We start from the raw sequence: 72,089 nt of genomic DNA, 5'->3' as shown, positions 1-72,089 counted from the left end.
TACAATTTTTCAGGTCATTCGTTTTTCCAATTAGATATTTTACATTTTCTTCTATCTTTTCATTCTTTAGATTATGTTTGACTGATTCCTGATGTCTCAAAGATTCATTAGCTTCTACTTGCCAGATTCTATTTTTTATCAAATTGTTCTCTTTAGTTAACTTTTGTATCTCCTTTTCCATCTATCCAATTGTTCCTTTTCAGGAATTATTTTCACCAGTTAGATTTTGTCCTTCCTTTTCCATTTGTTCAATTTTCCTTTTTAAGAAGCTGTTCTGGTCAGTGAATTCTTTTTTTTTTTTCATATTTTTGAAGTGATTGGGCAGTTTTCCTCCTATTTCTCTAATTTGGGTTTTAAAATCCTTCCAGAGATCTTCCAAGAAGGCCCTTTGTGCTTCCTACCAATTCATATTCCCTTGTGAAGTTTCAAATGGGAGCACTCAATGCTGGCCCCTTGGGTATTTGTGTTTTGGTCCTTGTCCCCATAGAAAGAAAAGAAGAAATTATAGAAACAATCAACAAGTTCATTCAAGAGAATGACAATAACCAGACAAAGTACTAAATTTTATGGGATTCTGCAAAAGCAATTCTTAGGGGAAGTTTTATATCTTTGTGTTCCTAAGCTTGAGTAATAATTAACTGTAGCAAAAAGAAGATCAAAAGACATTGAAGAAATTAGAATAGGCAAAAAAGAAACTAAGTTATCACTCTTTGCAGATGATATGATGATATATTTACAGATTCCTAGAGAATCAAGTAAAATACTATATGAAATTAAAAAAAAAACCAACTTTGGCAAAGTTGCAGGTTACAAAATAAACCCACACAAATCTTCTTCATTTCTATATATCACTAACAAAGCAAAACAACAACAGATAGAAAGAGAAATCTCATTTAAAGCCACTGTACTATAAAATATTTGAGAGCCTACCTGCCACAACAAACCCAGGGACTATGTGAACACAATTACAAAATACTTTTCACACAAATAAAGTCAGACCTAACTAAGCGGAAAAACATCAGTTGCTTGTGGGTGGACAGAGTCAATTTAATAAAAATGACAATTCTACCTGAATTAATTTACTTATTCCATGCCACAGCAATTAAATAATCAGATAATTACTGTGTAGAGCTAGAAAAAATAATTTCAAAATTCATCTGGAAGAACAAAAGGTCCAGAATAGCAAGGGAACTAATGAAAAGAAATGCTAGGGAAGGTGGCCTAGCTCTACCAGATGTCAAATTATATTACAAAGCAACAATTATCAAAACCACTTGGTACTGGCTAAGAAACAGAAGGGTAGTCCAGTGGAAAGGGTTACGTACCCAAGACACAGTAGTCAATGAATATAGCGATCTACTCTTTGATAAGCCCATGGACCTCAGCTTCTGGGACAAAAATTGCTGAGAAACCTGGATAACAGTATGGTGGAAACTAGATATAGAGGAATGCCTGCCATCGTACACAAAAATAAAGTCCAAATGGGTTCATGATCTAGTTATAAAGTCTGATACTTTAAACAAATTAGTGGAGCAAAGAATAGTGTATTTATCAGATTTGTGCAGAAAGGAAAATTTTTAACTAAACAAGAGATAAAAATCATTATGAAATGCAAAATGGTTAATTTTGATTACATTAAACTGAAGAGTTTTTGCACAACTAAACTTAATGCAATCAAGATTAGAAGGGAAGCAGAAAACTGGGAAAGAAGTTTTGCAACAAGTGTCTGTGATAAAGGTCTGTTCTCTAAAATATATACAAAACTGAGTCAAATATACAAGAATACAAGTCATTCCCCAATTGACAAATGATCAAAAGATATGAAGAGGCAGTTTTCAGAGGAAGAAGTTAAAGATATCTACAGTCATATGAAAAAATGCTCTAAATCACTTTTGATTAGAGATGCAAATCAAAAGAACTCTGAGGTACCACATTACACATATCAGATTGGCTAACATGAGAAAACAGGAAGATAAATGTTGGAGAATATGTGGGAGAGTTGGAACACTAATTCATCGTCTGTGGAGCTGTGAGTTGATCCAGCCATTCTGGAGAACAATTTGCAACTATGGCCAAAGGGCTACAAAAATGTTCATATTCTTTGACCCAGCAATGTTGCTTCTAGGACTGTATCCCCAACATATCATAAAAATGGCCACGGGTCCCACATGTACAAAAATATTTATAGCAGCATTCTTTCTGGTGGCCCAAAACTGGAAATCAAGGGGATTTGATCTTCAACTGGAGAATGGTTAAATAAATTGTGGTATATGAATATAATGGAATACTATTATGCCATAAGAAATGATGAACAGGAAGACTTCAGATAGACCTGGAAAGACTCATATGAGCTGATGCTGAGTGAAAGGAACAGAACCGGGAGAACTTTATACACAGCAACAACCACAGTGTGAGAGGATTTTTTTTCTGGTAGACTTAGAACTTCATTGTAATGCAATGGCTTATAAAATTCCCAATGGTTTGTTAAAGCAAAATGCCTTCCACATCCAGAGAAAGAAGTATGGAATCCGATCACAGAATGTAGCAAATCATTTTCTTTTGTATTATGTTTTGGTTGCTTTTGTGATTTCTCCCAATCATTTTAGTTCTTCTGTGCAACATGACTAAGGTAAAAATGTATTTAATAGGAATATATATGTAGAACCTATACAAAATTGCATGCTGACTCAGGGAGGGGAAGGGAGGGAGGCAAGAAGAGGGAGGAGGAAAAATCTAAGTTATATGGAAGTGACTGTAGAATGCTGAAAAAAAAATAATAATAATAGTAATAATAATAAAAGAAAGGATTTCCTCTACTTGGTTTGGCAGCACATGTAGTAAAACTGGAACAATATAGAGAAGATTAGCATAATCCCTGCACAAGGATGACACACAAATTCTTGAAGTGCTCCATAGTTTTCAGCCAAGCACAATTAAAATATTGAAGAATTATAGTCAGGATCACAGAGGATCTTGCAACTTCTTCATTAAAAGATCGGGAGCGGGGTGGAGCCAAGCTGGCAAAGTAGAAAGACACACATACACTAGCTCCAAACCCACAGGCCATAAAATATCTATAAAAAAGAACTCCCAAAAAATTCTGCAGCAGCAGAAGCCACAGAACAATGGAGGGGACGAGATTTCTGTTCCAGAGAGCCCAGAAAACCTCTCGCAAAAGGTCTTTCACGCTGCAGACCCAGAGCCGAGCCCAGCCCTGCTTTGGCCATGCAATACTGACAGGAGCAGATCAGAGCAGGCTTCAGGGACTGAATCTCCAGCAGCCGTGCAGGTCCCTCCACCCACAGGTGACAAGGGTTGGTGAGAGGGTCTCTTTGGCGGGTCAAGAGGGGAGTGGGGTGCCCCCATAACTCAGGCCCCCTCGGGAGGCAGCAGCAGAGGCGGAAGCAGACGAGGGCTCCCCAAGCCAGCAGGAGCCCAGATCCATTGTTAAAAGTCTCTGCATAAAGCCCCTGAGGGAACTGAGCCCATGAGGCGGCCCTGCCCCCACCTGAGCAGCTGAACCTAATCTCACACTGAATAGCAGCCCTGCCCCCGCCCAAAGCCCTGAGGCTGGGAAGCAGCATTTGAATCTGAGACCCCAAGCTCTGGCTGGGTGGATCTGGAGGAAAAGTGGGTGTGGAAAGGACACTCAGAAGTGAAGTTACTGGCTGGGAAAATGCCCAGAAAAGGGGAAAAAAAATAAGACGATAGAAGGTTACTTTCTTGGTGAACAGTTATTTCCTCCCTTCCTTTCTGATGAGGAAGAACAATGCTTACCATCAGGGAAAGACACAGAAGGCAAAGCTTCTGTATCCCAGCCCACTCAATGGGCTCAGGCCATGGAAGAGCTCAAAAAGGATTTTGAAAATCAACTTAGAAAGGTGGAGAAAAAACTGTGAAGAGCAATGAGAGACATGCAAGGAAAGCATGAAAAGCAAGTAAACACCCTGCTAAAGGAGACCCCCCAAAATGCTGAAGAAAATAACACCTTGAAAAATAGGCTAACTCAATTGGCAAAAGAGGTTCAAAAAGCCAATGAGGAGAAGAATGCTTTCAAAAGCAGAATTAGCCAAATGGAAAAGGAGGTTCAAAAGCTCACTGAAGAAAATAGTTCTTTCAAAATTAGAATAGAACAGATGGAGGCTAATGACTCGATGAGAAACCAAGAAATCACAAAACAAAACCAAAAGAATGAAAAAATGGAAGATCATGTGAAATATCTCACTGGAAAAACAACTGACCTGGAAAATAGATCCAGGAGAGACAATTTAAAAATTATGGGCTTGCCTGAAAGCCATGATGAGCAAATGAGCCTAGACATCACCTTTCATGAAATTATCAAGGAAAACTGCCCTGAGATTCTAGAACCAGAGGGCAAAATAAGGCTTCAAGGAATCCACAGATCACCTCCTGAAAGAGATCCAAAAAGAGAAACTCCTAGGAACATTGTGGCCAAATTCAAGAGTTCTCTGCTCAAGGAGAAAATATTGCAAGCAGCTAGAAAGAAACAATTCAAGTATTGTGGAAATAAAATCAGGATAACACAAGATCTAGCAGCTTCTACATTAAGGGATCAAAGGGCGTGGAACAGGATATTCCATAAGTCAAAGGAACTAGGACTAAAATCAAGAATCACCTACCCAGCAAAACTGAGTATAATACTTTAGGGGAAAAATTGGTCTTTCAATGAAATAGGGGATTTTCAAGCATTCTTGATGAAAAGACCAGAGCTGAAAAGAACATTTGACTTTCAAACACAAAAATGAAGAGAAGCATGAAAAGGTAAACAGCAAAGAGAAGTCATAAGGGACTTATAAAAGTTGAACTGTTTACATTCCTACATATTTGTAACTCTTTAAACTTTTCAGTATCTGGGTACTGGGTGGGATCACACACACACACACACACACACAGAGAGAGAGACAGAGTGCACAGAGGGAATTGAGAGGATGGGATCATATCTTAAAAAAAATGAAATCAAGCAGTGAGAGAGAAATATATTGGGAGGAGAAAGGGAGAAATGGAATGGGGCAAATTATCTCTCATAAAAGAGGCAAGCAAAAGACTTATTAGTGGAGGGGAAAAGAAGGGAGGTGAGAGAAAAACATGAAGTTTACTCTCATCACATTCCACTAAAGGAAGGAATAAAGTGCATACTCATTTTGGTATGAAAACCTATCTTACAATACAGGAAAGTGGGGGATAAGGGGATAAGCAGGGTTGGGGGGATGATGGAAGGGAGGGCATGGGGAGGAGGGAGCAATTTGAGGTCGACACTCATGGGGAGGGACAAGATCAAAAGAAAGAATAGAAGTAATGGGGGGCAGGATAGGATGGAGGGAAATATAGTTAGTCTTATACAACACGATTATTATGGAAGTCATTTGCAAAACTACACAGATTTGGCCTATATTGAATTGCTTGCCTTCCAAAGGGAAGGGGTGGGGAGGGAGGGAGGAACAGAAGTTGGAACTCAAAGTTTTAGGAACAACTGTCGAGTACTATTCTTGCCACTAGGAAATAAGAAATACAGGTAAAGGGGTATAAAAAGTTATTTGGCCCTACAGGACAAAAGAGAAGATGGAAACAAGGGGAGAGAGGGATGATAGAAGAGAGAGCAGATTGGTGATAGGGGCAGTTAGAATGCTTGGTGTTTTGGAGTGAAAGGAGGGGACAAAACGGGAGAAAATTTGGAACCCAAAATTTTTTGAAAATGAATGTTAAAAGTTAAATAAATAAATAAAATATTCAAAGACCAGTTAATTCCAATATTACATAAACTATTTGGAAAAATTGGTAAATAAAGAATCCGACCAAATTATTTTTAATGATACAAATATAGCTCTGATACCTGAAATAAGAAGAGCCAAAACAGAGAAAGAGAACTATAGATCAATTTCCCTAATGACTATAGAGGCAAAACTTTTAAATACTAGCAAAAATTTACACCAATCTATCATGAGAATTATATACTTTGATCATACAATATTTATTCATTCAGAGTTGGTTCAAAATTAGAAAAAGTATCAGCAATATTGATTATTTCAACAATATAATTAACAAAAAGCATATGATTATCTGAATACACAGAGAAAAATCTTTTTACAAAATACAAAACCCATTCCTTTTGAAAACACTGGTAAGCACAGGAATAAATGCAGCCTTCTTCAACATAATAAAGAAGGAGGAGCCAAGATGGCGGGACACACATACGCTTAGCTCTTACCCCACAGCCCATAAAATATCTGTAAAGAAGAACTGTCAACAAATTCTAGAACAGCAAAAGCCACAGAACAATGGAGTGGAGGAGATTTTTGTTCCAGAGAGACCCAAAAAACTGACTGGAAAGATCTGTCGTGCACTGCACCCAGAGCAGAGCCCAGCTCTACCTTGGCCACGGGGCTTCGAGAAAAGTAGATCTGAGCAGGCTTCAGGGACGGAATCTCCAGCAGCAGTGCAGGTCCCTCAACCCACAGGCACTAAATGTCAGTGAGAGGGTCTTTTTGGCTGACCGAGAGGGGAGTGGGGTGTCCACATAACTCAGGCCCCCTCAGGAGGCAGCAGCAGAGGCATCAGCAGACAGGGGCTCCCAAAACGGGCAGTAGCTCGCATCCATTGTTGAAGGTCTCCTCATAAGCACCCTGAGGGAACTGAGCCCCATAAGGCAGCCCTGCCCCCACCTGAGCAGCTTAACTTACTCTCACACTGAATAACAGCCCCACCCCCACCGAAAACCCCTAAGGCTTGGGAGCAGATCATTTGAATCACACCACCCCCACCGAAAACCCCTAAGGCCTGGGAGCAGATCATTTGAATCGCAGCCCCCACGCACTGGCTTGACAGAACTGGAGTCAAGGTGGTTTTGGAGAGGAAACTCAGAAGTCAAGTAACTGGCTGGGAAAATGCCCCAAAAAAGGGGAAAAACATAAGACCATAGAAGGTTACTTTCCTGGGGAACAGGTGTCTCCCCCCATCCTTTCGGATGAGGAAGAACATGGCATACAGTCAGAGGAAGTCAAGGCTTCTGCTTCCAAAGGGAACTTAAAATGGGCTCAGGCAATAGAAGACCTTAAACAAGTTAGCAGCTTACTAAAGGAGAACCAAATGAATGCTGAGGAAAATAACAGCTTTAAAAAGAGGCTAACTCAATTGGAAAAAGAGGTCCAAAAAGCCAATGAGGAGAAGAAGGCTTTAAAAAGCAGAATTAACCAAATGAAAAAGGAGATTCAAAAGTTGACTGAAGAAAAGAGTTCTTTAAAAATTAGAATGGAGCAGATGGAAGCTAACAACTTTATGAGAAACCAAGAAATTAAAAAACAAAACCAAAAGAATGAAAAAATAGAAGACAATATGAAATATCTCATTGTCAAAACAGCTGACGTGAAAAATAGATCCAGGAGAGACAATTTAAAAATTATGGGACTACCTGAAAGCCATGATCAAGAAAAGAGCCTACACATCATCTTTCACTAAATTATCAAGGAACACTGACCTGATATTCTAGAACCAGAGGGTGAAACAAATATTGAAAGAATCCACTTATCACCTCCTCCAAAAGATCCAAAGAGAGAAACTCCTAGTAATATTGTAGCCAAATTCCAGATTTCCCAGGTCAAGGAGAAAATCTTGCAAGCAGCTAGAAAGAAACAATTCTAGTGTTGTGGAACCACAATCAGGATAATAGAAGATCTAGCAGCTTCTACATTAAGGGATCGAAGGGCATGGAATAGGATATTCCAGAAGTCAAAGGAACTAGGACTAAAACCAAGAATCACCTACCCAGCAAAACTGAGTATAATACTTCAGGGGAAAAATTGGTGTTTCAATGAAATAGAGGATTTTCAAGCATTCTTGATGAAAAGACCAGAGCTGAAAAGAAAATTTGACTTTCAAACACAAGAATGAAGAGAACCATGAAAAGGTGAACAGCAAGGAGAAGTCATAAGGGACTTATTAAAGTTGAACTGTTTACATTCCTACATGGAAAGACAGTGTTTGTAACTCTTGAAACATTTCAGTATCTGGGTACTGGGTGGGATTACACACACACACATGCACACACGCACACATACATAGAGACAGAGTGCACAGAGTGAATTGAAGAGGATGGGATCATATCTTAAAAAAAATGAAATCAAGCAGTGAGAGAGAAAGATATTGGGAGGAGAAAGGGAGAAATTGAATGGGGCAAATTATCTCTCATAAAAGAGGCAAGCAAAAGACTCATTAGTGGAGGGATAAAGAGGGGAGGTGAGAGAAAAACATGAAGTCTACTCTCATCACATTCCACTAAAGGAAAGAATAAAATGCACACTCATTTTGGTAGGAAAACCTATCTTACAATACAGGAAAGTGGGGGATAAGGGAATAAGCAGGGTGGGGGGGATGATAGAAGGGAGGGCATGGGGAGGAGAGTGCAATTTGAGGTCGACACTCATGGGGAGGGATAGGATCAAAAGAGAATAGAAGTAATGGGGGACAGGATAGGATGGAGGGAAATATAGTTAGTCCTATACAACACAACTATTATGAAAGTCATTTGCAAAACTACGCAGATTTGGCCTATATTGAATTGCTTGCCTTCCAAAGGGAAGGGGTGGAGAGGGAGGGAGGTAAAGAAGTTGGAACTCAAAGTGTTAGGATCAACTGTCGAGTAATGTTCTTGCCACTAGGAAATAAGAAATACAGGTAAAGGGGTATAGAAAGCTATCTGGCCCTACAGGACAAAAGAGAAGACGGAGACAAGGGCAGAGAGGGATGATAGAAGAGAGAGCAGATTGGTCATAGGGGCAATTAGAACGCTTGGTGTTTGGGGGGGAGGGGATAAAAGGGGAGAAAATTTGTAACCCAAAATTTTGTGAAAATGAATGTTAAAAGTTAAATAAAAAAAAAGAAAACTAAAAATAAACCAATCAATTAAAAAATAAAACAACAAAAAGAGAAAAAGTATCTTTCTTTGGTTGTACTTGAAACAAAGGTGTCATATATCTCATAGAAGGATATGTTAGGGGTATGTTGGACTCATCTGCTGGTCTTTTGCACTGTGGTGGTCTTTCTCGCACCTGAGGATGAATCTGGCAACCCCAGCATTCCTGTGATTCAATATCTGCCACTGCTTGTCCCAGTCATAGTAGGGAATTTTGATGTCACTGGCCAGAAGTCATTATGACAGGGAATGACAAGATCCCTATACAATGGCATTCAGGTAAAAACAACTGGATTAATGGATATACATTTAATCATCCCTAGGGAAGGACACTATAACGGTATTATCTCCCTCAACAATAATCTCTGCTCCCTTGAGAATGTCAGTAGGATGTTGTTTCACACATACCTTAGCCCCCTTTGCAAAATTAGTGTCTCCAAAGCCACTATACTTTATGACAATAGGGGATGCTTTAGACATTTGTTCTACACCTCCCACCAAACATTTAGTCACAGACATCTGGGCGATTCTGGAATTTATAGAGCACATCACAGGCTCTAGTCATAAGTTTTGCGTTGTAACTTTAATTTCCCTATGTAATCTGAGACAACAACACCTCTGAATATATTCCTTTTAGAATTAAACAAAAATCAGGTAGTTTATGGCCATAGAGGTTGTGACTACTTTCCCTAGGGGCAAATCCAAAGGTGTGAGAGTATGTAAATCATATTCAGGTGAGCCTGCTGTTTCCCTAAATGGAACTGGGCTTGTGGATTCACAACCCACCACTTCAAAGTAACATATATGGGCCTCTGGGCCCTAATTTGTAATTAGAGGTCGTCAACCTAATCATCCTTAAAGGAGTGAAATCATTTTTTAAGGGTCTATTGTTCAATTATTTTAAAGCTTCAAACAAATTATCCTTCCAGTACTCATAGCTGTTATTCCTCAAATTCAGAATTTTTCCTTTAATAACCCATTCATTTATTCTATTACATCTGCAGCTTGAAGATAGTTGGGAGTATGATACATCCATTTAATATTATGATAGGCACAGTAGGAATTTATTTCTTTTCCTTTAAAATGAGTCCCAATATCACTTTGAATTTGAATGTGGGTGCCATAATGTAACTCAATAATATCTAAAGGTCGAATTATATTTTTTAGAGTTGCATTTTTGTAAGGGCAGGCCACTAGAACTTCAGAAAACTTGTCCACACATGTACAGATGTAGCACACCCTCTGTCTATTTGCAGGGAACTAAATAATCAAGTTCCAAGTCTGAGCAGTTATCTGACCACGGGTTTTTTCACCTTTAACGGCACAGGGAATCAACCTCTCCTTTTCAGTTTGACAAATACTGCACTCTGATTGAACTTGCTGAGAGAGACAGACAGACAGACAGGCAGACAGATTCCCCTATCCATTGCCCCACTGTGGAAGGCTTCTGGTTCTAAATGTCCTGAGTGTTGGTGCATCCATTGTGCTAGAGAATCGTCCTCTTCAGTGTCCTGTTTGTTTGGAAGTCTGCCTGTCTTAGCTAGATGAACAACATGGGCTTTATATTCATGTTCCAGAATGTTCACTGAAGCATGGACATCTACTTGAAAAACTGAGAGATCAGTTTGATGTGAACATTCCCAAGTATCTTTCCACAATTCTCTTCCCCATACATCCTTGCCCTGCATCTGCCAATTATTTCTGTGCCATGTTAGCATCCAGGTTGAGAGACCATTATCAACAGCTCAAGAGTCAGTGAATTGTGATATTCCTTTCCTTGCTCTGTATTTATAGTCAAATGAACTGCTACCAACTCAGCAATTTGGCTGCTTCCTCCTTGCCCTGAACTCTTAAGTGTCACTCCTGTATTCAGGTTATAAGCCACTGCTTTCCAGTACCTCACTTGTTCCTACATATGTAGCAGACCCATATGTAAACCAAGCATGTTTCTTACTTTCTGAACTTAAAGTACTATATACTTGTTCTCATCTAACTAGAGAAGCCTGTACTGGGGTGGAAGGGTTAATATCAATCTGATGTTCTGATCTGTTAAACATTTTTCCATGTAATTGTGATATACTGGTTTTGGCTGTATTTTGAATATACCATTTCCATTTAATAATTGTAGCTTCCTGTTCATGGCCTATTTCATGGGAAGCTGGAGCACTCATAATTTATTGCATTATAGGAATCTTGGGTCACAGTATGACATCATGCCCTACTGTGAGCTATTCTGTTTCCAAAGAGCCCAGTAAGCTTCCAAAATTATTTCTCAAAGGGGGAATAATTTATTCCTGCAGCACTTCTTTTTCAGGATCAAAATCCTAAAGGAACAATTTTTCTCTATTATTTTTGCCACAGCCTCCAGTCAGCATAACTCTCCTGTGTGGACACTTGTAGTTCTATGGGTCCTTCCTACATAGACCATAAATCTAATGCAGTTTGAATTGCTGCTTTAGCCTCTTCAAAGGCTTTTTCCTCATCTGAACCCCAAGAAAATTCATGCTTTTTTCCGGTCACTTTGTGTAAGGGGCATAGTATTTGTCCCAAATGCAGTATATGTGTTCTCCAGTACCCAAATAAACCTATATTTTTCTGAGCCTCCTTTTTATTAGTGGGAGGGAGATAATCTAATATTTTGTGTCTCACTTTGGGAAGTATTTCTCTGTGCCTTTGGTTCCAATGAATCCCTAAAAATTTAACAATTTGAAAGGGACCCTGTGACTTCATAGATTAATCTCTCACCCCTTTTCTGTTAAATGTTCCACCAAGTCATGTAATACTTGTCGCACTTGAGTTTTCTCCTCCCCCTCTATTATAATACCATCTATATAATGTATAATTTAAACTTGTGAGTGTTTAAAATCATCTAGATGTTCTACTATCCTATGGCATATAGTCAGGCTATGGAGGTATTCGTGTGGGAGGCAGGTAAAAGTTTATTGTCTACCTTGCCAAGTAAAATCAAAATTGGTCCCACTGAGCTGGGTCTTTTGGAATGCTAAAGAAAGCATTAGCAAAATCTGTCACTGCATACCAGTGTCCTAAGCATGTCTGCACCTGCTATATCAGGGTTGTGGTATGAGGTACAGTAGCACACAAAGGTGCAGTAACTTTAATTGTCTATAATCTGACATTCTCCATGAATCATATGATCTGTGAATGGGCCACACTGTATTATTCCATTCTGTGGTTACAGGTACCAGAACCATCGCCTCTACATATTCCTTTATAGCATTGATTATTTCCTCCTGCACTCCTGATAAGCGATATTCCTTTAAGGTAATAAACTTAGTAGGGAGGGACAAAAATAAGGGGACATTTTAAACTTTCCTACGAGCACTGTCCTAATTGAGAAGCACAGTACTTCAAATTGGTATCTGCCTTTTGCCAATCATAATGTCATACATCTGAGAATGTCAATTCCAATTATGTATTCAGGAATGGTAACTATTGCTGTTGAATATTCTCTATGGGAGAGTTGTCCAATTTTCATAAATAAAGTGACTTGTTTACCTACTGTTTCATTTCCTCCTAACCAGGTGATGGTTATAGGACACCCACGTGCAAACAGCCAAATTTCCATATATTAGTGTGGACTTTGTCCAGGTGTCCAACAGAGCTTTAGTCGTTGTGGTAGACCCATTTTTCCACTGTATAGTAATAAGGATATGTGGTCTATAGTCTCTTTGTCTTACTGTGTGAACTTCCACCAGGATTTGGCCTTCGTCCTTATCTCACTTCCGATGACTTAAATTTGGGTAGACTAGGGGGACCCTAGGGAGGAGCTAATTGTTCAGTTCTTATCTCTCTAACCTCCTTTCCTCCCAACCGTTTCTCTTGGTACATATGATATAACTCATTTGCAGGACCTACAAATGCAGGGTCAATTTTGGTTTTGTCTACTCCTGCTCTTATCAGGGCAGCAAACAAGACCATTCAGGCAGTCCTATTCTCAAATCTTCTTTCCTCTTCCTCACTTTGATTGTTCCATCACTCATTCTTTCTTTTGCCCTCCCAATTCTCCTGTTTCCCTTAGTTGCGAATTATTTTTTTTCCAGTGCATCATTTAAAGGTTTCTGAGCTTCACATAATAGAGTCATAATCAGAAGTTTGTAAATGGGGGTGCTTTCTGAACAAGTATGTTTGTGTGGGGCGCTCCTACAGAGGTTAGATGGTAATGGTCCACATCCCCCACCATAACAGCTGTTTTCATAACTTCTTTCAATTTCTATATCCCAACCCTTAGGTCTATCTGATCAGGACCACATCGAGTCTGCAGGGTATTGTTTGTTGCAATATTATTTGTTGCAACTCTCTGCTATCAAGGCCAGTGAGTTAGTATTTGGGCCTGCAGCACTTCCCAACAAGTCATGTTCCCATATAGCTGGCTGTACCAAAGAATTAATGGTAATCTCTACAAACTTCATGCAGTCTGTATTGTCCAACCAAATCCCTCCAGCTTCTAGGTCACTAATTCCCACCATTCAGGAATTCAGGGGCTCATCCAGATTTTGGGTAAATCTGCTCAAAATATTTGTCACCCCTGCTGTGTAAAATCTTCAGTAATGTTCTTAAACTCCTTGTTTAATCCCTGATCATCCACTTTTTTATGGGTGATAGGTCTCACCTCAGTACCTACAGACGGATATTTGCCCTCATGCTCTTCCCATTCCTTCTTATCTAAGGTCTCATCATCCTCAGAGTCATCCCAAATATCTCCATCCCAATTATGAGGCTCTTATCCTGCTGTTACGGTTGCAATTACAGCACAAACTTTATGCTTATTAATTTTCCTTTAGCTTTATGGCATTTGTACTGGGCAACACTTATCTCTGCCTTTTCTGCCACTATCTGATAATTTCTTACTTGATCTTCCAAAAAAATTTTTGACATTGTAGCATGGATAGTTTGCTTTGTAATTTGGCTAATTCTTCTTCACAGGTAACTTTCTCTTGTATCCCTTTATCCCTTTGTTCACACATTTTCCTATACCCTGTCAAAAAAGCCCAGCCCCATCACCGGAGGTTAAGGGCTTGTTTTCCTAGACAAATCTTCCTAGAGATAGATTCTAAGTAATGCGAGACCTCTAGTGGCTCAGATGGTTTGAGCCAATTCCCCCATTCTTCGCTGGGTCCTGCACTTTTTGCCCATTCTTTTGTGAGAGAAGAATAAGGAGGGTCTTCCTAGCCTGGGATATCATTTTCTCTACTGACATTTTCCTAACTTTTCCTAAAATGCGGCATTGTACCTCAAGATAATGTTCTTGACACCAATTCTAATCGAAAGGGATTACGGACTGCACAGTACTTTCACTTCAGATCTTAAGATACAATGAATACAATACAACGAATTCAAACAAGTTTAATAGGCAACTAAGTTTATTTAACAATAGAAATAGTGAAAATTAGGAAGTGAATACAGATAACCTAATAGACAATAGTTAAGACAGAATAGAAAAAAGAGAAAGTATACATTACCAGTCAAGGCTGAGCATGATCACTTTGGCGACCAGGGAGGGGGAGCAGTCAGCAAATGGCCCTAGGAGGGAGAATCAACAGAAGCAGGTGTCCCCATTTCTGAAGCAAAGACCTCAAAAAATATTTCTTCCACTCATTCACTTTAAACATGTAACTTCAGGAAAAAGAGAACTGTTAGAGCAGAGAGATCAAAGAAGGAACCTTGGCTGAAGTTCCAGTTCTCTGCTTTTATGAATGTGTCCAAGGACTGCCCAAATCCATGAACACAGACACCTCCTTCCTTAGGGAGTTTTATGATTCTTAAGATAAGGATCTCTTCCCTCTAATTATAAGATTCATAAATTCTTTCTATATTTATGTGTTGCTTCCTATGTCATTTCCAGTTATGCATATAAGCTTTAAGTTACATTCCTTGTATCAGCTCACGTAACAGTCAAGCAAGGGGCTAGGGAGAATCTCCTCAGTTGCCCCACAACTACATTGGTCAGTAACTCAATAGAGTTTTTGTGAGAGTACAGCCAGTATACCAACACTAGTATAATGATTATGAGGATAAGGATGATGACGACGATGATGATGGTAATGGTTTTGGTGTTGATGATGGTGATGAAAACTAGCAGTTAATGTAGCATCTACCTTATATGTGAGGCATTGGACTAAGTGCTTCACAAAAAGTACTGCATTTGATCCTCACAACAATCCTGTGAGATTGGTGGTATTATTATCCCCATTTCACAATTGAGGAAACTGAAGCAAGTAACATTTCATGACATAGGCAAGGTCACAAAGCTTGTGTTTCAGGGTGGATTTGAACTCAAATATTACTGACTTCAGTACCAATATTTTCTCCATTGTGCCAACAAGCAGTCTTTAAGAGAACAATGTAATATCTGAAAAAATTATTTCCTTAATAAGATTAGTCAATATATTTAAATATGGTTTTACAAAAAAACTATATATATACATATACATATATAGATATATATGTGTATATATATACAAATGTGTGTGTGTGCATATATATATATGTATATATTTGAACTTCAAGTTAATTTATTATTTCTTATTCCTGTTCTTAAGTGCAAGCACTGTCTTTTGCCTCTTTTTATATTTCCATCCCTTGGAACAGTGTCTGGCACCTTGCAGGCATTTAGTAAATATTAAGTGATGCTGTTTTTTGGCAAGTAGAAAAGGAAATATTTCATTTCATATTTAGTTATTGTCAGTCATTGATAGACACCTAATTTCACGAAATAAATTCATAAAATGTCCCTACCATTTTCCACCTCTTATTTATGTGAAGACGCATATTTATTTCATTCTTGTTTCATTCAAAATTCAGACACAAACCACTTGTGCAATCAGATTTAAGACTGTCAGGTGTTCAGACAAATATTATAATCTTTTCTTCAAATTAAAATTCTAGAACTGAATTTTAATTATATAGATGTATAAATGCCCATATATGCCACATAATGTTGAACATATTACTATGTGCAGTGAAGTTATTAAAATGTAATTTTTTATCCGACAAAACGTAGAATAAAGACATTTTTTCAGGAAATCTGACAGTAAGCATTTGGGTTCTTCCTAAATTATTTTTTAATGCTTCCAGAATGTGCCACATAATATATTTGCATTTTAATTGCAGTTTTATAATTTTTCATTTAGAGTTTCATTTAGAAAAATAGGTAGAATAAAATTTTGAATTTAATACTTATAAATCTATTTATGAAATTTGGGACAAAAGTTATCAGTGTACTTATGAAAGAACATATACATATGCACACACTCACAAATACACACACATACATACATACACACACATACATACATACATACATATACTGAACCACGTCATCTGAGTACAGTACTTGCAATTTCTTGGAGGATATGGATTGGACAGTAACAGAAGTATAGGATTTCGCATGTTTTCTTTCACAATTTCATTGTTAGATTCAAATGAAAGTTTTTGCCTGCTGAGATATTTCAGAATCATGAATAAATCACTCTGTGTTAGCTTTCCATCCTGGATTTTTTCTATCTGGGAATATGATAAGAATGTGAATGCTGATTTGTCCAAGTAACTGACAAAATTCATTAGGCTATTACTTTAATTAAGGCCTAGTGCAGGTTGTGTGTATATTAAGACAAAAGATATTTAGTGCGTTTTCATGATAAACCAACTTTTAATGGGGTGAAAATAAGTACACGCATAAAAGCAAATATGAAATATATAAACAGTAAACCAAAGTTGATTTTATAGTGTGGGGAGCTACTAGGAGATCTGTATTTTTCCTATACTCTCCAAGAAAACCATGACATCAATATGATGGCGTGACTTGAAGTTGACTTTGATTTGAGTGAGAGAGGGCTGTGCAAGGTCACCAACCTCATTTTCTTTTCCAGAACCATCTGGGATGACAGAAGATGGCCTAAGATAGAATGTGAGACTCTGGCCCTTTTAGGCTACAGTCTTATCACATTCTCACTTTGAGTGAGATACACCCATTCAATGAATAAATAGGCTTCTCTAAGTAGTTACTCAGGGGATGGCTCCTGTAATAAAAAAAAAAAAAAATCAAACTGGGAGGAGAAGACCCTCAGATTTCTTGAGGAAAACAGAAATAGTTACTATTCAGTATTTACATTCACTCTGTTCTGGGTGGATGGGGACCTGTTGTCCAGTCTATGAGCTCCAGAGTGAATTGAGTTTAAGGCTCCGTCTTGGAGCATGAAATCTAGCCAGTAAACCCAAAGGAAAAAAGGCGTCCTGTGGCCATGGAAGTGTACCTTCCCCTGGGTAGAACATCTCAGGAGAGAAGAGGAGAGGAGGGGAGGGGAAATAAGAAGGAGAGAGGAGAGGAGAGGCACTGCTACTCCTTCACAGGTTGTGTTTGTCCTTCATTCTTGAATAGGACGAGGACATCCATATGATTGGCTAGGAGGCAAGGACTTAGAAAAGACTACCTTCCAAGGTGACAATGAGCCACTATTGACTCATTCTTGAGTATACGCAAAAAAAAAAAAATCTGAATCTGCTATACTATGTTCTTTTCTGGCTTTCTTTGCATCTTGAACTCAAGAATATTAAGGGGGAGCTTGTCAAGAGCTATACTTAACCACTGAAATATTATTACTATGACATTCTCTTCAAGTATGACTGAGCTAAAACCTTAAGGTCATGTGTCTTCAAGGACCTGAGTTACAAAGCAGAGTGAGACAGGACCAGATGGAAGTTGGTGAGGTAAATCGGGAGTTCTCAGGAGATTTTTAAAAAATAGCAATGGTATTCAGAATATTAAGAAGTCTCCTCATAATGGTGCTGCGAATTACAGCATATATACTTATCTGCATGTTACAAATGTGGAAATCAAGGTTCATCTAGAAAAAGCAACTTGTCTAGAGTTTTGAAAGGGCCATCACTTCAATAACAAATCTGAGACCAACTTCAGTGCTCTTTTCACTACCCCAGATCCGCAAGCTCTTTTCACTCTCCTATCTCTCTTTCAAGTTTAGTATCATATTTGTTCTTCATCAAAACCTTTTCAGATAATTAAACCCATTTAAAAGATGAGTAAATTGAAACTTAGAGATGTTCAGTGACTTGACCAGTGTCACATAGCTAAGAGGTAGTAGAAGCAAGAAGAGATGCTTTTGACAATGGCCTTTTCTAGGTCACTTTCTACATCATTTTGCCAACAACAAGCTAAGAATGACAAAATACCCATGAGAAAATACTGTTCCCCAAGGGTGAGAGCAGAACTTTAAAAAAATTTTAATTTATTTATTTTTAGTTTTTAACATTCATTTCTCTAAGATTTTGAGTTTCAAATTTTCTACCCAACTCTCCCCTCCACTCACCCCAAGATATCCTGCATTCAGATTACCCCTTGCCCCAATCTGCCCTACCTTCTATCAAATCTCTCCCTTCTCTCATTCCCTTCCTCTCTATTTTCTTGTAGAGCAAGTTTGATGTCCATACAACGTTGCTTGTATGTCTTATATCCAAGTTGCATGTAAAAATTTTTTTTATATTCCTTTTTAAAACTTTGAGTTCCAACTTCTCTCCCTTTTTCCTTTCTCAGTCATCACCACTGAGAACCCAAGCAATTCAATATGGGTTATACATATGCAGTCATGCAAAGCACTTCTATAACAGTCAAGATGTGAAAAACTAACTATATATTACCTTCCATCCTATCCTGTCCCCCATTGATTCTATTCTCTCTTTTGACCTTGTCTCTCCTCAAAAGTGTTTACATGCAATTACCCCCTCTTTCCATTTTCCCTCCCTTCTATCATCTTCCCACTCCCCACTTATCTAATTCCCCCCTACTTTCCTGTAGTGTAAGATAGATTTTCATACAAAACTGTGTGTGCACGTTATTCCATCCTTAAGCTGAATGAGATGAGAGTAAGGTTCACTCTTTCCCTCTTACCACACCCTTCTTCCAATTCATTTGAAAATAACTTTTTCTTGCTTCTTTGGTGTGACAAATAATTTACCCTTTCCTATTTCTCCCTTCATCTTTCTCCCAATATATTCCTCTTTCACCTTCTAATTTTATTTTATTTTTAGATGCCATCCCTTCATATACAACTCACCCTGTGCCTCTCTCTATATGTATATAATCACTCCAACTACCCTAATACTGAGAAAAGTTTTGAGTCACGAATATTATCTTTCCATGTAGGAATGTAAACAGTTTGACTTTAGTCTCCCACAATTTCTCTTTCCTATTTACTTTTTCATGCTTCTCTTGATTCTAGTGTTTGAAAGTCAAATTTTCTATTCAGCTCTGGTTTTCATTAAGAATGCTTGAAAGCCCTCTATTTCGGGGGAAGAGCCAAGATGGCGGAGTAAAAACAGGCACTTTCTAGAGCTCTCCCCCCAAACCTAGACAAATACCTGTAAAAATGACTCTAAACAAATTCTGAAGCTGAAGAACCCACCGAATGACGGAGTTGAGCAAATTTCCAGCCCAAAACAGACTGGAAATTCGACTGGAAATATCTATCGTGCCAGACTGGGAGCATGGACCTTGCCAGGACAGATGGAACCTGAGCAAACCTCAGGGGACTAAAACTATGACATCTGTGGGTGTTTCCAGACTTCACCACCTCAATATAAGGATGACAAAATGGAAGGTCAGTGTAAAAACCCAGTGGAAACTGTGTGAGAGAGTAGAGTGGTCTGACTACAGCCTCAGGATGGGGAAGGGAGTGGAGGAGCCTGAAGTAGCGACAACAGCACCAGAGGCAACGGCAGTGGGTGTTTCTGGAACTCTAGGCCCACAGATTGTGGAGGGATGAAGTGACTGACAGTTACACGTCCCATCCCAACTAGAAGCAGAGAACTACCTTCATCATTTTGGGGGCTCCTTTAGCAAACAGTTGACTCATTCCTCATGATTTTCTTGCATCACTTTCATTTCTCTTTCCAATTTTTGCTCTACTTCTCTTGTTTGATTTTCAAAGTCCTTTTTGAACTCTTTTATGGACACTGCAACTCTAGAAAATGCATGCTACCTGAGAGTCTGGGAGCGTACTTTGTCCCTCACCACCAGCAACTATCAGTAAATAATTCCAATTAAAGGCAAGTGAATCTAAAGTTGCTGGTAATAGTGGAAACTCCGAGATAATCCACCCTGCTTCCAGGAGCACATTCCCAATCTGGCAACTGTTTTTTGAATGCTTCATTCTCTGCCCTCTCTGAAGCCAGTGCTACTGAAGATCTGGGGTGGGGTTTCGTTGCCACCAAACATACTGGCATTGTCACATGGTTAACCATTAGACATTGATATGATTTTTAACCAAAAAAATGACAAATGGATAGTAATATGAGTGGAAGTGATATTAAGGAAGATGTTTTCCTGTTTGCCCTGTCAATGTATCTTGTTCTTTTATAGGATATTTGCATGTGAAATGATTTCTTCCAGATTATTATGTGAGTTTTTAAGAGAAGGGGTCTTGTTTTTGTTTTTGTTTTTTCAGCATGTACCCTCAGGACTCGGCACAGTAGTGTGCACATAGTAGACATTTAAGAAATGCTTTTTTCAACCTTCATTTTTCCTTGCTACATTTTATTGTTGCCAGTACGGCATACAAGGTAGACACATAACTCCCTTTAGTAAATACAATAGACTTTTTTGATCAAGAAAATCAGTCATTATTGTAAGGGGAGAATTGGTGATTTTGAAGGCATACGTTCTATAGTCATCACTAATACACTACCCATGGAGTATTCAGGTCAGAGCTGAACTTCCATTCACTTTTTAAAATGAAATTCAACCAAATATCCATTAGTATCTGCTTTGTGAAAGGTTGGAGGAGACACAAGAGTCCCACATATTAGAGGTAAAATGGTTTAGTTAGTGTAGTTTTCCAGTTTAATTGTTCAGACACTCTGGGTATTTGCAATGATAAAACAAGAGTTAGAACTAACCACATTTAGTTAGTGTCTTAAGCAATAAATAATTTTTCAATTACAAGTTTCTTTTCCCTCTGTGACCACAAGCATGCACATTTGACACATTTTAGGCTTTCCGTAGCAATTTAAAACTGCCATAACCACATGCAAAAGAATTTTGGGTTATATGCAAATATTACATCAAGGTCTTAGAGAGATTTTTTCAAGTAAATATGAAACTATCAGTTTTTCAACTTTCCCGATTATTTCCGTACTTCCACAAGGGTTCCACATTTGAATGTAATCTTATTTTCAGTGGATGGTAGCACGGTTGCATTCCTTAATTTACAATATATTCACTGCCCCAGAGAAACTCCCTTATTTCCTTCTATCACCATGTAATTGTACCTCATTGGTTAGGAAGCTTTGTGATATCACGTTATGACGGTGTTATCAATTTTTGTATTCTTGAAACCAAAGTATAGGAAGGTTTGGTGATAGAAGGAAATAAGGGTCTGTGAACACAGTTTAAAGACGTGTGTCCTTGAGAACCAGAGCTACCAAGCAGAGTTGAACAGAATAAGATGGAATTTGGGGAGACAGATCAATTGGGAGGTTTGAGTAGATTTTTTTAAAGAATAGAAGCAATATTCAGAATAATGAGAACATCTGCTATAATTTATAAATTACTCTCCTCACAATAATCCTGAGAATCAGAGCATGCAAATATGCTTATTTACATGTTACAAATAAGCAATCAAGGATAATCCAGGATAAATGACTTGCATATAATTTCACAGTGATCTCTAATTCCATCTCAGATCTTTCAAACACAGTTCAGGGACGTTTTCACTTCCCCATTGTGTGGATAGATTTTCACTATCTCATATCTCTTTCACGTTTACCATGATATTTGATCTTCACCAAAACATCTTGATAACATTGAGTTGTGAGATTATTATATATACTTCAAAGGTGAATAAACAGAGACTTGGACATGTTTAGTAACTTAGCCAATGTTTCATAGCTGGGAGAACCAGAATACAGTTTTGACAAAAGTCTTTGTCCAGGTACTTTTCTATTTCGCTTTGGTAGCAAGTAAGTATTACAAAGTCCCCATGAGGAAATGGTGTCTGAAGATAATCATGGTTTTCTCCCATATTCAGAGCAGAATTTAACGGATTGTTTTGTTCATGAGGTGGCAGTAGATCTCCCAGTTGTCTCTGAGGGAGTAGCATCTCTCAAGAGCTGCAGGACTCCCAGATTTGCATGAAGTCCCTGCCTCATTACTGACTTCAGCTACCGACATTGAAACGTTCCACTAGAGGGCTCAGGACTGCGATGTCAGCTTGTGGGTCAAATTCTCTGAGTCATTTATTCAATCACCGAGTTTCTTTTGAGTTTCCAGAGAATGAACTGAATGGAGGATAGGCATGAGCATTGCTAACTCTATATTCATTTTGCCACAGTGATGACCAGGAGTGAACACTGTGCAATGAGAGCCTTGAAATCTTTGCCCCAGTGGCTTCTGAAGTTTCTCCAGTAGGATCACATGCTTCCTAGACTTGGGACTTCAAGGTCAAACTTTGAATATAAAGTATTTGCTAACTCTCCTCTTTGGAGTCATGGCGACCTTTCTGCATATTGAGTCAGCTAAGATGTAGAACATCCAATTCAATGATGCATTGCTTATGTATATAGCAAAATGGTATGGTAAAACATCACTGGACCTGGAGGCAGGAAGACCAGGATACAATCCTCCTTTGTTGTCTCTCCATAGGTAAGTCACTTCACTTCTTCCCTTTTCTGATTTATTTAAATGACTTGTTCAGACATATAGAACTAAATAAAATTCTGAGGTAAGATTTAAATCAACATCTTCTTTACATAAAGAGTAAACAAAGCTCTCTCCACCACACCAACTTGCCACAGCAGTACATCATAGTGTAATAGTATTCTATCCTCCTTTCCCTTTGCCTATGAATTTCTCAGAGCACTCACTCATCCATTATTATGCAGAAGCCAAATAACTTTTTGCTGCTCTTGGCAACTCTCTATACTCCTTGATTCTTGGCATACACTTTCTTCAAAATCACTATGTGATCTCCATACTTTAAAAGTATAATTCCCATTTTCCAAACCAGGAGAAAGTGATCCAGGAGGATTGATTAACTCCTGTGAAATCACAGAAGAAATCAGCACAAATCCCAGCAAGATTAGAGCATAAGTCTTCAGACTCCTAACCAAGCGCTATTTCCAAAATACTACTATCTACAAACACGTCAATATTTCTGAGTAGAACACAAATCACCTAATCTGCCCTGGCAACCAAGAAGTGCACTCTCTAGACATGGGAACAGAAGAGGATATAATCTTTAGTACCGAAGTGAGATTGTCATAGTCTATATCTACATCAATTTGATACAATAGTATTGATTACCAAAATGACTCAAGAGAATCAAGAGAAAAAGTTTTTGAAGAGAACAACAATAAATTCTGGCTTTTGGTTGTTTGTATTCCACGTAATGTATCTCTATTATGTTAAAGGAAAATCCTTCAGTGTCTTAAGTTGTAAAAGCAGATTTTTTTCTACACCCTTAACAGTTTTTGAGATAAAGTTCCAATTGTTTGTTTTGTCCTAACCTACAAGTCCCACATTAACCCTATTAAAACAACAATACTTTTACTATAGCATAATGAAAACTAATAAAAATCTTAAAAAAATTTTTTTTGTATTCCAATACTATATAGACTATTTGGAAAAACTGACAAAGAAATAGTCTTACCAAATTATTTTTATGATGCAAATATGGTCCTCATACCTAAACCTGGAAAAGCCAAAACAGAGAAGGAAAATTGTAGACCAATTTCCCATATGAATATAGATGCAAAAAATGAAGTAAGATATTAGGAAAAATATTACAGCAACTTATCATGAGAATAATGCATTATGATCAGGTAGGATTTATGCCAGGAATGCAGGGTTGCTTCAATATTAGGAAAAGTATCAGCATTATTGATCATAATAACAAAAATAACAGAAACAATATGATTATATCAATAGATGCAGAAAAAAGCTTTTTTTTTTTTTTTTTTTTTTTTTTTTTTTACAAAATACTACACCCACTCCTATTGAAAACACTGGAGAGCATAGGAATAAATGGAGTCTTCCTTAAAATAATAAGTAGTATCTACCTGAAACCATCAGCAAGCATTATATGTAATGGGAATAAACGAGATACATTTCCAATAAGATCAGGGTTGAAAAAAGGATGTCCATTATCACCAATGCAATTCAATATGGTACCAGTAATGTTAGCTTTAGCAATAGGAGAAGAAAAAAAAGATTTAGAATAGGCAAAAGAGAAACTAAATAATTGCTTCATACTGATGATATGAAGATATACTTAGAGAATCCTAGAGAATCAAGTGAAAAAAGAACCTACTTGAAATAATAAACCACTTTGGCAAAGTTACAGGTTACAAAATAAAAGTGTATAAATCATCTGCTTTTGTATATATTACTGACAAAGCCCAACAGCAAGAGAAAGAAGGACAAATAGCATTTAAAGTTGCTGGAGACACTAAAAAATATTTGGCAGTCTATTTGCCAAAACAAAGTCAGGGACTATGTAAACAGAATTACAAAACATTTTCGCACAAATAAAATCATACCTAAGTAATTGGAAAAACATCAATTGCCCATGGGTAGGCCAAGCTAATATAATAAAAGGGCCAATCTTACCTAAATTAATTTACTTCTTCAATGCCATATGAATGGAACTACCAGAAAACTATTTTCTAGAGCCAGAAAAAAATAATATCAAAATTCATCTGGAAGAAAAAAAGGGGAAAAAAAAGAATATCAAGGGAATTAATGAAAGGAAATGCTAGGAACGGGCCTAATCATATCAGATCTCAAATTGTATTATAAAGCAGCAATCATCGAAACTATTTAGTACTGGCTAAGAAATAGAAGGGTAGATCAGTGGAATAGATTAGGTACTTAAGATGCAGTAGTCAATGAATAAAACAGTCTCCTGTTTGATAAACCCGAGAAGCTGGGGCTTCAGGGATAAGAACTCCCTGTTCCATAAAAATTTCTGCAAAAACTGGATAACAGTGTGACAGAAGCTGGGCATAAACCAAAGCCTAACATCATATAGCAGAATAAAGTCCAAATGTGTACACGATATAGGTATACGGGCTGATACTATAAACAAATCAGGGGAACAAGAAATAGTGCATTTGTCAGATTTATGGAGAATGGATAGAGTTATGACCAAAGAAGAGACAGAGAACAATGTGAAGAGAAAAATAGATAATTTTTTTTTTACTTTAAATTGAAGTTTTTACACAAACAAAACCAAAGCAACCAAGAGAAGCAGAAAACTGGAAAAGAATTTTTCAACTAGTGTCTGTGATAAAGGCCTCATTACTAAAGTATTTAAAGAACTGAGTGACATTTACAAGAAAACAAGTCATTACCCAATTTACAAATGTCAAAGGTTAGAAAAAGGCAGCTTTCAGAGACAAAAAGTAAAGCTTTCCATAGTCATATGAAAAAATGCTCTAAATCACTATTGATTAGAAAGATGAAAATCAAAACAGCTCTGAGGTACCACATCACACCTCTCAGATTGGCTAACATGACAAACCAGGAAGATGATAAATGTTGGAGAAGATGTGAGAGAGCTATAAAAATAATTCTTTGTTGGTGGAGCTGTAAGCCAATCCAACCGTTGTGGAGAGCAAATTGAAACTATGTCCAGAGGGTTAAAACCTGTACATACCCTTTGACCCAGTAATATCACTTCTAGTGCTCTATCCCAAAGAGATAATAAAAATGGGGAAAGGTCCCACAGGTACAAATATATATTTTAGCAGCTCTTTGTGTGGTGGCCAAATAGTAGAAATCGAGGGAATGCCTATCACTTACGAATAACTGCTTAACGTCAGAGGAAGTCAAGGTCTCTGCCTCCAGTACCTCCAAAATGAATATGAAATGGATTCAGGCCATAAAAGAGCTTGAAAAGCGTGTCAGCATCCTGTTAAAGGAGAAACAAAAAAAATGCTGAGGAAAATAGCACCTTTAAAAAGAGGCTAACTCAATTGGAAAAAGAAGTCCAGAAAGTCAATGAGGAGAAGGAGGCTTTAAAAAGCAGAATCAGACAAATGGAAAAGAAGGTTCAAAAGCTCACTGAACAAAATAGTTCTTTAAAAGAGAGAATCTAGTTTAGGGGAGCTAATGACTATGAGATAAACCAAGAAGTTAGAAAACAAATCCAAAAGTTTGAAAAAAGTAGAAGATAATGTGAAACATCTCATTGGAAAAACAACTGACCTGGAAAATAGATCCAGGAGGACAATTTAAAAATTATGGGACTAACTGAAAGCCTAGCCACTGCCTTTCATGAAATTATCAAGAAAAACTGCTTGATATAGTAGAACCAGAGGGAAAAAAAAATAAATATTGAAAGAATCCATTGATCCCTTCCTGAAAGAGATCTGAAGAGAGAAACTCCTAGGAATATTTTGGGCAAATTTCAGAGTTCCCAGGTCAAGGGGAAAATATTGCAAGCAGCTAGAAAGAAATAATTCAAGTATTGTGGAAATACAATCAGTATAACATAGAATCTGGCAGCTTCAACATTAAGGGATCAAAATGCAAGGAAAAGTATATTCCAGAAGTCAAAGGAACTGGGGTTAAAACCAAGAATCACCTACTCAGCAAAACTGAGTATAATACTTCAAGGGAATAAATGCTCATTCAATGAGATAGAGGACTTTCAAGCATTCTTTATTTTTTTTTTAATTAATTAATTTATTTAACTTTTAACATTCATTTTCACAAAATTTTGGGTTCCAAATTTTCTCCCCCTTTGGCCCCTCCCCCCACCCCAAAACATCGAGCATTCTAATTGCTCCTGTCTGCTAATCTGCCCTCCCTCCCTCCCCACCCCTTCCCTTTGGAAGGCAAGCAATTCAATATAGGCCAAATCTGTGTAGTTTTGAAAATGACTTCCATAATAGTAGTGTTGTGTAAGAACTAATTATATTTCCCTCCATCCTATCCTGTCCCCCACTACTTCTATTCTCTCTTTTGATCCTGTCCCTCCCCATGAGTGTTGACCTCAAATTGCTCCCTCCTCCCCATGCTCTCCCTTCCATCATCCCCCCCACTTTCCTGTATTGTAAGATAGGTTTTCATACCAAAATGAGTGTGCATTTTATTCCTTCCTTTAGTGGAAGGTGATGAGAGTAAACTTCATGTTTTTCTCTCACCTTCCCTCTTTATCCCTCCACTAATAAGTCTTTTGCTTGCCTCTTTTATGAGAGATAATTTGCCCCATTCCCTTTCAAGCATTCTTCATGAATAGACCAGAACTGAATAGAAAATTTGACTTTAAAATACAAGAATTAAGAGAAGCATGAAAGGGTAAACAGGAAAGATAAATCATAAAGGACTTTCTAAAGCTGGACTGTTTACATTCTTACTTGGAAAGATAATATTTGTAACTCTTGAGACTTTTCTCAGTATTTGGGTAGGTGGAGGGATTACGCACAAACACACTCACTCACTCACTCACAGAAACGCACACACACATAGAGAGTAGAGGTTGAATTGAATCAGAAGAGATGATATCCATAAAAAAATGTAAAATAAAAATTAAGGGATGAGGGAGGAAAATCCTGGGAGGAGAAAGGGAGAAATGAAATGGGGCAGGCTATAACTCATAAAAGAGATAAGAAAAATCTTGTTCAATGGAGGAGAAAAGGGGGAAGGTAAGAGGGAAAAAGTGAAGCTCACCCTTTTCACATATGGCTAAAGGAAGGAATAACATGCTCACTAAATTTGATATGAAAATCTATCTTACACTACAGAAAAGTAGAGAATGAGGGGACAAGTGGAGTGAGGGGGATGATAAAAGGGAGGGCAAATGGGAGAAGGGAGTAACTAGAAGTAAACACTTTTGGGAAGGGACAAGGTCAAATGAGAGAATAAAAGAAGGGGTGGACAGGATAGGATAGAGCACAATATAGGTACTGTTGCACAACATGATTATTATGGAAGCATTCTCCAAAATGACACATATATAACCTGTATTCAATTGCTTGCCTTATCAGTGGGGATGGATAGGGATGGAGGGAGGGAGAGAAGTTTGAATTCAAAGTACTAGAAACGAATTTTGAGAATTATTATTGCATATAACTGGGAAGTAAGAAACACAGGGATTGGGGTATAGAAATTTATCTTGCCCTACAAGAAAAGAGAGAAAATGGGTATAATAGAAGGGTGGGATGTGATGGAAGGGAAGGTACAATGAGGGAAGGGGTAATCAGGATGCAAAGTTTTAAGAGTGGAGGGAGGGGAGAGATGGGAAGAAAAATTGGAACTCAAAATTTTGTGTAAGTGAATGTCGTAATCTAAAAGTAAATAAATAAATACAATAACCCTTCACAGCACAGCAAGGCCCTAAATCATTCCCAAAGGACTCTTGAGGTAAAATGCCATCCACATTCAGAGAAAGATCTATAAAATCACAACACAGAATGAAACAGTCTATTTTCTCTTTTGTTTTGGTTTGGTTTAGTTTTCTCATGGTTTCTTCCATTCGTTTACATTCTTTTAAGCAACATGACTAATGTGCATATGTGTTTAATAGGAAAGCAAGTGCAGTACCCATATAAGATTGCATGCTGTCTTGGGAAAAGGGTGTTGAGGGAGAGAGAGAAAACTTCATACTTATAAAAGTGATTGATGAAAATGGAAAAAAATAAATTAATTAAATTTAAAAGTATTTTTCTTTAATATTTCCGCAGTTACATGTAAAAAATTAATATTTATTTATAAAAGAATTAGTTCCAAATTCTCTCCCTTCTTCCCTCCCCACACCCCAATCTCATTGAGAAGGCAAACAATGTGTTATAGGTTATATGTGTGCAGTCATGCAACACATTTCCATAAGAGTCGTATTGTGAAAGCAAATATAGACATAAAAAATCCAGAAAAAATAAAAAAAAAACAGCTCCAATCTGTATTCAAACAGCTTCATTTCTTTCTCTTTGTTCATCATCTGTAATTCAGAGTTGTCTTGAATCATTGTATTGCTGAGAGTAACTAAGTCATTCATATCTGATCATCTTACAATGTTTCTATATTATGTACACAGTATGTTTCATTTTTAAAATATATATAATTTATTTATTTTCAGTTTCCAACATTCACTTCCATAGTAATGTGAATTCGAAATTTTCTCCCCATCTCTCCCCAACTCCCCCCCCAGAACAGCATGCACCTCATCCACTCCTTCTTCATTCTGTCGTCCCTTCTATTACTCATGCCTTCTTCCCTCCTCCTTCCTCTCCATTTTAGGTAAAATAGATTACTGTACCCCAGGGCCTGTTCATCTTATTTCCCAGTTGCACACAAAAACAATTTTAACATTTATTGGTTTTTTTGGTTCTATTTTTTTTATTATTTTATTTGTTTTCAGTGTTCTACAATTATTTCCATATAACTTTGATTTTTTTCCCCTTTCTTCATATCCTTTCCCCCTCCCTCCTCCCTCCCTCCCTGAGACGGCATACAATTTTATAGAGGTCCTACACATACATTCCTATTAAATATATTTTCACTTTAGTCATGTTGCATAGAGGAATTAAAATGAATGGGAGAAATATTAAACAAACCAAAACGTAATACAAAAGAAAATCATCTGCTACATACTGTGATCTAATTCCATAGTTCCTTCTGTGGATATGGAAGGCATTTTTCCTTAAGAGACCATTGGGAATTTTTCAAGTCCTTGTATGGCAATGAAATTCTAAATCTACCAGAAAAAAATCCTCACATAATGTGTTGTTGCTGTGTACAAAGTACTCATGGTTCTGCTCCTTTCGCTCAGCATCAGTTCATGTAAGTCTTTCCAGGCCTCTCTAAAAGTCTTTCTGTTCATCGTTTTTTATAGTACAGTAGTACTCCATTACAATCACATACCAGTTTATTCAGCCATTCTCCAATTGTTGGGCATCCCCTTGAATTCCAGTTTTTGGCCTCTACAGAAAGTGCTGCTATAAACATTTTTGTACATGTGGAACCCTTTCCCATTTTTTTGCTGTCTTGGGATATAGTCCTTGAAACACTATTGCTGGGTCAAAGAGTATGCACATTTTTATAGCCCTTTGGGCATAATTCCAAACTGCTCTCCAGAATAGGTGGATCAGCTCACAGCTCACCAACACTGTGTTTCAAGTCTCTCACATCTCCAACATTTATCAACTTCTTGTTTTGTCATGTTAGCTAATCTGATAGGTGTGATGTGGTATCTCAGAGTTGTTTTGATTTGCATCTCTCTAAGAAATAGTGATTAGAGCATTTTTATGTGACTGTATATAGCTTTAATTTCTTCCTCTGAAAACTGCCTGTTCATATCCTTTGACCATTTATTAATTGGGGAATGACTTTTATTCTTTTTACATTTGACACAATTCTCTATATATTTTAGAAATGAGACTTATCACAGACTGTGGTTGCACAAATTCTTTCCCAGTTTTCTGTTTCCCTCCTAATCCTAGTTGTATTGGGTTTGGTTGTGCAAAAACTTTTCAATTTAATGTAATCAAAATTTTCCATTTTATGCTTCATAATTTTTTCTATCTCTTGTTTGTTAAAAATTCTTCCCTTCTCCTTAAGTCTGATACAGACTATTCTTTGCTCCACTAATTCATTTATAGAATCAGTCTTTATACTTAGATCGTGTGCTCTTTTGGATTTTGTTCTTGTATATGGTATCAGGCATTGTTCTAAGTGTAGCGTCCGCCACACTGTTATCCAGTTTTCCCAGCAATTCTTGCCGAACAGTGACTTCTTATCCTAGAAGCTGGGGTCCTTGGGTTTATCAAACAGTAGATTGCTATATTCATTGACTACTGTGTCTTGGGTACCTAATCTATTCCCCTGATCTACCCTTCTGTTTCTTAGTCAGTACCAAGTGGCTTTGGTAATTGCTTATTTATAATACAATTTGAGATCTGGCAGGGCTAGCATTTCTTTTCATTACTGCCCTTGACATTCTGGACCTTTTGTTTTTCCAGATGACTTTTGATATTATTTTTTCTAGCTCTAGAAAATAATTATCTGACAGTTTGATTGATATGGCACTGAATAAGTAAACTAATTTAGGTAGAATTTTCATTTTGTTATATTGGCTCAGCCCACGCATGAGCAACTGATGTTTTTCCACTTACTTAGATCTGACTTTATTTGTGTGAAAAGCGTCTTGTAGTTGTGTTCATATAGTCCGCAGGTTTGTTTTGGCACGTAAATTCCCCAATATTTTATAGTGTCTTCCTAGTTTTCAATGGGATTTCTCTTTCTATCTCTTGCTGTTGGGCTTTGTTACTAATATATAGAAATGCAGAAGATTTATGTGGGTTTATTTTGTAACCTGCAACTTTCTCAAAGTTATTTACTATTTCAAGTAGTTTTTTACTTGAATCTCAGGGATTTTCTACGTATATAATCATATCATCTGCAAAGAGTGATGACTTAGTTTCTTCTTTGCCTATTCTGATTCCTTCAGTTTCTTTGTCTTGTCTAATTACTATAGCTAACATTTCTAGTACCATATTGAATAACTGTGGTGATAATGGACATCCTTGTTTCACCCCTGATCTTATTGGAAATGTGTCTAGCTTATCACCATTGCATAAATGCTTCCTGAAGGTTTTAGGTAGGCACTGCTAATAATTTTATGGGAAGTTCCATTTATTCCTATTTTCTCCAGTGCTTTCAATAGGAATGGGTGTTGTATTTTGTCAAAAGCTTTTCCTATATCAGTTGAGATAATCATTTATTTTCTATTAGTTTCTTGCTGATATGATCAATGATATTAAAAGTTTTCCTAATATTGAACTAGTTCTGCATCCGTGGTGTAAATTCTACTTAATAATAATATATTATTTTCGTGATAAGTTGCTATATTCTTTTTGCTACAATCTTATTTAAAAATTTTACATCTATATTCATTAGAGAAATTGGTCTATAATTTTCTTTCTCTGTTTTGGCTCTTCCTGATTTAGGTATTAAAACCATAGTTGTATCATAAAAAGAATTTTGGAGGGCTCCTTCTTCCCCAGTTTTCCCAAATCATCTATATAGTATTGGAAGTAATTATTCTTTAAATGTTAGATAGAAATCGCTTGTGAATGCATCTGGCCCTGGAGATTTTTTTCCTAGGGAATTCAGTGATAGCTTGTTCAATTTATTTTTCTGAGATGAGGTTATTTAAGAATTCAATTTTCACTTCTGTTAGTCTGGGCAATTTATGTCTTTTAAAACAATCATTCACCTCATTTTGGGGGCATACAGTTGGGCAAAGTAATTTCTTTTTTAATGTTGATTTATTTATATTTAGTTTTCAACTTTCTTTTCCACAGAATTTTGAGTTCCAAATTTTTTACCCATTTCTCCCCTCCCCCCACCCCACAACGCCAAGCATTCTGATTATCCCTTCCACCAGTCTGCCCTCCCTTCTAACACCCCTCCCTTCCCTTATCCCCATCTTCTCTCTTGTCTTGTAGGGCAAAATAAATTTCTATACCCCATTACCTTTATTTCTTATTTCGCACTTGTATGCAAAAACAATTCTCAACATTTTTTTCTTAAAACTTTGAGTTCCAACTTCTCTTCTTTCCTCCCTCCCCAACCATCCCCACTGAAAAGAGAAGAAATTCAATATAAGGTATATATGTGTAGTTTTGCAAATGACTTCCATAATAGTCATGTTGTGTAATATTAAGGATATTTACTACCATTCTATCTGGCCCCCCATTTCTTCTATTCTGTCTTTGGACCTTGTCCCTCCCCAAGAGTGTATACTTCTAATTGCTCCTTCCTTCTATTTGTCCTCTCTTCCAGCATCTCCCCCGCCCCATCCTGCTTATCCCCTTCTCCCCTAATTCCTTGTAGTGTAAGATAGGTTTTCATACCAAATTGAGCATGCATGATATTCCTGCCTTGAGCCAAATGTGATGAGAGTAAGCTTCACTTTTACCTTCTCAACTCCCCCTTTTCCCCTCCACTGATAAAGTTTTTTCCTCCCTCTCTTACGAGAGATAATTTGCCCTATTCCATTTCTTCCTTTCTCCTTCCAATATATTCCTCTCTCACCCCTTAATTTTATGTTTTAGATATGATTGCACCCTATTCAACTCACTCTGTGCTCTCTGTCTATATATATGTATATATGTATGTATGTATGTATGTGTGTGTGTGTGTGTGTGTGTGTGTGTGTGTGTGTGTGTGTGTGTGTAAAATCCCTCCAACTACCCAAATACTGACAAAAGTCTCAAGAGTTACAAATATTATCTTTCCATGTAGGAGTGTAAACAGCTCAACTTTAGTAAGTCCCTCATGATTTCTCTTTCTTCTTTACCTCTTCATGCTTCTCTTAATTCTTTTGTTTGAAAGTCAAATTATATTTTCAGCTCTGTTCTTTCCATCAAGAATGCTTGAAAGTCTTCTGTTTCATTGGATTGCCATTTTCCCCCCTAAAGTATTATACTCAGTTTTGCTGGATAGGCGATTCTTGGTTTTAATCCTAGTTCCTTTGATTTCTAGAATATCATATCCCATACCCTTCAATCCTTTAATGTAGAAGATGTTAGATTTTTTGTTATCCTGATTGTATTTCCACAATATTCGAATTGTTTCTTTCTCGCTGCCTGCAACATTTTCTCCTTGACCAGGGAACTCTGGAATTCGGCTCTAACAATCCTAGGAGTTTCTCTTTTGGGATCTCTTTCACAAGGTGTTTGGTGAATTTTTCAATATTTATTTTGCCCTCTGATTCTAGAGTGTCAGGGCAGTTTTCTTTGATAATTTCATGAAAGATGAAGCTTAGACTCTTTTTTTGAGCATGGCTTTTAGGCAGTCCCATAGTTTTTAAATTGTCTCTCCTGCATCTTTTTTCTAGGTCATTTGTTTTTCTAATGAGATATTTCACATTATCTTCTATTTTGTTCATTCTTTTGGTTTTGTTTTGTAATTTCTTGGTTTCTCATAAAGTCATTAAATTCCATCTAGTCCATTCTAATTTTTAAAGAACTCTTTTATTCAGTGAGCTTTTGAACTTCCTTTTCCATTTGACTAATTCTCTATTTGAAAGCCTACTTCTCCTGATTCGCTTTTTGGAACTCTTTTGCCAATTGAGTTAGCCTATTTTTAAAGGTCTTATTTTCTTCATCATTATTTTGTGTCTCCTTTAGCAAGCTGTTCAGTGGTTTTTCATGATTTTCTTGCATCGCTCTCATTTCTCTTCCCAATTTTTCCTCCATCTTTCTTACTTGATTTTCAAAATCCTTTTTGTGCTCTTCCATGACCTGAGACCTTTGCATATTTATTTTGGAGACCTCTGATGGTAAGCATTGTTCTTCTTCATCCGAATGAATGGAAGGAAATACTAGTTCACCAAGAAAGTAACCTTCTATAGTCTTATTTTTTTTGCCTTTTTTTGGTACATTTTTCCAGCTTCTTATATGATTTTCGAGTCCTTTGTTAAGAGCAGGGTATACTCTGGTGACCTGTATGTTCTCAGTTCCTCCATGGTGCCATGATCAGGGGAGAGAAGTTTCCTCCTCTCCTGGGCTGCGCACTGTTCTGGGAGCAAACAAAAATTTTTGTGCCCAGAATTGGCTTGTAGAAGTCCCTCCCCACAACCACCTCCAATTCTGTCATGCTAATTCTCTTCCTCACTCCCAAGCTGGGCTGGCTGCTGAGATTCAGATCAGCAACTCAATTTCCCCAGGGGCTATAGGCAGAGATCAGGGCCATCACTCAGGTCCAAGACCTAGATCAGTGGCTCAATTCCCCCAGGGACTTCATGTTGAAGGCTGCCTCTGACGCTGCAATGGCTGTTGCCAGCGATCCAGACAACACTCTCTCCTCATGAGTGAAGGAGCCCTCCCAGTGGCCTTTGAACCTGTCTCTGGCGTTTGTGGGTTCAGGGATCCAAGAACCGCTGTTACTGCTGGAGATTATGCCCCCAATACTTGTTTTGGTCCCGTTCCTCCAAGTGGCCAAGGCTGGGCTGTACTCCACTCTGTGTCAGGTGCAATAGGTGTTTCCTGTTGACCTTCCAGGTTACCTTGGGCTGGAAGTCTCTTCAACTCTCTCATTCTGTGGCTTCTGCTGCTTTAGAATTTGTTGAGAGTCATTTTTTACAGGTATTTAATGGGCTGTGAAGGAAGAGCTAGAGTATGTGCATCATTTTACTCCACCATCTTGGATCCTCCTGGGCAAAGTAATTTCTTATTATTGTTTTAATTTCCTCCTCATTGGAGGTGAGTTCACCCTTTTCATTTTTGATATTGCAAATTTGATTTTCCTCTTTATTTTTTAAATCAAATTTACCAAAGGTTCTTGAATTTCATTGGTTTTTTTATAAAAGCAACTCCTAGTTTTATTTATTTGTTCAGTGGTTTTCTTAATTTCAATTTTATTAGTGTCTTCTTTGGTTTTCAGTATTTCTAATGTGGTATTTTCTTGGGAATGTTCAATTTGTTCTTTTTTGAGCTTGTTCTGCTGCACGCCCAATTTATTGATCTCCTCTTTCTCTATTTTATTTATATACACACTCAAAGATATAAAACTTCCTCTAAGAACTGCTTTTGCAGTATCCCATAAAATTTGGTAGGTTGTTTTATTATTGCCATTCTTTTGAATGACGTTGTTCATTGCATAATTTGTTGTTTATACCACTCATTTCTTAGGATTAGATTGTTTAGTTTCCAGTTAGTTTTTGGTTTATGTTTACATGGCTTTGATTACATATAACTTTTATTGCATTGTCATCTGGGAAGGATTCTTTAACTATCTTTGCCTTTCTGCACTGGATTGTGAGGTTTTTATGGCCTAGTACATGGTTAATTTTTGTATGTGTGCCAGGTACCACTGAGAATATTCCTTTCTATCCCCATTCAATTTCCTCCAGAGAGCTATCATATCTACTTTATCCAGAGTTCTACTCACCTCCTCAACTTCTTTCTTGTTTATTTTGAGCTTAGATTTATCAAGTTCAGAGAGGGGGAGGTTGAAGTCCCCCATTAGTATAGTTTTGCTGTCTATTTCTTCCTGTAACTCCCCTAACTTCTCCTCTAAGAATCTGGATGCTATACTACTTGGAGCATATATGTTTAGTAGTGCAATTGCTTTGTTGTCTATGGTGACTTTTAGCATGATATAGTCTCCTTCCTTATCTCTGAGGTCCGTTAACCTTTACCCTATGTAACTCTCCCTGTTTTTTATGTGTTTCTTGTAAACAACATGTTGTTGGATTATGGTTTTTAACCTATTCTGCTGTGTCCATTTTATAGAAGAGTTCATCCCGTTCACATTCACAGTTGTGTATACTATCTGTGCCTTTTTCTTCATCCTCTTTTCCCTTGTTTGTCCTTTCAGTTCTCCTTTCTCCCTTCCCCTGCCCATTAGAGTTTTCATTTTGTCCACAACTCCCTCAGTCTTCCCTCTCTTCTTTCATTGCCCCTCCCTTACTACTTCTTCTCTCCCTTTTAGCCTCCCCTCCCTTTTCTTTCCCCCTTCCACTCCGTCTCCCTATAAAGCTAGTCTTATTTCTATACTTAACTGATTTTGTTTTTCCGGCCTTGAATCCAATCAAATGAGAGTACCACTCAAACAATAATCATCTCCCTCCCCTTTTTCTCTCTGCTGTAATGTATTTTTCTGCCTCTTCCTGTAGTGGAATTTATTTTTTACTGCCTCCTCCTTTTCACGTCTCCCATTACAATCCCTTCACATCCTTAAATCATATTTTTTATCATCACATCTTTTAATTTATACCCACTTCTGGTATCTATGTATATCCCTTTTACATTTCATAATAAATATACAATTCTCAAGAATAACAAGTATCATCTTCCCTTATAGGGATGTAAACACTTGGCCCATATTGTGTAAGAAGATTTTTCCCCCTGTTTACTTTTTTATGCCTCTCTTGAGCCCTGCATTTGAAGGTCAAATTTTCTATTAAGGTCTGGCCTTTTCATAAGCAAGGCCTGGAAACCCTTTATTTCATTGAATGTCCATCTCCTTGCCTGAAATGTTATGCTCAACTTTGCTGATCCTTCAGTGTAGTCCCAGCTCCTTTGCCTTATGGAATATCGTTCTCCAATTCCTTAGATCTTTTAATGTAAAATCTACAAGGTCCTGTGTGATCCTGACTGTAGCTTCTTGATACTTAGTGGTTTCATTCTTGCTGCCTGCAGTATTTTCTCCTTCACTTGATAGTTCTGGAATTTGGTAATGAAATTCCTTGGTGTTTTTCGTTTGGGTTCCCTTTCGGGAGGTGAACGGTGTATTCTTCTGATGACTATTTTGCCCTTTGGGTCTAAGACGTCTGGGCAATTTTCCTTGATGATTTCTTGGATGATGTTGTCCAGGATCTTTTTTTCATCATGGCTTTCTGCTAGACCAATGATTCTTAGGTTTTCTCTCTTGGATCTGCTTTCCAGATCAGTTGTTTTTCCAATTAGATGTCTTATATTTTCCTCTACTATTTCTTTCTTTAGATTCTGTTTGACTTCTTCTTGATGTCTTATAGATTCATTAGCTTCTACTTGCCTGATTCTATTTTTTAACAAATTGTTTTCTTCAGTTAACTTTTGCATATCGTTTTCCATCTGTCCAATTGTTCTTTTTAAGGACTTATTTTCACCAGTTAGATTTTGTACTTCATTTTTCATTTGTTCAATTTTCCTTTTCAAGAGCTGTTCTCTTCAGTGAATTCTTTTTTCATGCTCTTAAAATCTTTGACCAGTTTTTCTTTTATTTCTCTTATTTACATTTTAAAAACCTTCCAGAGCTCTTCCAAGAAGTCTCTCTATGCTTCAGAGCAATTCATATTGCCTTCTGAAGTTTCAGATGGGAATACAATCTCAATGCTTACCTCTTTGGTATTTGTGTTTTGGTCCTTGTCCCCACAGAAAGATTCTATTAACTTTTCTTTTTCTTTTTCTTTTCTTCTGCTTACATCATACTTATGTTTTGAAAAACTAACCACAGTTCCCTCTGGCCTATCCTACCCTCCATTTATTCCATTCTCTCCCTTGATCTGTCCTTCCACAATAGTGTTTGCCCAATTCCATCCCACTGATTCATTTTGTGGAGATCTTTTCAATAAACCACATTTCCTTCATGTTCAGTATTATATTTCTCTTCACCAGAACTTTTTCTTCGTTTTTGGGTCTGAGATTATTACATCCATTACAAGGAAAAACAAATTGAGATGTGGAGACATTCAGTGACATGGCCAATTTCACTTAGCAAGGAGATGATAGAAGCAGGATTAGAAGCAATCTTTTGTCAAGGGTCTTATCCAGGTCCCTTTCCATTTCATTTTCCTAACAAGCTAAGAATGGCAAAGTACCCAAGAGAAAAATGATTTTCCCCATGGTCAGAACAGAATTTAATGGTTTGTTTTGTTCATGAGTTGTCAGCAGGGCTGCTAGGTATCTCCAAGGTGGCACCATCTCTCAAGCACCATCTCTGCTAATTTTCCATATTTGTATGAATCTCTGCCTCTTAGATGACTTTAGCTATTGGCATTGAAACATTCAACAATAGGGCTGAGTGCTGGAGAATGAGTTGAAAAGTGAAATTCCCTCAGTCATTCATTCATTCACCCAGTTCCTTTTCTGTTTCCAGAGGCTGAGTTGAATGGACGGTAGAGGTGGGCATAACTAACTCTACCGCCATTCATGCTACAGTAATGGCCTGAGGTGTCCTCTCTGCCACGAAGAACTTTTGAACTCTTTATCCCAGTGACTAATTAAGAGGTTGTCAAATACAACCCTTTGTTTCTTAGGCTTGGGACTTCAATGCCAAATTGGGAATATAAAATTCTTTCCTAAGTCTTCTTTTTGAAGTCTTGGCTATCTTCCTTCATAATGAAGCTAGCTGGGTTATAGTGTTTCCAATTCCAAGACTGCAATGCAGTGTAGACACCAAAATGGTATAATGAAAACATTTTTGGTTGTGGAGGCAGGAAGTCTTGCATAAAAACCTTCCGTATTTGAGATGGTGACTCACTTTCCTCAGGGGTAAGTCATTTCACTTCTATTTCCTCACCCATAAACTGTGCTTAATTATATCTGTAGCATTTACTTCATAGGGTTATCTTAGGTATCAAGTGAGACAAATTATGGAAACTGTGTTCAAACTTCCCAGGCCTCTATAAACCACTTTTTTTAGTACACTACTTACAGTTTTTCAAGCTCATCATCCTTCAGTAACTGAAGGAGCTATTTGAAGGAAAGAGGATTGTGTTGTCCAAATGAACATGTAATTTAGGAATGTTGAATAAGGATATACTGTATGCAAGGCATTGCAATAAAAAAAAACAAAGAAAATCAAAAGTACTTCTGTAAGGGTTGGATAAGAAAATTTAAGTGAGATAGAACCCTACCCTAGGCTGGTATAGCTCCTATTTATGAAAATTTGTATTTTTTTACCTTTGTAGAAAGCTTTATATTGATTTTCTCACTTGAACTCAACGAAAAACTGTTTGAGATAAATACCATGGTTGTTGTGTTATGTACTTCCCTTTTTTTACAGATAAGTAACCTGAATCTGATTGACTTAAGTGATTTTTCCAAACATATACAATTAATAAGGATCTGAGATGGGATTTAAGTCCACATCCATTTGACCCAAAGATCAAAGTTCTCTCTACCACAATGTGTTACTACACTGGTGCTTTGTAGTGTAGTAGCAACTCTATCCTCTTTTCTATATGTTTATGTGTTTCTCAGAGCACCTGATCACCCATTGACATGTAAAAGCCCGATAACCTGCACTGATCATGGTATGTCCCATCTCTAAGGCATTTGATTATTGATACTTTTCTCACATTGTTTGACCTTCATGTCTCAAGAATTATTATTCCCATTTTTGAATGATCAGACAGAGGTGCAGAAGGATTGATTAACTTTCATGAAATCACAGAAAACAATAGTGAGTATTCAGGCAATATTACAGCCCAAATCTTCAGATTTCAACTCAGTAATCTTTCAAAGAGAGTGCTCTTTACTAACACCTGAGCATTTCAGAGTGGAAAACAAATCACTTTGTCAGGCATGGTGACTGACAAGGTCTCTCTCTAGACATGGGAACTCAAGAGAATCTAACCTTGTGTAAATCAGTGAAAAAGATTGCCATAGTTTATGTTTATACATATTTGATTCAATCATCTCAATGATGAAAAGGAACACATCCCAAGTCTTAGACAAATATTATTACAAATATTGACTCCAAAATTGGTTGTTTGCTGTCCAATTAATATAGTTCTTGTTAAGTTCAAGGAACATCCTTCATCGTTGTTAGTTGTAGTAATAGAACTTTCCCTACTCCTCTAGTAGTCTATGAGATAAAGTTTTATTTATTTATTTTGTCCATATCTGTCGGTACCACATTAGCCATATTTAAAAAAAAGTTCTTTCATTATAGTATTATGAACACCAATGGATATATTTAAAATTAATACAGGTTAAACATTTTCATAAGAATATGAACTCAGAGATGGAAAAGACGGTGGAGGTCATCTAGTTAAAATCTTTTATTTTTTTTTAGTGAGCAAACTGAGGTCTATGATATCTTAAGATTAAAAGAATTAAGGGATTTGTGAAAGATAATAAACATAGTAACAGTAGTATTAATTAAAATAAAAATAGACAACTCTTGTTGAGCTTTAAAGTTTTCAAGTACAGAATTATCTCCCTTCATGCTCAAAATAGCCCTGTGATGTAGGTTGCATTATTTTTATCCTTTTTTGACTTATGAGCAAACTGGGGCTCTAGGATGAGGTGACTTGTCCATGATCAAAGTCACAAAAAGAAGGGTTAGTAAACAATTTTTTCAATAAAATGAGAAATAACCTTTTTCTGTTTCTGTCTTCATGCCTCAAATGTGTATATACAAATATAATTATATCTAAAGGTAAATCTGTATATATCTATGTCTATATATGTCTTGGCCTGTGTGTTTTTGTATGGACCCCTCTGTGTCTGTGCTCTGTTGAATAAGAGGTAACCTAGCCCTCTCCTCAAAACTTTAAGTAAGAGGAAATTCAGTACATTTTAAGACAGCCTCTTCACCTTCTAAACAGAAATATTTTTGGAATATTTTACATTACATTAAACCTAAGTTTGTTTCATCTTACCTTCTAATCTTTCCTCCTAGTTCTTCCCTTTAGGCACAAACAAAACAAAACAATACAAATTCTTCCTCCATATGTCAATCCAACAGATACTTGGGGATAAATTTAATCTCAAACTCTTTCCCCACAACCATCCTTTACCTTTTTTATACCAAACACCCTGAGTTCTTTCCACCAATCCAAATACAGCAAGATTTCAAAGTCTTTCTCCATCCTACCTAAATTCCTGTGGAGCATTACTAGTTTATCAATGTCTTTCCTAAAGCGTGGAAAGAAAAAAAATGAACATGTGACTCCAAATGTACAATAGGGAGGACCTCCTCTCTATGTCTGGATACTGTACTTCTCCTTTAAGTATAAGGTCAAGGTGATTTTCTCCTTTGCCATGTACTTCACAAGGTTGTTTGGGTTTTCAAATGTTCCAGTGTATTTAAATACTTCACAAATTTTAAAGCAGCAACTCTGGTAGAAATGATAGACCACTGGGACTGGACTCAGGAAATCCTGAGTTTAAATCCATCACAGACACTTAAGACCTAACCCTTGGCAAATCACTCACCCTCTGTTCACCCTAGGTTCCCCAGCTTTAAAATGGGGGTAATAGTAGTCCGTAACTCACAGAGTTGTTGTGAGAATAAAATACTATTTATGAAGTGCAGCACAGCGTCTGGCACATAATAGATACTGTAAAATGCTTCTTCCCTTCTCTCGACTAATACGGGTTTTAGTTCTTATTGTCTTTGTTATCATCTCTTAGTTTTTTTGGTTTTCTAAATCCAAAGATCTTCAGAGAAAAGAAAAAGAAAATGCAAACAGAGCAGTATTACCTTTCCCTGTCATTCTTTGTACTTCTCATCAGTCTTGTGAATCAGTCCACTTCATAATTTGATTCCGCTTTGTTTCCTCAAATAATCATTTTTTTTAATTCAAAAACACACCTTGTCGTAGTCTTCAGCTTTCTGTACTTACTTCAACTAACCTTGAGGCCTGGCACCCCTGAAATCAATTACTATGATATACGATCAGATTTTGCATTCATAATTGTTACCTTTCCACTTTTCCTTACTGCAATTTTTTCATATATAATTCTGCCTAATTTTTCCATTTTTCATCTTATATCTTCAAAATTTTATTCTTGAGATCTTCCTAATCCCTCAAGTCTAAATTTCTGATAGAATGAATCCATAGGATCATACTTTATCCTTCCTCCAAAATGTCTGGAATTGACTCTCCCCAAGCCTAATGTGCATTACTGATCATTTCTGGTGGCTTTTCTTTGCCTATCTTAAACTATAGGGTGACAATTACTTTTCCCGTACTCTTGTAACATTTCCATTTCTTTTGATCCTAGCTAGCAATTCCTCATGCTTCATGAGAATCAAATGCAGGATAAAATTTTCTCATATTTGTTCCTTCATTTAGCGCTTTTGAGGTAGGAAAACATCATTTTCATCAAGAAACAAATAAATGTTCTGTGAGGAGAAAGACAGAGGTAGTTAGGTAGCTAGTTAGGTAGAAAGATATGCAGATAGAAAGAGACGAACAGGTGGAAAGAGGCAGAGAAAGAAAAAGGGAAAAACAGATACAGGAAGAGACTGAGAAATTTTCAGAGATACAGCGATAGAGACAAAGACAGAGAAAGGCATCGAGAGCCAGAGAGACAGAATAAGAAAGAACATTCTGACAAATGCCCACATACTTGATGATACCCTTCAGTAACATACTGATGAAAATATAAATGCTTTCCACCATGTTTTCCCACTGTGGTTCCTGGATTTCTTTACATTTTTCCAAGTTAAAAATACTATAATGATAACTTTCCAGAACTGTATTCCATCTATGCATCCCATTCCTAAAGTCTAAATGGTACCTGAGAAGGCAGATTTGTTTTCATGAATTAGAGATACTAATTCACCTTGCATATATCCTTGGGGATCCCAACATACTACGAGATCTATAAATCTAGTTCCTTTCACTCTTCCTCCTTAACCAAATCTTATCCTTTCCCACTCTTTCATGACTTTTGTTAGAGGACACTACTTGTCAGATGTGAGTTGAGGTAGATGACCTCTGAGAATTCATGGTGATCTGAGATTTTTGCTTCCTTTTACTTATATGTGTGTATGTATGTATTCATGTTTGTATGTGTGTATATATATACATATATATATATTGTGTGTGTGTATATATATATTTCTAAAGATACAAATTATTATTGATAGAATATGGCGGTCTACTTTTACGTTTCATGAAAACTTCTAGTAATTCATATGGGAGAAATGAAACAAAGTACTAAAGACTGCGTGAATGATGTATAAGAGTGACAGGTTCTTTCACGATCTAAAGACTTAACGAGGTACCTGAGAATGGACTATGTAGTTTTCTGATTCCTAAAGGCCAGCTTAGCATAGTTTGGGAAATTGAAGGTTACTACTGGCCAGTAAGTGAGTAAATAGTCATTCGTGAAGTGCTTACTATATGTAATCAATGAGAATACAAAGAAAGGTAAAATACAGTTCCTGTCATCAAGGAGTCCGTAATCTCTAGGCAAATAACATGCAAATATCAGTTTACAAATACGCTGTATCCAGGACAAATTAGAGATAATCAAAATGGGGAAGGCGTTGAAACTCAGATCAATGGATCAAGAAACCTCCTTGTCGGTGAGATTTTATCTGAAACTTGAAGGAGTGTAGCCCCAGAATTGATGATCTCTCTGAGACTCAAAAACCATATCATTAATAGGAGGACAAATGCCCCTATTTGTGATCGCCTTCTGTTTACACAGTGGCAGTGGTGGAGAATTGGAAAAGGGACAGGCTTGGTGAAGGAAACAAATTTAGAAATCCTCTATTTATTGTTAAGTGATCCACCAGTGGTGTTTTGGATGTATGATTCTCGCAACTACGCAACTGGTGTCTGTTGGCAACTCTTCCTACACCTGAAGTGGTGAGTTTAATCCATTCCATAACCCTTGGAGCTACAAAGATTCAGGACTAAGCAAGATCCCAGAAACCATATGGCCAACTTATTTGATCCTCTCCTCCCTTCTCTCAATTTTTTAACCTTCCTCTCATTTGGTTCCTCCCTTGTCTCCTTTTTTCGTCTTTTCTCTCTTCATAAGAATAAAGTATCTTAATCAGAATAGATGTAATTCTCTAATTCTGGGCAACAGTAAGCCTTGCTCCTATCCAGATTTTTGCCAGAGGTAAAAAAAATAAACTTCAGTTTCCTGAAGTGAAAATGTCACTTTGGGGGTGGTTAAATTTTTAGTAGATTAAACAAAGTGAGAAGTTATACATGAGGGTCTCGATCAGAAAATTTTTGGTTGAATTTCAGGGAGCTAGAGTAACTGCTATAACAATGATGTAAATGTTCTTGGTGCCTTAAGTGCTTATTTCTAGCCCTCACAGAAGATAGGTTGCTGATCATGTTTTATGAAATGGGGTCCTTCATCACGCAGAGTGGATTTTTCTGATTAAGCTTTTGTTGCAGGTGAACGACATCTATGGAGAACAGATCTGAAGTGAATGAGTTCATCCTTATAGGATTAACAGATGTCAGAGAGCTTCAGGCACCTCTCTTCGTCATGTTCACCTTCATCTACCTCATCACCCTGGTAGGGAACTTGGGCATAGTAGCTCTGATCTTCTGGGATTCTCGCCTCCACACTCCCATGTACTTTTTTCTCAGTAACCTTTCTCTGGTGGATTTTGGCTACTCCTCAGCTGTGACTCCCAAGGTGATGGCTGGGCTTCTCACAGGGGACAAGGTTATCTCCTATGACGGATGTGCTGCACAATTTTTTTTCTTTGTGGCTTTTGTTACGACTGAAAGTTTCCTCTTAGCCTCCATGGCCTATGATCGCCATGCAGCTATCCGTAAGCCACTACATTATGCCACTACTATGACATCAACCGTTTGTGCCTTTCTGGCTAGTGGTGCTTACATCTATAGCTTCCTGACCTCCTGCATTGTCATAGGAAGCATGTTTAGCCTTTCCTTTTGTAGGTCCAATATCATCCATCATTTTTTCTGTGATATTCTCCCTCTCCTAGATCTCTCTTGCTCTGATATTCACATCACTGAATCACTAGTCTTTATCTTAGCATCACTCAATACGTTTTTCCCATTTCTTGTCATCTTTACCTCTTACTTGTTAATCTTCATCACCATCCTGAGAATCCATTCTTCAGAAGGCCGCCAGAAAGCTTTCTCCACTTGTGCTTCCCATCTCACATCAGTGTCCATATTCTATGGGACAGTAATCTACATGTATTTACAACCCAGCTCAAGTCACTCTATGGACACAGACAAAATTGCTTCAGTGTTCTACACCATGGTCATCCCTATGTTGAACCCTCTGGTCTATAGTCTTAGGAACAAAGAGGTAAAGATTGCTTTTAGAAAAGCAATGAGAGGACAATAACATCAATTAGATCATCTTTTTCCTTGGAGAGAAAATACAATCTGTACTTTCCCAACTCTAAGATCTAGCCCCCAAATCAGGTTATTTCTCTAATACATAAAGAAGTGTAATGCGATTTTTTTTTCAAGAGTAGTTTTATATTGCAGAAAGTATCATAAATCTGAGGTTAGGAGAGATCTGAGTTTATATTGCCTTAGACACTTTCATGTCATATAGGTTGAGGTAAGTCCCAAACTCAGTTTTCTCGTAATTATGGGTCCTTAACTGCATCCTGTATCCTATAAGATTAGTGTATGGAATAAATAATATATATATATATACATATATATATATATGTTGTCTTGTTGTTGTTCAGTTGTGTCTGATTATTTTATGACCTCATTTTGTGATTTTCTTAGCAAATACACTGGAATCATTTTCCATTTCCTTCTGTAGCTCTTTTGAAGTTGAGAAAAGTGAGAAAACAGGATTAGGAGACTTGCCTATACTTGACACATAGCTAGTAAGCGACTGAGGCTGTGTTTCAGTTATGAAGATGACTCCTCTTGATTACAACCCCAGTGCTCTATCCATTGTGCCACTTATACAACGTCCATCTCACACATTTAAGTGTAATATAGCAACTGCAGCAGTATTCCTTGAAAGGGGAAGACAAGCTGCATAAGTTTTGAACAGTTTCGAGAGGAAAGTACCTGAGTTACTTGAAGATAAATCTATGTTGCTGATGGTACTGCTTATTCTTCAGCCCCTAAAGCAGAAATGAACTGGCAAATGCTTAAGAACTAGCTATCCAGAAAACAACAACAACCTGTATTTGTGACACCCTGAAATTTAACCTATATTATGATTTTCTCTATCATTCTCTGAAACCTAGTTCATCAGCAAAACAATCAATTAAGTCATGATTTGTAGCATTTCTTGATTTCTACAATCCAGATACTCCGACACAAAATATAATTATCTCAGAGTCACTTGGAGCTGACTCCAGAATATCACTGCTGAATGGCTACCTATAGGAAGCAATATAAACCAATGGATGGTCTGAAAATCCTCAAAATACCTTGCTCAAATCTCCCATTTGCATTCCAATCTACCTATGTTCATATGCCATGAAGCGTCTGGGAACCATAATGTAAGACTAAAGAACTCATGTAGAGAGAAGCATAGCAAAGTGGGAAAAGTGAAGGACCAGAAGTCACAATGATTTGGATAAACATCTTGCCAGAATGCGGGGTGATATATGATTGTAATGGAATACGACTGTGCTATAAGAAATGATGAGCTCAATAATCTAAGAAAAGAATGAAAAGACTTACACAAAATAATGAAAAATGAAATGATCAGAACCAGATATAGTAATATATAGTATATAGTAATTGCAATATTGTTTTAAGAGTGAGTGAGAAAATAAGTTACATTCACTATTGTAAAAACCCAAATCGACTAAAAAGAACATATGAAGAAAAATGCAGTGTTCCTTGATAATTTCTTGGAAGATCCTATGTTGGTTTTTGTTGTCATGGTTTTCAGGTACACCCATAATTTTTAAATTATTTCTCCTGGATCTATTTTCCAGGTCAGTTTTTTAAAATGAGATATTTCACATTGTCTTCTAGTTTTTCATTTTTTTGGTTATTTTATAATTTCTTGGTTTCTCACAAAATTATTAGTTTCCATCTACTCCATTCTAATTTTTAAAGAACTATTTTCTTCAGTGGGATTTTGAACTTCCTTTTCTATTTGGTCCATTCTGCTTTTTAGGGCATCTTCTCATCGGTTTTTTTTTGTACCTCTTTTGCCGTTTGGGTTAGTCTATTTTTTAATATGTTATTTTCTTCAGCATTTTTGAGTCTCCTTTAGCAAGCTGTTGGCTCTATTTCATGATTTTATTGCATCACTCTGATTTCTCTTTCCAATTTATCGTCCACCTTTCTTACTTGATGTTCAAAATTTTTTTGGAGCTCTTCCCTGGCCTGAGATCATTACATATTTTTTGGAGGCTTTGGATTTAGAAGCTTTGACCTTCCTGGCTTTCTCTGATGATATGCTTTATTCTTCCTCATGCTGAAGAATGGAAGAAAATACCTTTTTATTAAGAAAGCAACCTTCTGCAGTCTTATTTTTTTCCCTTTTTGGGGCATTTTCCCAGCCAGTTACTAGATTTTTGAGCCCTTTGTCAAGCAGAGAGTATAATACCCTAGAATTCAGTGGTTTTGTGCTGCTCTTCTCTGAGACATCTCTAGGGGCCTGTAAATTCTCAGTTCCTCCAAGGTGGCACAATCAAGAGGGAGGAGTTTACTCCTCTTTGGACTTGTGTTCTGGTCTGTGAGCAATGAAAAGCGAACTGTGAATAGGGTTCCCTCTCCACAGCTGCCACCAGCTCTGCTACTCCAGCACTTCTCCTCACCCCAGGATCACCACTCTGGACTAAGACCTAGATCATTTGCTGAATTCTCCCCGGGTCTGTAGGCTAAGGGATCCCAAAGTGGACAGATGCTGCCACCACAGGGGTTGCTGCCACTGACCTGGGGCCAGTTTTGGGGCCTGACCATGCTCCCCTCACCCCAAGTGAAAGAGCATTCTTATTGACATTTGAAGCGATCTCTGGGGTTTGTGGGTTGAGAAGTCTGGGAACCACAGCAGCTGTCCATGATTTCGCACCCTGAGGACTGCTCCAGTCCTGTCTATGTGGCCAGGCCAGGATAGGCCAAGCTCTGCTCTGAGCCCAGTGTGATAGACCTTTCCTGTCAGCCTTCCAGTCTGTCTTGGACTGGAAATCTGTTTCACTCTGTCACTTTGAGTCATTGTCTGCTCTTGAATTTGTTTAGAGTTATTTTACAGGCATTTTATGGATTATGAGCAGGGGGACTAGAGAAGTTCTGTCCTTCCATAAGGCCATCTTGGCTCCACCTCCAACACCTATTCCTTTTGAAAACATTTGTGAGCATAGGAATATATTAAACTTGCCTTAAAAAAAAATAAACAGGTTGCACCTAAAATCATAAGCAAATATTTTATGTAATGGGAATAAGCTAGATGCATTTCCTATAAGATCAGGGGTGAAACAAGGATGCTTATTATCACCACTGGTATTCAAAATGGTACTGTAAATATTAGCTTGAACAATAAAAGAAGAAAAAGAAATAGAAGGAATTATAACAGGTAAAGAAAAAACTAAGTTTTTGCTCTTTGCAGACAACATGATGAATACTTAGAGAATTCTAGAGAACAAAGTAAAAGAAACTACTTGAAATAATAAACAACTTTAGGAAAGTTGCAGAATACAAAATAAACCTACATAAATAATCTGTGATTCTATATATTACTAACAAAGTCCAACCGCAAGAGATGGACAGAGAAATCCCATTTAAAGCTACTGTAGACACAATAAATTTTATGAGTCTACATGCCAAAACAAACCCAGGGGCAATATGAACACAACACTTTCCACACCAATAAAGTCAGACGTAAGTAATTGAAAAAACATCAATTGCTTGTAGGTAGGCTGAACTAATATTAAGAAATGACAATTCTACCTAAATTAATCTATCTATGCAGTAGCATACCAATAAAACTATCAAAATAGTATTTTATAGAGCTAGAAAAAATACCAAAATTCATTTGGAAAAACAAAAAGTACAGAATATCAAGAGAATTAATGAAAAGAAATGCTAGGGAATGTGGCTTAGCCATAACAGATCTTAAATTGGATTATAAAGCAGCAATCATCAAAGCCATTTGGTACTGGTTAAGAAATAGAGGGGTATATCAGTGGAAGAGTTTGGGTATACATGACAGAGTACTCAATGATTATGGCAGTGTACTGTTTAATAAACCCAGGGACTCAAGCTCCCAGGATAAGGACTTACTGTTAGACAAAAACTGTGGGGAGAAATGGAAAAGAGTGTGGCAGAAACTGTGCATTGATGAATGCCTGACACCGTATACCAGAATAAAAGCCAACTGAGTACATAATCTAGGTATAAAGACTGATAGTATAAACAAATTAGGAGAGAAAGGAATAGTTTATTTATCAGTTTTATGGATAATGAAGGAATTTATGACCAAAAAAGAGATAGAGAACAATTTGAAATGCAAAGCGGATAATTTTGATTACCTTAAATTGAAAAGTTTTGTGCAAATAAAGCAAATGCAACCAAGATTAGGAATGGAGCAGACAACAGAAAGAATTTTTACAACTAGTGAATTGGATTAAGGTTTTGAGAGAGAGAGAGAGAGAGAGAGAGAGAGAGAGAGAGAGAGAGAGAGAGAGAGAGAGAGAGAAACTGAATCAAATTACAAGAATACAAGTCATTTCCCCAATTGATAAATGGTCAAAGGATATGAACAGGAAGTTTTCAGAGGAAGAAATTACAGCTATCTATAGTCATGTGAAAAAAATGCTCTAAATCGCTAGTGATTAGAAAGACGCAAATCAAAATAACTCTGAGGTATCACATCATATCAATCAGATTGGCTAACATGACAAAGCAGGAAAACGATAAATTTTGGAGAAGATGTGGGAGAGTTGGAACACTAATTCATTGCTGGTGGAGTTGTGAGTTTACCCGATTATTTTGAAGAGTAATTTGGAATTATGCCAAAAGGGTTATAATAATGTGCTTACCTTTTACCCTAAGAATATTGCTCTTAAGGTTATATTCCAAAGAGACAATAAAAATGAGAAAAGTATCCACATATACAAAAATATTTATAACAACTCTTTTTGTGGTAGCTCAGAACTGGAAAAGGAGGGAATGCCCATTGATTGGAGAACGGCTGAGCAACTTGTGGTATATGAATTTAATGTAATACTATTGTGCTATAAGAAATGATGAACAGGAGAACTTCAGAAATACTTAGATAGACTTATATGATCTGTTGCTAAGTGAAATGAGCAGAAACAGGTGAACATTATACACAGTAAAAGTCACATTATGCAAGGATTGTTTTTGATAAATTTAGTCCTTCACAGCAATGCAAGGACCTAAAACATTTACAAAGAAATAATGATGCAACATGCTATTCATACCCAAGAAAGAACTATAGAGCCAGAATGGAGAATGAATCAGACTATTTTCTCTTTTTGTTACATTTAGTTTTACTCATGATTTCACCCATGTTTTGATTCTTTTATGCAACATGACCAATGCGAAAATGTGTTAATTAAGAATGTATATGTAGAACCCATATAAGGTTATATGTTCACTTGCGGGGGGAAGGTGGAGGGAAGGCAAGAAAATTTAAAATTTCTGGAAGTGATTGTTGAAAATCGAAAACAAATCAATAGGTAAATCTGAAAAAAGAAAAAGTGAAAGAAACCAATTTTAGAGATCTTGGTAGAATGAATAATGATCCTTCATTTTTCTTACAATCCAAACTGAGCTGTCAGAGTGAGCAGGCATTTGATTTAGGAGTAATCCACACATAATGTTCACTTTTGTTTTTAGTTCTACTATAAAGACGGGAAAAGAATCTCTCTAAAGTTTCATTGACTGAATTATGAAAATGACTTTGAGATAAATATACTGTGCTGGAAAAAGGAAGTATTTCTATTATTTAATCTTCCACTTGACACTGACGTTAGTTGATTCCATGAAGGCATGCAGAGGAACATTTCTTTTCAAAGGCACCAATGAAATCTAATTGTATCATTGGGGTCCCCAGTGTGCTGGCCCAACATGACTTCTCTTTCCCCCTGAATGTGTTTCTTTTGCCTGTCTGTTGGCTACAACAGATTATTGCCTACTGAGGCTCATGTCCTTTATTTCTTGACTCTCCTGAGCTTTACCTTGTTCTATGAGCCAGAGAAAAGTTTTGAAAGCAAAAAGTGAAATCCTCAGAAATTTGGACTGTGTCTCTATACACTAGAGAACTAATTATATTTTCTGAATTCAACTGCTTTGAAGTGGTGTGGGCGTTCTCAGAGGAGTGATTTCCCCTGAAGAGGACCTATATATATATATTCATGTTTTGAACGGTCAATTCTCAGTTCTCTTGATATGGAAACCCTAATATGAGTTCATTTGGATTAATTTCAATGAAACAAAAGCACAATTTTGTCTGCCTGAAATCATTTTCCCCATGCCACATTCCAACTATTGACTTTGCTTGCACAAAATACATTAAAAAAGTGATGGTTGCAGGTAAGTAATTTTGGTGAAGTACTCTGATCTTGAAACACCATGAACTGGAGAGGAGTTTCTTCAGTGGGGCCTATTGACTGTTCCCTGAATAAGGCTTCGAATTGAACATGGGTAAGTGAAGGTGCTCTGCTACTGCTATCCCTTTGGAATTTTTTCACTCATCCTGAAAGACCCAGCTAGATTACAATTATAATATCATATCTTACTCAGATTTACAATTTAAGTTACATACAAATGCAAAATAAAAGAATCAATTTATATATAGTTCAAATGATTTGTTTTAATATTTATAAAATGAATTTCAAAAATTATCCTCAAAGGAATGCTGAAATTTTGAGAAAATATCTAGCTTCTTTAAATTACTAAAAAAATGTAGATCACATAATAAAATGTTGAAAGACAAAAAAGAAAATTATCTCCCATTTTCTGGGTAAAAGGGGAAGCATTCTGCTACATTGATCCACAGGAAACAAATGGACTATGAGGTTACACTTTAAAGATTCAAACAGGGAAGACAAATATCGTTCCTTTTTCTCTTTAGTTCAAAGGAGAAATGAAATGAAGACTTTGTCATGACTACATTGCCACTTCATTTGATTAGAAACCACCTTGAGCTAAATGGTGTCAAAATTCACCCATCTATCACAACAAAGTCAGAAGAGATAAGTTAAAGATTTTCTCCAATGTGTTCAGAAGCTTCCTCAAACTTTGAATATTTACCTTTAGATAGTGGGAAATTTTTCTCCTATTATTTTTCTCTTATTTCTTCTATGTGTTAGACTTGTAACTGAAGACATTTCGTGAAGTTACTAAGTCAGTTCTCCTATGTGGGGTCTTGTCAACAGGGAGGTCTTAGATACTAGAACTCTAGTGACAGACCATACTCACATTTACAATATTAATTCCATATAAAAGTAAAAAAATGTCATTGTGTTCAAAGTGAGGACAGTTGGGAGACATCGTTTTCTGGTTTGTCCGTTTTAATTATTTAGGTAGTAATTATTTAGCAATTTAAGCTTAACAAAATAATTGACATTTAAAAAATATTTTAATCTTTACCACAACCTTTGTGAGATAAAGTTTATTATCATCCAAATGCTGTAGATTTGTAGAGAGAGACTGAGTGTAATGTAAGATCATACAGATAATAAGTACCTGGGACAGCGTTTGAACCCAATTCTTTTAGATTTCACACTGTTTACTTTTTCCTTTATGGTATCATGCTACTCTCTGACAATGGTCAAACAAACCACCTGAAAGACAGTAGAATATAAGACTGATTCAGAAAAGAATCTATCAGCTATCAATTTTTCTGCTGAAGTAATGAAATCTATGAGAAAGTGAGAAAGGGACTTGCCTACAATAAGACAGTAAGTTATTGATGATGGCAAGGTTATAACCAGGCTCTCCCAACTCAACACCCACTAGCCTTTTCACAATGCTAGACTTACTTAAGGCGTAGAATTTGGAACTAGAATACTGGAATTCAAACCCTGGTTCTACCATTAGACCTTAGACAAATCTCTTAGCCTTCCTGTGCTTTAGTTACTTTATTTGTAAAATGAAATGATTAGACTAGAATCAGGGATGGGGAACCTGTGGCCTTGAAATCATACACGACTCTCTATATCCTCATATGTGGCCCTTCAACTGAATCCAAATGTCACAAAATAAATCTCTTTACTAAAAAGATTTGTTCTGTGATATTTGGATTCAAAGGGACACACTTGAAGAACTAGAGGGACACAGGTTCCCACCCCTGGATAAGATGAATTCTAAAACTTCCAGCTCTATATCTAAGATCTTCTGAGAACTTTCAGGCTTCATTCTTCATCTTCATTATTGTTTTCCAGAGCTTCATGTACTATGCCTTTTATGTATTCCATTCAATTTATTCAAATAATTCAGTTCAATGAGTATTTATTAGATGCTCATTACGTGCCAGGCATTGTGTTAGCCTCTGTTGACACATAAATGTATAAGCCAACACAAAAAAAATCCTGCCATGAAAAAGCTTACATCCCGCTGGGAGAAAACTTTGCACAAATAAGTCAATAAATCTTTTCCAAAGCAATATAAATCATTCAATAGGAGGCACTAACCCAATGAAGTACAGGAAAGATTTGAATTTAGGACTTGGTGCTTCAGTTGAATATTTAAGGCCATCATGGATTCTCAGAGAACATATCAAAGAATTATAACATTCAAGACCACGGAGACAGTTTGCCCCAAGGCCCAAAGTTTGAAGGTGGGAGAACCTGGGTAGCAGTATATATGAGAATAGTGTGCCTGGATTTTGGAATGCATGAGTGAAAAAATGTGAAATCCATCTAGAAAGATAAAGTAGAGAGAAATGTTAAAAGGCTTGGACTGCCACACACACGCATATACACACAAACACTCCAGTGTGCATCCAGTGAAGGTGTAGGTCCTGTGGCATTATAATGACAAGGTAGATCTGTGCCCTGGGAATAAAAGGTAGTTACATTGCAAATGCATTTTCTTAAGGAAGATTCTTTTTAAAAACAGATGAAAGTCAAGGCAAAACCATAGGTGGTAGAGAAAGAGGAAGTGGAAAAGTAGAAAATAAAAATCACATTTTGGAAATAATTGGTGGACATATTCCTGGAGACACTCAGGTCTTCCAGTGCATTGTGTGCTACAAGTGTTTTCAGGGAAACAGACTTCAAACTGGGTTTCAGAAATTTATTTAGTATGTGATGATGGGTAAGTCCCTCAAATTTTGTCTACTTCATTTCATCCTTTGCAAAATGGATATAATAACAGTGTCTACCTCCCAGCATTAGCATGGGGATAAAATTAGCTACTACATAAAACATTATTTGGAAACATAACCATAATGATTATTGCTTTAGTTTGGCCGGGCAGCTAGGTGGTGCAATGGATAGATCACCAGATCTAGGGTCAGCAAGACTGATTTCAAATCTGACTTTAGATAATTACTAGCTTTGTGACCCTGGGAAACTCGTTTAATCACATTTGCGTCAGTGCTCTCATATGTAAAATGGACTGGAGAAGGAAATTGAAAACCACTGAAGAACCTCTGCCAAGAAAACCCCAAATAGATTCATGTAGGGTTAGGGCCAGATATGAATGAAAAGTGAGTGGACAAGCACAACAAAATGATTATCGAAGGAAAGAAGAGGATATTTAATGGGGAACAGAAATGAAGAAGTTAACATTGGCAAGGAGAAGATCCATTTCTTCCCCTAAACTAAAGTAAATGAAGAGAATATGTATTCATGAAGACAGCATCAATGTGTGGAATAGGGGAAAGAGAGAATTCAAGAAGAAGACATCTTTCTCTGCTAAGATTAAGGATGAAGAAAGTAGCATAGGAAGACTTAGAAGGCAGAAAAAATATTTGAGAATACTATATTTTGGAAGGCAGCATTGGGAGTTAGTAGGAAATAAATAAGTGGATTGCTTTAGGTATATGAGGACTCAAGTTAGAGAAGATAACATGAATTTGTAGGGAGTTTAGTTAACAAGGTAATGGGGATTGTTCAGTAGCACATTTATAGAACCAGAAAATATGTTTGGTAGGCATAACCTAGAGTTGGAATGACTAGTGAAAGTATAAAGTGTCATACATACTAATACAACCATTAGATCTTTGTCATACCAGCCAACCACAGGACTATGAAAGTAAAGGAGACAGATTAGAGTAACATTGATAAACTTGCAAAAAGTGAGGGATGTAGGAACTTGTGTTTAGGGTAAGCAGTCAGTTTGTTTTGAGAAAGGGTGAGGCAGAATATATGATGATAAGAAAGGACATGGTTATTAAAAAGAAGAATTTCAGAGTTCTGAATCATGGAGGTGGAACCATTATGAGTAAAGGTCTAATCAAGTATATAGCAATCCTGTGTGGATAAGGTAGAAACAACATGGAGGTCACAGCAATTGAGGATGCTGAGGTTCAATAACAAGTTCATTAATGAGTTTAAAAGTGTGGGAGCGACTGTTCCTTATTGTGACATGTTTTGAAAAAGTCGTAATTGGAAACCTGGTATTACTGTGTTAAATTTAATCAACATAAAAATTGTCATACCATATTTCATTATTTCACATTTTAATAATATATATGATTCCATGACCAAGAGAAGATATGAACTAAGAGAAGAATTGATTTTCTTTCTTTTCCCAGGTGAATCACCCAAATCGTTAAAGTCCTTCATGAAAAATGGATCAGAGGTGAAGAAGTTCATCCTCATGGGGCTAACAGATGTCTCTGAGTTTCAGGTGCCCCTCTTCACAGTTTTCACCATCATCTACCTCATTACTCTAGTGGGCAACTTGGGGATGATAGCTCTGATCTCTTGGGATCCTCGTCTTCACACCTCCATGTACTTTTTCCTCAGTAATCTCTCTCTGGTAGATTTTGGCTACTCCTCAGCTGTTACTCCAAAGGTAATGGCTGGGTTCCTACCAGGAGACAAAATTATTTCCTACAATGGATGTGCTGCACAGTTATTCTTCACTATAGGCTTAATCATTGTTGAAAGTTATCTCCTAGCTGCAATGGCCTACGATCGTTACATAGCTGTGTGTAAGCCCCTCCATTATCCCACCATCATGACATATAGTCTAACTGCTCGTTTAGTCTTTGGTTGCTATCTATGTGGTTTTCTTACTTCTTCCATTCACACAGGAAATGTTTTCACTCTCCATTTTTGCACATCTAATGTGATCCATCACTTTTTCTGTGATATTCCACCAGTCATGGCTCTCTCCTGCTCTGACATAGACATTAATGAAATGGTCGTCTTCTTTTTTATATCACTTACTGCCTTTTCAGCCATTTTCATCATTTTGACATCCTATTTATGCATCTTCATAGCCGTCTTGAGGATGCACTCAACTGAGGGCAGGCAGAAAGCCTTTTCCACCTGTGCTTCTCATCTCACAACTGTATCTATCTTATATGGATCAGGAATCTTCATGTACTTGCAACCCAGCCCTAGTCATTCCATGGACACAGATAAAATTGCATCAGTGTTTTACACTATGATCATTCCCATGTTAAATCCTCTGGTCTATAGCCTGAGGAACAGAGAAGTCAAAAGTGCTTTTAAGAAACTTATGGATGGGAGAAAATAATCACTCAGGTTCCCCTTATTCAGCAGAAAACCTTTCAATGACTTTGCTCATCCACTTTGTTTTTTTTTTTTAATTACACCATATTTATGACCTTGAACCTTAAATACTTTAGCCACACAATGAGAAGACAAAACTCATTGGAAAAAACCCTGATGTTGAGAAAGACTGAAGGTAAGGGAAAAAAGGAACAGGGGAGGATGGAATGAATAGATATGTAATGTCATGGAGGGTATGATCACGAGCTTGGACAGATTTTGGGAGATAGCAGATAATAGAAGGGCCTGAAGTTTTGCTGACTCTCAAGGTCACTCATTCTACTTTTTTAAATCATTAATAGAAATTTTCGTGATATCAAAACGTAATTTGCCACTTCATTTCTTTCCTCCATTATTTCTAGTTCTTAAATCTGGGCTCAAACAACAAAATGAGAATTTATTCTATACTTAATTGCTTCTCAAATCCTTAAAATCAATGACCATCTTTCCCCCCTGAGGATTCTACTCTCATTTTTTAAAATGTTACCTTTTAAAAAAGATTTTATTACAAATGGACTAGAGGGTCTTCACAATCCTATTTAACTTCTTTTGCATGATTTTCAATTTATCAAATTGTTTGTTACACTGTGAAACCCAGAAATGAACAGTTGTGTTCAGCCCTCTGTGGAGTTTGTTTTGCAATACCTTTCTATTTTGGGGCCTATTTTACCAGACATATTAAATAAAAGTGAGCCACCAGCCTCTTCTCACCTTACGTATGAGAGATCAACATTTTATACCTAATTTCAGTCTTTCCTGTTCCCCAGAAATGTCTACAAATTTTTATTCAAAAAGCATGAAACAATAAAGAGCAAAATGGGTAAAACCAGGAGAACATTGCACACAGTAACAGCAATATCGTTTTAATAAGACTTTGAATGAATGCTATTTTGACTGTTGTAAACACCTAAATTAAATATCGAGGTCTTATGAACCAAGGTGCTATCTGAATTCAGAGAAAGAAGCATTTGTAGACATATTATAAACACACATGTATTTATATATATATATATACATATACACTCGTATATGTACATAGATTCATATATGTGTGTATACGCACATACATATACTTATTTGCGTCTAATGGTAGCCATCTCTAGAGTGGGGAGGAGGTTGAGAGAAGAGAAGAAAAAAGAAACTTACATGACTATTGTATTGCTTATTTGAAAAGAATAGCAATTTGTGCATAAGGTATTTGCAATTTCGTACACAATCTTCTTTACTTCTTGTACTTGATTATGGAAATGCTTGTTTACCCCAAAATTTAAAAATACAATTTTGAAAATGCCATATAGTCCTGAAGTTGTATATATTAATTTCTCTTACTCACAGCACAGTGGTTGACAAGCAATCATTGTTTAATAAATGTTTATAGACTTATTTCCTTGATTCTTTTGATGCTTCATGCTTTTGTTTTTGTTTTTTGATGAACTTTATCGTCAGGTGAATTCTACTGATTTCGGTTTAGCAAAGAGTTATGGTCATACTGTGGAAAGCTATGTAGATAATCATTTCAAATACACTTGTGAAATTTGCATTTCAAAGACTTACTTGTAAGGTCTATTGCAGGCTAACTAAAAGGAAGGAGGTTTACATGCAAAAAGATACATACCTGAAGAAGAGAATCAGGTATAACATCAGTTTCAGTCTTATCAATAAACACAGAGAAGATGACGTCTGATATTTATAAACAACTGGTAAGCATCATGAATTTCTTTACCCTCATTTGAATTCTTATTGCAGTTAAAAATGACTGAGGATCTCAGCTAGTTAAGCAAGCCATAAGGAAAGCCTCAGATAGCTACATAACTGTGCACACAAGGAAAGGGGTCTGTATTGAATTTACATAATAATAGAGAAATGGGCATAAAAACTTCTTATTACAGTAGTTATAGTTGTGAAAGTAAATAACATTCTGTAATTTCAGAGGTGATATAGCATGTTGTATTGGTCATTTATCTATTTGTATCATATACACATATCTATCTATCTGTATAGGTAGATATAGATGTATACACATTATTACCTATAGTATTTTCAGAATCTTCCTAAAACAATTCATATTTTGAACATCACCTTGCAGGGTAAGGTACCAGACACTTGCTCAAACTAAACTGTCAAGCATTCAAAATTTCCTTGAGAGTGCAACTCTGATGGGTTGGCCACACGATTCAAATACAAAATATATTTGCCCAAAAGACTATTTTATGCGGAATTCACACAGGGCAAGCATTCACATGGTGGTAATAAGAAGTGATGCAGGGACACTCTTGAGGTGTCTCTTAAGACCTTTGGAATTGATTGTATGAAGTGGAAGACACCAGAACAGAACTGATGAATGTGGCATGAAATGCCCACATTACAGAAGGTACTATGCTCTATGAGCAAAGCAGAATTGAGACAGGTCAAAGAGATTGCAGGGTGCTCAGATTTGGTGTATCCATTGCAAATGTTCACAGGGACTATTTGTGCCCTTACTGTGGTAGAGCATTCCGAGCTTTTGTTTATCTGATCAATCACAGTCAGGTACATTGGGACTTGACTCTGGCACTGTGATGTCATGAATGAAGGACAATAATCATTATCTAATACTTTTCAGTATACGTAGTTTCTCTATCATCTATCCATCCACCCGTCTCTGTACATTTATGTATCCATCTATTTCTCTATTTATCATCCATCTGAATCAAATGACATTGTCTCTAAGTAATAAAAAGCAAAGACAAATGATTACCCAGGGAGAAAGACATTAAAACTATAATAGTTATAAACCTCAATGTATGCCTTTCAGACCTAGATAAATATGAAAATATAAGGAAGAAAGAAAAAAATTATATGACCAAAATTTTACAAAAATAGGCTATATAGGAAAATTGCTAACAAAAGCAAAACATAGACAGAAAGTAGGCATAAACAGCTTCTAACACCCGTATGTTAAGATTAACTCAAAATGGGTACATGATTCAGACTTAAAAGATTATACCATAAGTAAATTAACTGAGCATGAATGAAAGTACTTGTCAGATCTAAGATAGGTGAAAAGCTCAAGGTAATACAAGAGACAGAGAAGTTCACGGGAGGTTAAAATTGATAATTTTGATTACACAGAATTTGGAAGTTTTTACACAAATAATATCAATGGCAGAAAAAAGAAAAGAAAAGAAGGAAAGTAGAAAACTATTTAGTCAGTTTTCCTTAGAAATATTTCATTTCTCAAATACATAGGAACTGAGCCAGTCAAGGGATTGTTTTCAGAGAAAGAAGTCAAAGTTAGTTATAGTTATATGAAAAAGTGCTCCAAAACACTAATAATTTGAAAAAAAAAGTATATTAAAACAATTGTAAGAAACCATTGACTAACATTACATAAAAAGAAAGTGGCAAGTGCTGCAGGAAATGTGGGAAAATAAATACACTGTTGGTTGAATTAGGAGCTTGTCCAACAATACTTAAGAGCAAGTTGAAACTATGTTCCCAAAAGTGTAAAATTATTCATAACTTTTTTATCCAGCAAACGCACAACTACATCTAAAACTCATAAAGGTCAAAGAAAAAGGAAAAGGACTTATATTTTTAAAAACTATTTAAGCAGAGTGGAGCCGAGATGGTGGAGTAGAAAGACATAAATACTCTAGCTCCAAACACACAGCCCATAAAATATCTGTAAAAAAGAACTCCCAACAAACTCAGGAGCAGCAGAAGCCACAGAACAGCAGAGCAGAGGAAATTTGTGTTCCAGAGAGCACAGAAAACCTCTTACAAAAGGCCCATCATGCCCTAGACCTGGAGCTGAGCCCAGCCCTGCCTTGGCCATGTAGCACTGAGAGGAGTGGGTCCAAGTGGGCTTCAGGTACGGAATCTCCAGTGGCTGTGGGGGTCCCTCCACCCACGAGCCCCAAAGGTTGGTGAGAGGGTCTTCTCGGGTGCCGGGAAGGGAGTGGGGTGCTCCCATAACTCAGGCCCCCTCGAGAGGTGGCAGTGGAGGCAGGAGCAGATGGGGCTCCTCAAGCAGGCAGGAGCTTGGATTCATTGTTGAAGGTCTCTGCATAAACTCCCTGAGGAAACTGAGCCCGTGAGGTGGCCCTGCCCCTTACCTGAGCACCTGAACTTAATCTCACACTGAATAGCAGTCCTGCCCCCGCCCAAAGCCTTGAGGCTAGGAAGCAGCATTTGAATCTCAGACCCCAAACTCTGGCTGGGAGGATCTGGAGGCAAAGTGGGTGTGGAAAGGACACTCAGAAGTCAAGTCATTGACCGGGAAAATGCCCAGAAAAGGGAAAAAAAATAAGACTAATAGAAGGTTACTTTCTTGGTGAACAGGTATTTCCTCCCTTCCTTTCTGATGAGGAAGAACAATGCTTACCATCAGGGAAAGACACAGAATTCAAGGCTTCTGTATCCTAGCCCATCCAATGGGCTCAGGCCATGGAAGAGCTCGAAAAGGATTTTGAAAATCAAGTTAGAAAGGTGGAGGAAAAACTGGGAAGAGAAATGAGAGAGATGCAAGTAAAGCATGAAAAGCAGGTTCACACCCTGCTAAAGGAGACCCCCCAAAATGCTGAAGAAAATAACACCTTGAAAAACAGGCTAACTCAATTGGCAAAAGAGGTTCAAAAAGCCAATGAGGAGAAAAATGCTTTCAAAAGCACAATCAGCCAAATGGAAAAGGAGGTTCAAAAGCTCGCTGAAGAAAATAGTTCTTTCAAAATTAGAATGGAACAGATGGAGGCTAATGACTTGATGAGAAACCAAGAAATCACAAAACAAAACTAAAAGAATGAAACAATGGAAGAGAATGTGAAATATCTCATTGGAAAAACAACTGACTTGGAAAATAGATCCAGGAGAGACAATTTAAAAATTATGGGACTACCTGAAAACCATGATCAAAAAAGAGCCCAGACATCATCTTTCATGAAATTATCAAGGAAAACTGCCCTGAGATTCTAGAACCAGAGGGCAAAATAAGTCTTCAAGGAATCCACAGATCACCACCTGAAAGAAATCCAAAAAGAGAAACTCCTAGGAACATTGTGTCCAAACTCCAGAGTTCACAGGTCAAGGAGAAAATATTGCAAGCAGCCAGAAAGAAACAATTCAAGTACCGTGGAAATACAATCAGGATAACACAAGATCTAGCAGCTTCTACATTAAGGGATCGAAGAACATGGAATACGATATTCTAGAAGTCAAAGGAACTAGGACTAAAACCAAGAATCACCTACCCAGCAAAACTGAGTATAATACTTCAGGATAAAAAATGATCTTTCAATGAAATTGGGGAATTTCAAGCATTCTTGATGAAAAGACCAGAGCTGAAAAAAAAATTTGACTTTCAAACACAAGAATGAAGAGAAACATGTAAAGGTAAACAGCAAAGAGAAGTCATAAAAGACTTATTAAAGTTGAAGTGTTTACATTCCTACATGGAAAGACAATACTTGTAACTCTTGAAACTTTTCAGTATCTGGGTAGTAGGTGGGATTACACACACACACACACACACACACACACACACACAGAGCACAGAGTGAATTGAATAGGATGGGATTGTATCTTTAAAAAATGAAATTAAGCGGTGAGAGAGAAATATATTGGCAGGAGAAAGGGAGAAATGGAATGGGGCAAATTATCTCTCATAAAAGAGGCAAGCAAAAGACTTTTTAGTGGAGGGGAAAAGAAGGGAGGTGAGAGAAAAACATGAAGTTTACTCTCATCATATCCTACTAAAGGAAGGAATAAAATGCACACTGATTTTGGTATGAAAACCTATCTTACAATACAGAAAAGTGGGGAGAAGGGGATAAGCAGGGTGGAGGGGATGATGGAAGGGAGGGCATGGGGAGGAAGGAGCAATTTGAAGTCTACGCTCATGGGGAGGGACAGGATTAAAATAGAGAATAGAAGCTATGGGGGGCAGGATAGGATGAAGGGAAATATAGTTAGTCTTACACAACACGACTATTATGGAAGTCATTTGCAAAACTACACGGATATGGCCTATATTGAATTGCTTGCCTTCCAAAGGGAAGGACGGGAGGGAGGGATGAAGAGAAGTTGGAACTCAAAGTTTTAGGAATAACTGTCGGGTACTGTTCTTGCTACTAGGAAATAAGAAATACAGGTAAAGGGGTATAGAAAGTTATCTGGCCCTATAGGACAAAAGAGAAGATGGGGACAAGGGAAGGGTGGGATGATAGAACACAGGGCAGATTGGTGACAGGGGCAATTAGAATGCTCGGTGTTTTTGGGTGGGGGAGGGGAGAAATGGGGAGAAAATTTTGTGAAAATGAATGTTAAAAGTTAAATAAATAAGTAAATAAAAATATTCCTAGGAATTTTCCTTTGGGAATCTCTTTCAGGAAGCGATAGGTGAATTCTTTCTATTTATATTTTACCCTCTAGTTCTCGAATATTAGGACAGTTTTCCTTGATAATTTATTGAAAGATGATGTCTAGATTCTTTCTTTGATCATGATTTTCAGGTAGACTAATAATTTTTAAGTTATCTTTCCTGGATCTATTTTCCAGGTCAGTTGTTTATTTCCAATGAGATGCTTCCCATTATCTATCTTTTTTATTCTTTTGGTTTTGTTTTATAATTTCTGTTTTCTCATAAAGTCATTAGTATCCATCTGCTCCATTCTAATTTTCAAAGAACTATTTCCTTCAGTGAGCTTTTGAACCTCCTTTTCCATTTGGCCAGTTCTGTTTTTCAAAGCATTCTTCTCCTCATTGGCTTTTTGGACTTCTTTTGTTATTTGGGTTAATCTATTTTTAAAGATTTTATTTTCTTCAGCATTTTTTTGGATCTCCTTTAGCAAGCTATTGACTTGCTTTTCATGATTTTCTTGCATCATTCTCATTTCTCTTTCCAATGTTTCCTCCATCTCTCTTTCTTGATTTTCAAAATCCTTTTAGAGCTCTTACATGGCATGAGACCACTGAATATTTTTTTGGAGATTTTGGATGTAGGGGTCTTGACTTTTATGTATCTTTCTAGTATATCCTCTGTTTTTCTTCATTTTGAATTTTTCTTTGGGGTTTGTGGGTTGAGAAATCTGTGAATCTCAGCTGCTGCCCATGATTCTGCACATTGACGCATGCTGAAGTCTTGTCCTTGCCATGCCGCGAAGTAAGGTTGGGCCATGCTCCACTCTGAGTCTGATGCCATAGACCTTTCCTGTTGGTCTTTCAGGCCTTCTTGGACTGGAAATCTCTTTCCCTCTTTTGTTTTGTGGCTTCTTCTGCTCTAGAATTTGTTTAGAGTCAATTTTACGATATTTTATGGGCTATGAGAGGAGAGCTAAAGTAGGCCCGTAATTCTACTCTGCCATCTACTGCCAGTTTTATTTAGTTTGAAATTCACAATGATGCAATCTGCCACTATTTTAATTAATGCCTAGTGTAGATTCTGGGTATATCAAAAAAACAAGCATGTAGTATCTGTCCATGTGGAACCAAATTTATTGGGCCAAAATAAATATACACATGTAAATGAATATAAAATATACAAACAGCAAATAAAACTTGGTTTTGCATTGTGGGGGAGATACAGTTGATAATTAGATATTATTTTCTTTCATGAATCAAAGTATTCAAAAAATTCTGTATCTGCCTTTCTCTCCACCTCAAGAATAGTGGGAGGGAGCTTGTTGAATACTCAGCTTAAACTTTGGGAAATGATTACTACAATATTCCCCTAGTTACCATCAAATCAGAATCTTAAAAACATGTGTACTCATAGCTACGTAGCAGAGAGGGACAGGATAAGACTGAGTTGAGGTAAATAGGCAAATTCGGAAACAATAGTAAATTTCTAATGAGAATTGCAATAATATTCAGGACAAGAAGAATATTTCTTACAATTAATGATTATAATTTATAAATTATGATCCTGACAATGATCTTAAGAATCAGAGCAGACAATATGTTTATTTTCAGGAGAAGAAAGAGGAAATCAAGGCTCATCTGGGATTTTCCTAAAGCTTTATTAGTGACCCCCAATTCCATCCCACTGCCTCATTCTCTGGATATATATGTGTGTGTGTGTGTCTGTGTGTGTGTTTCCTTCTTTATTTCTTTATTTAACTTTAAACATTCATTTTCACAAAATTTTGGGTTCCAAAATTTCTCCCCTTTTGTCCCCTTCCCCCACCCCAAAACACCAAGCATTCTAATTGCCCCTATCTGCCAATCTGCCCTCTCTTCTATCCCCTTGTCTCCATCCTATATCCCTTTGCCTGTATTTCTTATTTCCTAGAGGCAAGAACAGTACTCGACAGTTGTTCCTAAAACTTTGAGTTCCAACTTCTGTTCCTCCCTCCCTCCCCACCCCTTCCCTTTGGAAGGCAAGCAATTCAATATAGGCCAAATCTGTGTAGTTTTGCAAATGACTTCCATAATAGTAGTGTTGTGTAAGAACTAATTATATTACCCTCCATCCTATCCTGTCCCCCGTTACTTCTGTTCTCTCTTTTGATCCTGTCCCTCCCCATGAGTGTCGACCTCAAATTGCTCCCTCCTCCCCATGCCCTCCCTTCCATCATCCCTCCCACCCTGCTTATCCCCTTATCCCCCACTTTCCTGTATTGTAAGATAGGATTTCATACCAAAATGACTGTGCATTTTATTCCTTCCTTTAGTGGAATGAGATGAGAGTGAACTTCATGTTTTTCTCTCACCTCCCTTCTTTTCCCCTCCACTAAAAAGTCTTTTGCTTGCCTCTTTTATGAGAGATAATTTTCCCCATTCCATTTCTCCCTTTCTCCTCCCAATATATTTCTCTATCACTGCTTGAATTCATTTTTAAGATATGATCCCATCCTCTTTAATTCACTCTGTGCACTCTGTCTCTATGTGTGTGTGTGTGCATGTGTGTGTGTGTGTAATCCCACCCAGTACCCAGATACTGAATAGTTTCAAGAGTTACAAATATTGACTTTCCATGTAGGAATGTATACAGTTCAACTTTAGTAAAGTCCCTTATGAATTCTCTTTGCTATTTACCTTTTCATGCTTCTCTTCATTCTTGTGTTTGAAAGTCAAATTTTCTTTTCAGCTCTGGTTTTTTCATCAAGAATGCTTGAAAGTCCTCTATTTCATTGAAAGACCAATTTTTACCCTGAAACATTATACTCAGTTTTGCTGGGTAGGTGATTCTTGGTTTTAGTCCTAGTTCCTTTGACTTCTGGAATATGATATTCCACGCCCTTCGATCCCTTAATGTAGAAGCTGCTAGATCTTGTGTTATCCTGATTATATTTCTACAATACTTGAATTGTTTCTTTCTAGCTGCTTGCAATATTTTCTCCTTGTCCTGGGAACTCTGGAATTTGGCCACAATGTTCCTAGGAGTTTCTCTTTTTGGATCTCTTTCAGGCAGTGTTCTGTGGATTCCTTGAATACTCATTTTGCCCTCTGGTTCTAGAATCTCAGGGCAGTTTTCCTTGATAATTTCATGAAAGATGATGTCTAGGCTCTTTTTTTGATCATAGCTTTCAGGTAGTCCCATAATTTTTAAATTGTCTCTCCTGGATCTATTTTCCAAGTCAGTTGTTTTTCCAATGAGATATTTCGCATGATCTTCCATTTTTTCATTCTTTTGGTTTTGTTTTGTGATTTCTTGGTTTCTCATCGAGTCATTAGCCTCCATCTGTTCCATTCTAATTTTGAAAGAACTATTTTCTTCAGTGAGCTTTTGAACCTCCTTTTCCATTTGGCTAATTGTGCTTTTGAAAGCATTTTTCTCCTCATTGGCTTTTTGAACCTCTTTTGCCAATTGAGTTAGCCTGTTTTTCAAGGTGTTATTTTCTTCAGCATTTTGGGGGGTCTCCTTTACCAGGGTGTTTACTTGTTTTTCATGCTTTGCTTGCATGTCACTCATTTCTCTTCCCAGTTTTTCCTTCACCTTTCTAACTTGGTTTTCAAAATACTTTTTGAGCTGTTCCGTGGCCTGAGCCCATTGAGTGGGCTGGGATACAGAAGCCTTGAGTTCTGTGTTTTTCCTTGATGGTAAGCATTGTTCTTCCTCATCAGAAAGGAAGGGAGGAAATACCTGTTCACCAAGAAAGTAACCTACAGTCTTATTTTTTTTCCCCTTTTCTAGGCATTTTCCCAGCCAGTGACTTGACTTCTGAATATTCACTTCACTCCCACCTCACCTCCAGATCCTACCAGCCAGAGCTTGGGGTCTGAGATTCAAATGCTGCTTCCCAGCCTCAGGGTTTTGGGCGGGGGCAGGGCTGCTATTCAGTGTGAGATTAAGTTCAGGTGCTCAGGTGGGGGCAGGTCCGCCTCACGGGCTCAGTTCCCTCAGGGGGTTTATGCAAAGACCTTCAGCAATGGATCAGGGCTCCTACCTGCTTGGGGAGCCCTGGTCTGCTCCCATCTCCGTTTCTGCCTCCCGAGGGGGCCTGAGTTATGGGAGCACCCCACACCTCTCTCGACCCCCCGAAGAGACCCTCTCACCAACCCTTGTCACCTGTGAGTGGGGGGACCCATGCGGCCGCTGGAGATTCAGTCCCTGAAGCCTGCTTGGATCCGCTCTTTTGACGCTGAGCTGCTGAGGCAGGTCTGGGCTCTACTCCGGTTCCACGGCTCAAAGGACCTTTTGGGAGAGATTTTCAGGCTCTCTGGAGCAGAAATCTCCTCTTCTCCGTTGTTCTGTGACTTTTGGTGCTCCAGAATTCGGCAGTGGTTCTTTTTTTACAGATATTTTATGGGCAGTGGGTTCAGAGGCAGCATATGTGCATCTTTCTACTCCATCATCTTGGCTCTGCCCCCTTTGAATATATTTTCAATAATCTACTTCTCTTTCATATTGAGCATTACTTTGTTCTTCACTCAAACCTTTTGACTGTTTTCAAGTCTGAGATTATTACTCCCATTTCAAAGAAGAATAAGCTGAAACTTGGAAATGTTCAATAACTTGGACCATGTTACTTAGCAAGGACATGGCAGAAGTGTAGCTAGAAGCCAATTTTTGTCAAGGACATTGTCCAGGCTAACAACAAGATAAGAACAACAAAATACCCATGAGAAAATGGTTTGCCCCATGGTCAGAGCAGAAATAAATGGCTTGCTTTTTTCATGAGTTGGCAGTAGAGCTGCCTAGTATCTTCAAGGGAGCACCATGTCCCAAGAGTTGCAGGACTTCTAGGTCTGAATAAAGTCCATGTCTCATTCATTACTTCAGCTACTTATAGGGCTCAGTGCTGGATAATGAGCTGGTGGGTCAAATTCCCTGAGCCATTCATTAATTTCTCTCATTCCTTTTCTGCTTCCTCAGGCTGAGCTGAATGCAGGGTAGTGATTGATATCACTAGCTCTACTACCATCCATGCCATAGCAGTGGCCAGGAGTGACTACTCTGGAACTAGGAACTTTTGAACTCTTTCACCCAGTCACCAGTGAAGAGTTTCTCCAATAGAATTATATGTTTCCTCTGCTTGGCACTTCAAGTTCATGGATAACTCTACTTTTTGAAGTCTTGGACACTTTTCTCCATAATGAAGCCAGTTAAGTTCTAGGATTTGAAACCACAAGATGGCAGCCCTTATGTAGACAACAGAATGGTATAGTGGAAACATTGCTTGACATGGAGGCAGGAAGTTCTACCCCAAAACCTTCTGTATCTCTGATACTCACTTTCCCCAGGGGTAAGTCATTTCACTTCCATTTCCTTATCCATAAATAGTGAATAATTGTAGTTGTGGTACTTATTTCTTAGGGCCATCTTAGGGTCAAAATGAGATAATTTATGGAAATTTTGTTCAGGCATCCAAGGCCACTATATACACCTGTTATTATCCACTGCTTGCAACTTTTCAAACCTATCATCCTTCAGTAATTGAAGGAGCCATTTGAGTGATAGTTGATTGAGTAGTCCAAATAAACACTTAATTTGATAATGTTGGTTAAGGATATACTGTCTGCAAAGCACTGCAGTAAAAAAAAAAAATCAGGGAGTAGTTTGATAGGAAAATTTAGGTGGTATAGAGTCCTTGCCCAGAATGGTGATTGCTCATACTCATATAACATTTGGAAAAAACTTTGTATTGATTTTCTCATTTAAATCTCCTAACAGCTGTCTAAGATAAATATCACTGTTGTTATGTCCTTCCGCCCTTTACAGATTAATAGCCTAAGGTTGATTGACTTAAGTGATTTATCCAAACAAGTACAATTAATAAGAGTCTGAGGTGGAATTTAAATCCTCATTTTCTTTATTCAATGATCAAAGCCCTTTCTACTACACCACAATGCCACCTTACCATTTGTAGTATAGTAGCACCTCTGTCCTCTTTTCTCTATGTCTTTGTGTTTCTCAGACCCCCTGGTCATTCGTTATCATGTAAAAGTCCAATAACCTTCACTGACCATGCTAAGTCTCATCCCTGTGGCATTTGATTCTTGAAACTTTTCTCAAAATAACTGTGCGACTACCTTCATACTTTAAGAAATATTATTCCCATTTTCAAATGAGCAGGCAGAAGAACAGAAAGATTGGTTAACTTCCATGAAACTACAGAAGAAATTAATGAGTGTCCAAGCAGTATTATAGCCCAAGTCTTCAGAGTTCTACTCAATAGTCTTTCTAATAAAGTGCTGTTCACTAACACCTGGGTATTTTGGAGTAGAAAACAAATGACGTTGTCAGGCCTCGTGACTGAGAAGGGCTCTCTCTAGACATGGGAACTCAAGAGGACTCAATCTTGAGTATATCAGTGAAAAAGATTTCCATAGGCTATGTTTATACATATTTGATTCCATAGTATCAATGATGAAAAAGGAACGCATGCTGTGTCTGAGACAAACATTACTATAAATATTGACTCTAATGCTGGTTGTTTGCTTTCCAATTAATACAGTTGCTATTAGGTTCAAGAAAAATCTTTCATTGTCATTGGCCGTAAAGATAGATTTTTTCTACTCGTCAGTCCATGAGATAAAGTTTTATTTATTTACTTTGTCCTTATCTGTAAGTCTCACATTAGCCATATTAGAAAAAAGTTCTTTCAGTGTAGTGTTATGAAGACTAATGAATATCTTTAAAATTGATATTAGTCAAAAAGTGTCATAGGATCAGCAATTCCTGGACTGAAATATCTATATGCATATAGATATCTATCTGTCTAGGTATATCTTTGTCTCTGTGTGCCTCTGTATGAATCTATATGCATCCCTGTGTGTCTGTGCTGTTTGGAACAAGAGGTCAACTAGTTATTCCCTCAAGATTTTAAGTGAGAGGAAATCCATTACATCCAGTTAAAACTGTCTCTTCTGCTTTTGAATAGAAACATTTTTGGAATAGTTTCATTGCATTAAATCCAAATTTGTTTCTTCTTACCTTCTAATCTTTCCTCCTGGTTCCTCTCTTTTTATACAAATACAATAAACCAAATCCTTCCTCCATATGTCAGTCTTGAGACTACTTGCAGATAACTAATCCCAACCCCATCACACACACCCATTTTTCATCTTTTTCTACACCTTCAGTTTCTTCCACCAATCCCAGTATGGCAAGATTTCAAGCTCCTTCTACGTTTTGGCTGAATTCCTCTCGAGCATCTCCAGCTTATGGATGTCCTTCCAAACTGTGGAACCCACAAGTAAATATGTTGCTCCAAATGTAGACTAGAGAGAACCAGCTCTATATACCTGGATACTATGCCTCTCCATCTAGTGTAAGGTCAAGGTTTTTTTTGTTTGTTTGTTTGTTTGCTTGTTTTTTGCCACATACATCTCAAAGTTATTGTGATAATCAAATGATGCACAGTATTTAAAAGACTTTGCAAATTTTAAAGAAAGAACTCTGGTAAAGTGGATAGACCATTGGGACTTGACTCAGAAAGACTTGAGTTCAATCCATCACAGACACTTAATATATTACCCTGGGTAAATCACGAACCCTCTGTTTTCCTCAGTTTCTTCAGCTTTAAAATGTGGATAATAAAAGCATCTAGTTCACAGTGTTATTGTGAGAATAAAATAAGCTAGTATTGATGAGGTGTAGCACAGTGTCTGGCATATAATAGATGCTATAACAATACTTCTTCCCTTCTCTCCACTAACATGGGTTTCAGTTTCTATTATCTTTGTATCAACTCTTAGTTTTCCTGTTATTCTATATCCAAACATCAGTCTATTCTTCAGAGAAAATGAAAATAAAATTCAAACTGAGCAATTCTACCTTTCCTTAACATTCCTTTTGCTTCTCATCACCCTTGAGAATCATCCCAGTTCCTAATTTGATTATTCTTTGTTTCCCAAAAAAATACATTTTTTCAATTAAAAAACCACGTCTTTTTGTAATCTTAGCTTTCTGTACTTCCTTCAGCTCACGTTGAGGCCTGACATTCCATGAATCTATTACTATGAAATACGAGCTGATTTTGCATCCACAACGGTTATTTTTCTATTTTTTTCTCTTTTCTGCAATTATTTTATGTCTCTCTGACTGGTTGTTAATTTATCTTCTTGGATCTTCAAAATTTTATTCTTGAGATCATCCTATTCCTTCATCTTTGAATTTCCTACAGCATCAATCCATAGGATTCTACCTTATACTTCCTCTAAAATATCTGGAATTGACTTTCCCTAAAACTAACTCACATATCTAATAATTTCTAGTTTTCTATATCTATCTCACACTTTAGGATGATTCAATTAATTTTCCCCTACTCTTGTAACATTCCCACTTATTTTGATCCTATGTAATAAGTGCTTATGGTTCATAAGAATCAAATGCAGAATTTTCTCATATTTATTCCTTCATTTGGCACTTTTGATGTAGAAAAATATTTTCATCAAGAAACCAATAGCTATTCTTTGAGGAGAGAGACAGAAGTAAGTAGGCAGCTAGGTAGACAGATGTGAAGATAGAAAGAGACACAAAGGAAAAAGTGGCAGAGAAAGTAAAAGGGAAAAACAGAGACAGGAAGAGGTAAAGATAAATTTCCAGAGATACATAGGTAGACACAGAGAGACAGAGAAAGAGAGAAGCACTGAGACACAGAGAGAAAGAATAAGAGAGAACATTTTGGCAGATGCCCAGATACGTGAAGACACCCATCATTAACATGCTGATAATAATACAAGTGCTTTCCACCACATTTTCCCCCTGTGGTTCCTGGATTTCTTTAATGACTATTTTTTCACCTTAAAATTGTAATAACTTACAATAACCTATGATATTTCATTCAAATAAGGGGAAAACTTTTCCTGAACTATATTCCAGTTATGAAATGCATCCCTAAAATCTAAATGGTACCTTGGCAAGCAGATTTATTTTCCTGG

At 37.1% G+C, this 72,089-nt stretch overlaps 2 protein-coding genes and 1 non-coding gene across 3 annotated transcripts; all 3 read left to right on the top strand.

Moving 5' to 3' along the window:
• Nucleotides 1–2,817: 2,817 nt before the first annotated feature.
• Nucleotides 2,818–2,920, top strand: LOC140530524 (U6 spliceosomal RNA). Its single transcript, XR_011975962.1, has one exon. It is a non-coding gene; the product is annotated as a U6 spliceosomal RNA (small nuclear RNA).
• A 39,787-nt stretch (nt 2,921–42,707) lies between these two features.
• Nucleotides 42,708–45,481, top strand: LOC140523352 (olfactory receptor 5B12-like). The gene is made up of 2 exons (XM_072638268.1): nt 42,708–42,729; nt 44,553–45,481. The coding sequence occupies exon 2, from the start codon at nt 44,561–44,563 to the stop codon at nt 45,479–45,481; it is 921 nt and encodes a 306-aa protein (XP_072494369.1). The 5' UTR covers nt 42,708–42,729; nt 44,553–44,560.
• A 10,334-nt stretch (nt 45,482–55,815) lies between these two features.
• Nucleotides 55,816–56,751, top strand: LOC140523351 (olfactory receptor 5B2-like). The gene has a single exon (XM_072638267.1). It carries the CDS (start codon nt 55,828–55,830, stop codon nt 56,749–56,751), a length of 924 nt encoding a protein of 307 aa, XP_072494368.1. The 5' UTR covers nt 55,816–55,827.
• Nucleotides 56,752–72,089: the final 15,338 nt, after the last annotated feature.

The sequence above is a fragment of the Notamacropus eugenii genome, chromosome 2 (assembly GCF_028372415.1).
Source record: "Notamacropus eugenii isolate mMacEug1 chromosome 2, mMacEug1.pri_v2, whole genome shotgun sequence".
Taxonomy (NCBI): domain Eukaryota; kingdom Metazoa; phylum Chordata; class Mammalia; order Diprotodontia; family Macropodidae; genus Notamacropus; species Notamacropus eugenii.
Note: the sequence above shows the minus strand (reverse complement) of the source record. Positions and strands in the feature narration are given on the sequence as shown.

Bases quoted from the DNA above. Each gene is read 5' to 3' on its own strand.
- LOC140523352 (XM_072638268.1), top strand. From the start codon at position 44,561: ATGGAGAACAGATCTGAAGTGAATGAGTTCATCCTTATAGGATTAACA.
- LOC140523351 (XM_072638267.1), top strand. From the start codon at position 55,828: ATGAAAAATGGATCAGAGGTGAAGAAGTTCATCCTCATGGGGCTAACA.